The sequence below is a fragment of the Mus pahari genome, chromosome 8 (genome assembly GCF_900095145.1).
Source record: "Mus pahari chromosome 8, PAHARI_EIJ_v1.1, whole genome shotgun sequence".
NCBI classification, from domain to species: domain Eukaryota; kingdom Metazoa; phylum Chordata; class Mammalia; order Rodentia; family Muridae; genus Mus; species Mus pahari.
Window position 1 is genome coordinate 21,755,463 of NC_034597.1, and position 64,795 is coordinate 21,820,257.

Below are 64,795 nucleotides of genomic sequence, written 5' to 3' on the forward strand. Positions count from 1 at the left end.
TGACCGAGGCAACTATTATAAGGACAACATTTAATTGGGGCTGGCTTCCAGGTTCAGAGGTTCAGTCCATTATCATCAAGGCAAGAGCCTGGCTGAATCCAGGCAGGCACGGTGCAGGAGAAGCTGAGAGTTCTCCATCTTGTTCTGAACGCAGCCAGGAGAGGACTGCCTCTTTCAGGCAGCTAGGAGGGTCTCAAAGCCCACCCCCACAGTGCTGCACTTCTTCCCACAAGCCACACCTACTCAAATAAGGCCACACCTCCTAATACAGCCACTCCCTGGGCCAAGACAATTCAAACCACCACACTGTGTTCCTTCATTCCTCCTTTTTTGCTCCACAATCCAGTTTCATTACTCTGACAACTCAAAACCAAAAACCATCTTTCATACTTTGGCAGACTATTCACCATGAATGGTGGGGTGGCTGAGGGAGTGTACGTATTGCCTTTGGAAGGGTCCTCTACATCACCATGATTTTATTTGAATTGGTTTATGGTGCTAAGTGATAGATACCTAGAAAGTCAAAGAGCTGAGATCCCAGATCAGCCCATGGATAGCAAGGCATTTCTTGCAGCTAAAGTTCGGTTTAGTTTGCTGCCTATTCCTTTGCCCTATTCCTTTGCTTTAACTATGTTTTCACGTGTTCTATACTTAAGGCTTCAACCTGGCAAGGTTAGGCAACCTGGGGCCTAATAGGAGGCACTTGGGTCATGGGTACAGAGGATGTAAGTGGATTCTTGTGGAATAGGTGAGCAGTCCTAAGCATCCAGCCCTTTGTCCACTCTTATGTGTGATTGTTTAGCCTTCTATTTTTCTCATCATGAACTGAAATAGCATGAGGCTTTCTGCAGGTGAGGCCAGCCTATCCAGCCTCCAGAAATATAAACCAGGATAGCCCCCTTGTCCATTCAGGTTACTCAATCTCCTACACTCTGTTAAGCCATTTGGGGACTTGGTTTAAAATCAGTAACTTAGCATACTCATGTCCATGATGGTGACAGTTTTAATAAAACTGAATTCAATTTCAAAAGGAATTGAAAGGAACGCGGGTCTGTGTTTCCCCTCCACTTTCAAAATGCTATTTTCTCTTCATCATTGTTTAAGAGATAGGGAACCCCAAAGCAGATGATGATGAAGAGGCCACTATAGCCATAGCCGATGACTCAGAGGGCAGATTGCTTTGTTCCTGAGGTTCTGTGGATGAGGTAGATCTAGTGCATATGAACTTACTATGGTCTAAACGGTTGTTGATCCTCAAAATTCCTAAGTTAAAACTTAATCCTTCCGGGTAATGGTGCTGCATACCTTTAATCCCAGAGGCAGTGGCTGGCTCCTGAAACTCTGAGTTGCAGGTCAGCCTGGTATGCAGAGTGAGTTCCGGGTCAGCCAAAGCTACATAGTAGCATCCTGTCTCAAAGGAAACAATCCCCAAAGCAGCGATGTTTGGGGCATCTGGGAGGTGATAAGGACATGGGTGCAGATCCTCATGAATGGAATTAGAACCCTAATTTTTAAAAAACTGGGATATAATAGAACCCTAATAAAAGAGGCCTGAGAGAGAACTTTTTCATCATGCTAACAGATTGACCCTCCACCAGCCTTAAAAAGAAAGATATAAATGTATCAACTTTACCTCTGAAAACTGTTTTTGCTATATAGTCACCAGTTTGCAAGGACACAAGTCCAAGGAGTGGATCTTTTTATAGTTTTTGGGGTTTTTTGTTGTTGTTGTTGTTGTTTTGTTTTGTTTTTTTGTTTTTTTGGTTTTTTTTTTTTTTTTTTTTTTTTTTTTTTTTTGGTTTTCCAAGACAGAGTTTCTCTGTATAGCCCTGGCTGTCCTGGAACTCACTTTGTAGACCAGGCTGACCTCGAAACTCATTAATCCGCCTGCCTCTGCCTCCCAAGTGCTGGGATTAAAGGTGTGCGCCACTACTGCCCGGAGGATCTTTTTATAGTTAATGATATATTTTTAATAGACCTTTCTCTTCCTATCAGAGAAGATGCAATTCAAACTTTGAAAAGCAGTCAGTACCTTTGGGAAGAAGAAAGACTCCTTGCTCCTCCTGAGAAGGCATGGCAAAGCACAACACTGAAATTACCCACCTGAAGCTGAGCATGGTGGCTCATGGCTGGTCTCTCAGCAAGCAGGGAGCTGAACTTCAAGAGCAACTCAAGTTCAAAGACAGCCTAGACTACATAGTAAGCTCCAGGCCAGCCTAAAGTACAGAGTAGGGCTCTGTCTCAAAACAAGAAAATATTAAGTGACAATTCCATTAGATTAAAAGCCATAAGGCTCCGTTTCTTTGGTATGGCAGATGGCTTTTCCACCAAGAGTCGTACCTCAAATGACTTAAGAATTTTATTTACATAGGACTAAGATGTATCTCAGAGAAAAGAGTGTCTGCCTAGTGCATGAGGCCTTGGGCTCAATCCCCAGTAGTGCCAAAAGGAAAAAAAAAAAATATCAAAAAAGCCACAAACAGTTCAGTGGGTATAAGCAGGCAACCGCAGGGGTCATGGAGAAAGGCAGGCATACTGGTATATGCCAGTAATCTCAGCACTGAAAGGCAGAGGACAGAGAATGTGAGGTGAAGGGGTACTCAGTGGCCAGCCAGTCTACCAGTCAGTAGGTGTGAGGTTCAGTAAGAGAGAGATCCTATCTCAGAGACTAAGGTAAAGAATGACAGAAGACATCCGGAATTGACCTTTGGCCTTCACAGGTATACCTCCACATACATGGCACACACTCATGTATACAACAAATATGTGCAAAGAATTTAAAAATGAGTTTTGCGTATGTCCCACTATTACAAACTATGGATGGGTATATTGTTTTCCACTCAAGTCTCAGTTCTCAGGAAAGATTGAGCTCAAGCAGACAAAGGGAAGGTTTGAAACTATGTGTGTTCTCCCATGCTTCATTGTTGCACACATCAATGGAAAGAGAGGAAACAGAGTCACTGACAAGGAAACAACTTCTCTACCAGAAAGCAGCCATTTAGGTCAGCAACACTTCGGGCACATTTACTTTTACAAATAAGAAATTCCAGTTCCCCAAAACTTAAGGCAATGTTGCATATACCATTAAACAGTTCTCTTTCCTTCTTTTTGATGTTGAACATTATAGAAATAAATGTGCTTTTAAAACATTCTTCAAAAATAAATAAATAAAAGGCTGAGGAATGTTTTAAAAATTAAAGAAACATTAACAAGTGCCTTTTCCAAGCAATGTTGGTAGTTTTCAGCTGCTAGAATATTTTATACAGGAACTATCCTGTATTTTTCCAACAAGTTTACCAGAAAGACATGTATATGGTGTATTCGAACACGCGGGTCACAGAAAACACAATTCTATTTGGTCCTTATTTTAACGTTACCTTTACACCATCTGCTCCTGGATTTTCAGCAAAAATGTTCTTGGTGGTTGTAAATGTTCATCTTCGCTAACAATTTCTAGAGCTTCTGAAGGCAATGTGCTATACAGTAAGCACAAAGTGAGAGGCATGGACGACACAGGAGAGCCGGTGTTTTATTACATTCCTGCCCCAGATCATTGTTTCTAGGAGGTAACACATACATTTTTAATCCTTCTTCTGATCTTGAGCAATGTAAAGAGGACCTCGCCTGACCTAGTTCAGTCTCTTCTCACAGTAGCGGTGATAACCTTATTGTGCAAGAGAAATTGGTTGTTCTATTATATTTTAAGTCAGTGCGTATTGGGTGACAAAGCATTATTTATGCCCTTCTTTTTATATGTGAATGTTGGAATCTCCTTCAAGGTCTAGAGCAGGTACTTTTCCTTAAGTTCAAGGATATAGGCAACATGCAGATGAACAAATGTATTTTTTTTCATATTATGACAGTTCCGCTGTGATATAATGCCGCAGAATTGTACCATCTCACTAACTCAAAATGAGCTTTAATACATCCTGTTTCACATTAATTTATGTCAGTGCAAGTGAGTTAGAAAAAGAATGTTCTAAATCTTCAACCCCCAGGATAAATTAATTCAAGCTAAACAAAATATGATTATTCCAAAAATCATATGACTGGTTTGTCTAAGAAAGATTCCACACATTTTACATCGACTTTGCTCCAAGTAAACCTATGTTGGAAATCCAAATTAAGACAGAAAAAAAAACTGAGTATGTAAAGAACGAGACACTGTAGTTTTATCTCAGAGTAGTAGAGTATGTTGAAGATAAATAATTCATCCTTATCCGAGTTCCTGGGCAAATTCAATCCATAGGCATTCAACAGCTTGCCAATAGGCCATGGATCTGACAATCAGTCTTCAGTTAAAACTCATTAAGTGGATTAAAAACAAAGGTAAGACAAATCATGTTAATTTGGTTAGAAAAACAAATGTTGTTAAATGTGTAACAGTCATGTAAAACTTGGGACCCAAGAGGACTCTGAACAGAGAAGTATAAGTAACGTCTCTTCAGAGCCAAGGGAGGAACCTGCAGTTTCCAAAAGTGACACAGCAAAAAGATCCCTTTAATCACATTCTTCCTATTGTGCTCTCTTAGAAACACATTTTAATTCGCCTGAGGAGAAGGGAGAGCTAAAGGTATTCTGAGAGTGTCTGTGGCGTTGACATGGGAAAGCAAATTTTAAATGACAACCTCCTGCTTTGCTTAGCAGATTGCCTCATGATGCAAATGCAAAATCAATTGCTTAATGGTGTAGACAGAATTTTTTTTCTCTTTAGCCACTTTGTGACTCTGCAAATTTGTGGCTGCAACTAATTATAAATGCAGATCTATGACTGGAGTTCTTTTCAAATGTCGACTTATTGTCAAAGCACAAAGCAATATGTTCTGGTAAGTCATATGCTTAATTTCAGAGTGGACTTTTTATTGGTGGTTGGGTTTTTTGTTTGTTTGTTTGTTTGTTGTGATAGGGTCTCTCTGTGGAACTTGCTCTGTAGACTAGGCTAGCCCTAAACTCAGAGCTCTGCCTACTTCAGCTTCCTGGCTGGGATTATAGGTATGCACCACCACTGCCCAACCAGAGTGGGGTTTGATGCTGAGTTTCTTAACAATTCGAGTAATATAACTTCTTCAAGATGGATACTAACATGAAAAAGAGACCCCACGTGTATAAACCTCAAACCTAACAGGCCTACCCTTCACTCAGAACAGACATCCCCCTCGCCCCAAGCAGGCACCTCCATGTGCTGATTCAGGTTCATAGTCTTGACTTCCTATGTCATGATGTTCTTTAGTGCCTCACCATTGTAGCCTGCCCTCACTAGAGGAAGGAGAAATAAGAAATATGGAAGGCCACGGGCTCCAGCCAAGACTGGAGACATACACATCACTTCCTCTAACAGTCACAGAATTGGGTCACAGAGCCACACCTAAACCAAAGAAGCTGCCTATCACAATGGAAAAAGATGAAAAGATTTGTCCTTGACCTGAAATCAATCTCTGTCATGGGCAAGTCAACCAATTTCCTCATGCCTTGGGACTCTTTTCCTTATAAGCAGTGACAATTCTGTATATAGTGCCTATATTGGGAGCTTATTAACATGCATAAATGTGTACCATCTTGGTGTCAGTTTGTCAACTGACTGTGTCGCTATTATTTAGGACAATGCTGTGATACTGCTGGCAGACTCATTATGTTGGGTTAAGTGATAGTAAAAAGCACAAACGTTCCTCCCCAAGAATATTATCAAAAGCACTATGTGAAGTGTAATTTTGCCTGGAAATCAGTGGATTAAGTAAATGGCATTCTAATGTTGTCCTATCTTCTTTCTGTCTTTCCCATGGTCCCAGCCTTACCGTGTGTGTGTGTGTGTGTGTGTGTGTGTGTGTGTGTGTGTGTGTGTGTGTTCATGTTGTGATGCATGCGCATATTGTCAAAGTCAGTGGTCACCTTGGGATATACCTCTTCAAGTGCCACACGCCTTGTGTTCTCTGATGTTTTGTTTAAGAGATTTCAGTACAGAGTAGTCTCAGCATTTATCGAGAAAGTTAGGCATACTCAAGAAGGGGGGGGGGGCTGGAGAGATGGCTCAGCGGTTAAGAGCACTGACTATTCTTCCCAAGGTCCTGAGTTCAAATCCCAGCAACCACATGGTGGCTCACAACCATCTGTAACAAGATCTGACGCCCTCTTCTGGAGTGTCTGAAGACAGCTACAGTGTACTTACATATAATAAATAAATAAATAAATAAATAAATAAATAAATATTAAAAAGAAAAAAAAAAGAATGTGTGTGGGTCTCTCAAAGGAGAGTCACCCCAACTTTGTTTTTTGTAACAGGGTCTCTTGCCGGCCTGGAACTCAACTAGACAGATTGAGCCAGCTCACCACGGATCTGCCTGCCTCTGCCTCCCTGTAACCGGGGCTGAGCGTGAACTACAAGACTCAGGGTTTTTAACTCAGTTCTGAAACGGAACTCAGGTCCTCATGCTTTGAAGACATACACTTTACTGACTGAGCTGTCTCCCCAGTACCAAAACATGTATTTCTACTCCAAAACCAACAACCTAGACCAGTTCACATATCAGAACTCTAATTCTTAGCTTTAACATTTAGCACCTTAAAAAAAAAAAAAAAAAAGTTTGAATGCAGTAGCATGGTACCTGCAGTGCCAACTACTTTAGAAACTGAAGTGGAAAGAACATAATCAGCCCAAGGAACAATGGGAGACCCAATATCCAAAAGCAAAACACTTTTATAAAATACTTTAAAATACAAAAGCTCGATGCCTTAAAAGAATGTGAAATAATTACTCTTAAGTACCCTGTAAGGACTAAATGATGAACCTTGCGACCACTTAGATAATGATCCCACAGATGGAATTGAGACAGGCACCAGTGAGGAGCAGCACCGGGTGACAAGTTTCACTCACATGCAGGTGATGTAATTCAAGAGCGAGCCACACAGCATGGCAACAAGACACATGATCTACCTGGACGCCAGAGCCAAAAGGCACTAGTCCCAACTCAGCAAATGACTAGTGAGGTGACCTTGGGAAAGCTAGCTTTCAATTCTCTTCTCAAAAAATGAAAACAGAAATAAACAGATACTTTGAGGGGGAAAAAACAGTATCTGTTAAAAAAAAAATCTAAGCAGGGGAACTGGGGTGAGACAAATAAAGGGAAAAGGAAACATGTGGGGAAAGTTGCTGTATTGGAAGGGGGCTGAGCGGCTATGCTGGGCTACATGAGAAATAGCATGTTGGCTTTCAGAAAGCATGCAAGCCAAGAATAAAAACATGTTAATACAAGTAAATCAGGCATCCAGAGAAGCAAATAATTTGCTGGAGCTAAAGTTACTGTCTCGTCTCTTAAGTTTTTGTTATCACAGACAGATAATGAACGTTTCTGGGTGTGGTGATGAGATAGGTAATGAACAATTCTGGGTGTGGTGAAGATCCTCAGCTTTGCTCCCAGCACTGAGAAGCCAGAACCAGGAGGAATAACTGTTAATTAAGGTCAATCTCTACCATTGATGGGATAGCCTTCTGGCGCTCGGCACATAATGAGAGATTTCCTTCATTAGTGGGGCTTCTCCTTCTCTGACCTTGTCTGGGGAATTCTAAGTCCACACGTATGCCTCTACCTGAGGAATGTCACATAGCCTCAATTAGATTACAGGATCAATTTCCTTTCTCCAGTTAAGAACCTGTTCAGCCAGCACCTGAGATTCCTGAAATGCTTCCCCTGGTGAGGCATTCTAGATACACTAAGCCCCCAGCCAATCCTGGATGTTCCTATCTACAGTCCCCAAAACTTTATAAGCCTTGAATCTCGCTACGCTGATCTGGCTACTGAATGCTGCTCCTGGCATGGCCATTCACTGTATGTACTCATAAGGTTTCGGAACCTTCCCACCCCCATCCCCACCCCCACTCTGATCCCTTTGCCCTTGTGGACTGAATCAGCAGACAATCCACAAAGGCAGGGAGACCCACAGGTACCCTAGGCTATATAGCAGATTGCAGGCCAACTTGAACTCCATATAGAGACTTGCTTCAAAGGAGAGGGTAGAGATGCCTGGAAGTGTGGCTCAGTGCTTGCCAAACAAGCATAAAGACCTGAGTTCAATCCCCAGAGCCCACATAAAAAAGACAGGCATGGGAGCACGCCTACAACCCCAGCGTTAAGGATGGGGATAGAGGGGAATTCCGGGGATTCACTGACCATCCAGCCTAGCCAAATTGAGGGGCTCATGGTTGACTGAGAGACCCTGTCTCAAGAAATAAGAGAGTGAGAAACTGAGGAGGACATATGATTCCTACCTCTGGGCCCCACATGCACATGCATGCACATCCACTTGCCACATACATGAACATACATGGGGGAAGGGCACACAGAGAGAAAGACAGTAAGAGAGAAGAGACAGAGATCGAGTCAGGGGGGGCAGGTAACGGGTGGAGGGAGGGAGGAAAGGCGAGCACATGGTCCCATGAGCAGGCACATCAAATGGAGCAGTGTCTCCCAGGCCTTGGCCAGGCTTCTGGAGTTTACAGTGGGAAACTGAGAATGCTATAACCCATTAACAAGGTTACACCGATGTCAGCTTTGGGACTGGAAGACAGCCCTCTGCTTGTTTGATCTGTACTCCAGCATCCTTTGCATAAGACCCTAACATTAACCTTATGTAGACCAGTCTGGCCTCAAACACACAGTAAATTTGCCTGTCTCTGCCCCCAAAAGGCTGGCATTAAAGGTGTGTGCCACTATACACGGCCTTATCTCAGAATTCTGAGTGGCTAGAACTACAGTTGTTGCACGTCACTACACCCAGCTTGACCCCATCATTTTAAATGGCAGTGTCCTAATTTCATTTCCGGTTGCTGTGACAAAACGTCTTGACAATTAAAACTGAACACCAGCAAGCAAGTTTCATATTTTACCACAAAGCAGCTCAACATAGAGGAGGGGTGGGATCGACTGCATTTCTTAGAGTTTTTATTTTTATTTTTAATTATTGCAGCCGCGTATGGAGACACAAGCCTGTAATCTCATCATTCAGGAGGCTGAGGCAAGAGGATCACAAGTTTGAAACCAATCTGATACATATAAAAAGTTCAAGACCAGACGAATCTCAAAATAATAACAATAATACAAACCTACATTCATAAGGACCTAGATTCTAACTCAAGAAATCATATAAAAATGTCAAGTGTGTGAGCTGGAGAAATGGCTTACCGGTTAAGAGCACTGACTGCTCTTCCAAAGGTCCTGGGTTCAATTCCCAGCAACCACATGGTGGTTCACAACCATCTATAGTGGGATCTGATGCCCTCTTCTGGTGTGTCTGAGGACAGCAATTGCCTATTTATATGCATTAAATGAATAAATATTTTTTTTAAAACATCAGGTGTGGTGATAGATTTATAGCCCTAGTTCTGGAGAGGCATATATAGGATGTCCTGGGACTCACCCACCAGCCAGCCCAGCCTAATTGGTGAGTTTCAGGCTAGCTTGGGCTATTCAGTAAGACCTTGCCTTGAAAACAAAGCTGCATGCTCTATTTCTCAAGTCTAGCCTTACTTAATCCAAAATAGTGTATTAAGAGGTGTTACATGCCAGGCGGCGGCGGCGGTGCACGCCTTTAATCCCAGCACTCGGGAGGCAGAGGCAGGTGGATTTCTGAGTTCGAGGCCAGCCTGGTCTACAGAGTGAGTTCCAGGACAGCCAGGGCTACACAGAGAAACCCTGTCTCAAAAAAACAAAACAAAACAAAACAAAAGAAGTGTCACATCAGCTTTTCCTGGAGACTTGAACAAACATCTGTTTGCTCTCTATGGGTACAAACAAGAGACTAAAGAAATGGTGGTTCCCCACCCCCCATGTCTGACTTGCTTGCCGACACACCTGTGAATGAAGGATTATCCACAACAGCTCCTCCCTTGGGCTCCTGCCAGGCCTCGAAGATGGTCTCCTGACCACTGATGAGTCCTCCCTTCCCTCCGAGGAAGTGTGTTAGTGGACCCAGCCCTGTGAGGGTCCCATTAGTCCTCACAGTCACTCTGGTTTTTAGGACAGCAACAGTCCTACAGAGCATGGGATGAGCAGCACCCCACAACAAAAGGAAATATCTTGGATTATTTTATTATTATGTAGAAAAAATCCACATAAGAGAAAAGCTAAAGGCGCTATCTTATCAGGTGTGTCTCTGAATTCAGTACCTAATTTAAAATACTGTATTAAGGGCTGGAGAGATTGCTCAACTGTTAAAAAACACTTGCTGCTGCTCTCTTATAGGGTCCTAGACCTCAGCAGGTCCCTAGACCGTCACACAACCAACTCCATAATGGACATATCATTCAGGCTGTGAAATTCGGCACACAGGCAGCACCATCTGTTGCAGGATATTTGAGCACACTGTGAACCCTACGGTTGTGTTATTTACTGGGAAAACCTGTTTTTAGTTGTGGTGTGGCTCAGCCTTAGCATACACCTTTCATTCAAGAGCTTTCTTCTTCAATATTGTAAACAGGATTAAGTAAAGTCAACCATAGGTCAAGAGTTGGAGCAAGCAAGCAGTTGACAAAAAGTGAACACAGGGTTATTAAGAAAAAAAACATTAAGAGGGTGTCAGGAGGTGGATGGATAGAGAAATGAGCCAGAAGTAGAAGGGGGGGACATTCAGACTGAAGGAGGTTTTTAGAGATATGAGAGAGGGAATTTGTCCTGGGTGTCAGCTGAGGAGGACGGTCAGCTGGGTGCTTTCTCTGCCTCTCGGAGCTAGCTGGCTTTCACCCTAGCAATTTGGCTCCTGAGTCTTCACTGGTAAAATCAAGTGATTGAGATTTTGTTTAAAAAACAAAACAAAAAAAAAAAAAAACAGCTATCTGCCAAAACTAAAACAAAGGCCTAACCCATCAAAGTCCATATAGTTCTGAGAAAGTCTCAAAATGTACTAACCTTGCTTTTTAGCTTCTATAGTCTTATCTGGCTAACTGCTCTTGTTAACTGAAGAATGGCAACCCAGAACATGGTTTTTGTACTTAAAAGCTGACCCTGTGAAAGGTTCAGTGGTATGCTGGGATCCTAAACACGCAGTGTAGTTGCCAGTCAGCTAATCAAGATTGGTTTTTTATTGGCTTAAACCCATGTCTGAGCTGTCTTCTCTGACGGATAACCCCAGCACTCAGGTCCAGAGGCTCACAAATGCCTAGAAGTTAAGGTCCAAAGTGCCCAACACCCTCTTCTGTTCTCTGCAGGCACCCCTGCACACTTATGTCAGCATAAACTTATACCAACATATGTACACACAGATAAATAAAAATTTAAATAACATGAAATTAGCATAATTCATGTTATTGAAGGTAGAGAGAAGTAATGGGCTCCTACCCTCCACCACTGGGTAAAAGGCAGCCCAGAAGTGGAGCAAAAGATCCCAGAGACTCTAATACCAGAATACTCCTGACTAGTGTGGAACTGTGAGCCACTCACCTCTTCCCCTTCAGGCTGAATTAAAGCATCAGTTAAATGCTAGGTTCCCACCTCACCACTGGGCCATGATGCAAATCTCAGCCCTTACTTTACTTTCCCAAGGAACACCTACTCATCCAAAGCACCAGTTCAAACCTCACCACCTCCTTGGAGCCTTCCTATCCGAAGCCAACGTCAGAAGTCGGCTCGAGACACCCTAAGGCCATCATGTTTTTAGCACAGAAATGACTGTGCCCCAGAGGGACAGAGAGCATGGATAATGGACAAAGGCAGGAGAGAGAAGAAGAGGACAAAGGGGTAGGGAAGAGGGGAGTGAGAGGGATTTGGGGAGGAGGGAACAATAAAGAACCGCCTCTGGATGAAGAGGCAGACGTGGCCCACAGGCAGTCCGCAGTTAATAAAGGAAAAAGGGGAAACCCCACAGTAGGATGTGTTTAATTTTAATTGGGCATGTTAATTAGGTGAACCAAAGGGGGCTTTGATTGTTGGACTTCAATACTTTGATAGCTGGACTTTGGTAGCTAGCCTCGGGAGAAAGAAGTGGCTAAATTCGGGACTAGACCTTGGTGGCTAGTGTTAGGGATATAATCTAACAGGTTTTAGCAAGGCAGAGGGGAAGGGGAGAAGGGCAAGGCCTGCCAGAGCCACGCCCGCCATGCTGGAACTGGTTAAAAGATCCTTCACTACCTTTCCTGGCTCAGATGGAAATAAGGATGCCACCCTCTGGAATTCAAGGAGAAACGTCTGTCCTGGGGTTGTTTGCTTGCGTTTAGTTTCTCCTAGAGCCAAAAAAGTTGGAAGCTCCGAGCTGGCGACCACTCTATAAGATCAGTGAGTGTGTACAGAAGCAAAGGGTGAATGACCGATAGGCTGCTCTTCCGGCTTTTGTAGTTGCTTCACGCGAGGTTCTGTTAAGGAGAGAGTTTGCCCTTCCATTAGTATGTAAAACCACAAGCAACACAAATATGTGGGGGTACTTTGAGCAAATGTAAAGTTTATCCTTTCAAAAATGTTCACTTGTACCGAGACATCTTCAATAAAGAGAAACGATGATGGTTTTTAAAGCAACTCAATGAAAACAGCCTGAGCACTTTGCTTTACTTTTTAGTATTTCCTGACCCCTTAAGATGCCCAATGTTTTCCTTTTAAAAGAGATCTATTTATTATTTTAAGTAATAGACGCATTTATAGAACAATAGGAATATTTGTCTGGGACTCAGATGAGAAAAAAAAAGTCTACTGTAGTTCCAGGCAGGCGAGTTTGGCTACTTTGAAACATTTCTTTCAAAAGTTACCAAACTGTTAAGAGTGAAGGTGCACTCTGAGGTCAGAAGTAACGTACAACTCCTTCCTCACTTGGTCTGAGTTTTTGTGTGTGTGTGTGTGTGTGTGTGTGTGTGTGTTTTAAGATTTATTTTATGTATATGAGTACACTGTAGCAGTACAGATGTTTGTGATCCATCATATGGTTTCTGGGAATTGAATTCAGGACCTCTGCTGGCTCCGGCCCCAAGATTTATTTTATTATTCTATGTAAGCACACTGTAGCTCTCTTCAGACACACCAGAAGAGGGCGTCGGATCCCATTACAGATGGTTGTGAGCCACCATGTGGTTGTTGGGATTTGAACTCAGGACCTTCGGAAGAGCAGTCAGTGCTCTTAACCCCTGAGCCATCTCTCCAGCCCGGTCTGAGTTTTCTAAATGGTGCGTGGAGACCTCACGTCCACAGCAGCACGCACTTCGATTCTGCGCCAGAACTCGGCGCAGCCTCCCCGGCAGGCGTCAGGGTCGTTCAGGGAACGAGTTCACGTCCCGCCAGGTGAGAGAGGGCTCCGCACCCTCAGCTCGCCACCGCTCCACCGCGCAGGCGCCCGCGCCGGTCTCTTCCGGCAGACGCGGCCCTAAGAAACTCGGAACCAGGGCTCCCAGCCGCACAGGAGCGGCGGATGAGATTAGCTGAAGTACCACTCGGGAGGCGGAAGCGGAGGGCTGACTGAGCTGGGGGAACTTTGCCTGGATGGCACTTTCCTGTTCCCCAGTCCGCCCCCGCCGGAGGGGCTCGGCTCTGAGATCCAAGATGGAGTTGTTGAGTCGAGCTGAGCAAGAGATGAGTCTGGCGGCCTTGAAACAACACGACCCCTATATCACCAGCATCGCAGACCTCACGGGCCAGGTCGCCCTCTATACTTTCTGCCCCAAAGCCAACCAGTGGGTGAGTGAGGCCCGGCCGGGGACAGCGCCAGCCTGGCCGCGGCCACCTCTTAAAGGGACCGCGCCGACAGCTGAGGATTGGGGGTGGGGGAGAGAAGCCGGAGCCCGGGACCGCAGAGGCGAGGCCGGGACCTCTCCCAAAGCCGGGTCCGGAGCCAAAGAGGTGACCGGGCCACGCGGCATTGGAGGAATGTCGCGGAAGGAGTAGACCAGAGACAGAGCCGGGAAATCGGATGGAGGAGAGGAACGAGGCAGGATCAGTCTTTTGGGGTCGGTTCTGGGGGCTTGAGGTTGCAGTGGTAGAATATGAGACAAGTTAATTTTTCTTTTTTAACAAGTGATGGAAAGCCTGTGTTTGGAGACTTTGAGGACTCTTAGATACCTTCCATGTACTTGATGGCAGACTCGGCCCCTCTTTCCCTGCCGACCTAAATGGGATGGTTTGGGTTTGAAGCTTAAAAATCAGTTTCAGGAGTTAGTCCAGCTTTAGTCGAACTACTATGTATATCTGGAATTTGGGGGAAATGTTTCAAGGCTACTTCAGTAAGAACTGGATTCCTTGGAGACGTTTGCGAGAAAAAAAGAGACCAGTGCTAGGACCTTTGACGGCTCACTGCTGAGTTCTTTTGGGATTGTGTGAAGGGCATGGAGTCGCAGAAGTTACCTTGTCTATTCGCTGATTCTAGTTAACCTCAACTCGAAGCACCTGTGTGCACGGCCCATTTTCTTGTGATCGACTTTTCCTAATTCATTCATTCAGCTATGCAAAGGTTCACACTTTGATTTAGTTTTATAACATTAAAGCACTACACCTGTGCTGAAAACCTGAATAAACTCTGTTGCAGCAAAAGAAAGAATACTAATGTTATATTTTCTTGTTTTATTTCTTGTAGTACAGGAACTCAAACCCAAGACCCCTGATGGCAGGCAGACAGGCACTGTTCCTCTACCATTGAGCTATATACCCAACCCAAGTTACAATTTCTTAGTCACATTTTCAGGTGTTTATTTTAAAACCCTGCCAAATTTGCCTAAGGCAGAGAATGGTTTCTATCCATGATTCTTGACAAAGTTCTGAAAATAATAAATTGTGTTTGGTAACCACAAAATGCGTAACTCGTGAAAATATTCCTAAATCCTCCAGAAATGAAACAAAGGATCTTATAAGAAAATTTCCCGAGGGTAGAGATTTAGCTCAGTGGTACACAGCTGTGCATCATGAGCCCCAGGCTCTGAGTTCAACCCTGGTATCAGGGTTGAAGAAAGTTTCCATTCTTTTTCTATAAACTTCCATAGACTGCTTAAGTTTGTTTTGTTTTGTTTTAATTTTGGTTTGTTTTTTGTTGTTTTAAGTTGCAATACACAATACCTTGATTGGAATATTAAGATACCTAGTTGAAAGGTTTTCATGTTTGCAAAGATAAAGCTGGGGCTGGAGAAATGGCTCAGTAGTAGCTAAAAGCATGGCTGCTCTTCCTGAGGACCTGGCTCAGCTTTCCAGCACCCCCATGCTGGTTTATATCCATCTGTAACTCCAGTCCCAAGGGATCCAATGCCCTCTGCTGCCCTCTATAAGCTCCACGCACATACATGTTACAAAGACATATGTGTGCTGCCAAAACATTCCTGCACCTTTTTTAATTGGAAAAAACTGTGTGTGTGTGTGTGTGTGTGTGTGTGTGTGTGTGTGTGTTTTCCTTTAAATGTTCCTTACTGGTGAAAATAAATGTAGACTACAGATGTAGACATATTGATGGATTGGATATTGGATACACTTACATACACACAGGGTTGAGTGGATACACAATTTGTTTACATTTTTAAAAAGTGGCTTGCTTTACCTGTTCAAAAGTGATTAATTTGGAGGCTAAGAGACTGCTCAGCGGATGAAGTGCTTGCCGCCTCAGTGGATGAAATGCTTGCCGCCCAAGCATGAGAGCCTAAGGCATTCACATAGAAAGCTGGGCGTAGTGCCTGCACTTAAGTCCAACACTGGGGTATGGAGCCACTTAGGATGCAGCACTGGAGCCCGCTGACCAGCAAGTGTAGCTTAATTGCCCATCTTCTGGCCAGTGAGACCCCTGACTGCCACTGACCTCTACACTGTTATACGCAAACGCAGGTATGCATTCCCAAGAGCACATACACAGCTGATTTCACAGTAAATAAGACAAGTTGGCCTGAAAGTGTGGCTGCTTCACTGAGACCATTTGGCATTGGATTATTTGTGGAAAACTAACAGAGTTATTCTCTGTTACAGGAGAAGACTGATATAGAAGGGACGTTATTTGTATACCGAAGGTAAGTTTCTTAGGGGTGTTTCTATTTCACTTCAGTGGTGATGATCATTGTCGTGTAAAGTGATCAGTTTCTATTGTGGATCTGTGTTTGGAACCTTCCTGTTTGTCTTCCTTCAGTTTTCCTTCATCCAAGCAGTGCAATCCTACAATAGCTGCTTTTCCTCTCCGATTCTGGGAAAATTGGCTCAGGATTTTTAAATTAATGCATCCCAAAGAGATGCCTGCCCAACTATCCTATGTTAAAAAGAATGCATACATATGAATGTCTTTGAAAACAGTATAGGGGCTGGAGAGATGGCTCAGTGGTTAAGAGCGCTGACTGCTCTTCTGAAGGTCAATCCCAGCAACCACATGGTGGTTCACAACCATCCGTAATGAGATCTGATGCCCTCTTCTGGGATGTCTGAAGACAGCTTCAGTGTACTTACATATAATAAATAAATAAATCTTTAAAAAAAAAAAAAAAAGAAAACAGTATAATACAGTAGCTATGAAGTAGTTGAGACAGCACTCCTGCTGGTCTGTAGTGTCTGAGAAGAATTTGCATTCTGTGCCTGGTTCTGCCCCTTCCTGCTTCTTTCCCAAAGTTCTAGGCTATTCCTAATTCATATATATTTTACTTTAAGCTTTTTTGAAAATTAATTCTTCAAACTGTTGGTTTGTAAGGGTTTACAACGTTACCTTGTTTGGCAACACAGAGGCCTAAAGGGCAACCCACGGATGAGACAGGTCGCGAAACCCTTGTATTCCTAGATACCCAGAGCTCTTGTTCTTAGAGGCGAGTCTCTTCCCTGTGTTCTAGAACTTAGAGCGGCAGCAAGGTTACTGATATCTGGTTCTTTTTGTATAGAGTTCCTTTTTGGACAGCCTTCCTCCATGGGTGCTAATTTATAAGAATGAGTGCTCTTCTAAATGTTAGTGTAGAGCTTTGTGATCTGTCTAAATACACTTTCCCCCTTATGTGGAAGTATTTTGATGTTTGTATGACAAGCTTCTCTTTCCTTGATACTGTTTTCTCTACTTTATTTTCCTTCTCTAAAATAAAAATGGTCTAACTCCAACCTCTTCATTAGTGTTATAAGTCTCTAAGAACCCCTTACTATTGGAACAGTACTGTCTGCACATTTGGGGATATTTGCTGGTCTAATTTTAAAAGACTAAAACAGATGCATTAATAGAGGAAGTGTGAAATGCGGTATAGTAACTTCATTTAATACAATTCATACAACTTAGAGCATTGGCTCTAAGAAAAGGAGGCTTAAGAGCCTCTATTTGGGAACTGAACATTTCCTGTACCTTGGATAAAAGTACACTAGAATGTCATAATACTACTTTGCGGGAATCAAAAAAGAAAACTGGATTTGGAGTTTTTAATTGGTGTGACTTTGGACATGGGCCTTAATTCTGCAAGCTTGTTTCTTAGTCTGTAGAACGGGATTTCATTTTCTCCCCATGATATTACAGAAACAAATGAGAACTATAGAGTTTTAGTGATTGTGTGTTGGATCCCCTTGGTAAGGAAACTAAAAGCATCCTTACTATAGAGGCCAGTCCATCCAACTCAAAGACCTATGAGGACTATTTAATGTAAGAAGAGTTACTGCTGTAATGAGTGGCAGGCAGAGACAAACTTGTACCATAGTTTTAAAAACCTGGTACTGGTAGCACATGACTTTAATCCCACACTTGGGAGACAGAGGCAGGTAGATCTCCAAGTTCAAGGCCAGCCTGGTCTACAGAGAGTGTTCCAGGACAGCCCAGGACCACACAGAAATCCTGTCTCAAAAAAAAAAGAATGTTATTTCTTTCAGCATCAATTTATTACATGTTTATATCAGTCTTGGTTTACATGTATAAAAAAACCCAAAAGTCAGAAATCCTCAATTCTGTGGAGTTTCCATTCTAGTAGTGGGAGGAAGTTAGAGAATAGGTGGGTATTGGGGTGAGGAGGTGACATTTGAGCAAATACTTCCTGGAGAGGAGATGCTTCTGCCCGTTTGGAGGCCACAGTTCAGACAGAGGTCTCGAGGTAGAAACAAACCTGCAGATAGTGGCAGGGACCCCAGTGTGGCAGAAGTGTGACTCACAGGAGGTGAAGTGGGGTGGGAACCTTGGTGACTTGCCTTTTATGCTGAGGAAATAAATCTTTATGAAGACTTAGGTACAGAGAAGGAAATGTCTGACTTAATTGTTGTGTTTTGGGTTTTTTTGTTGTTTTTTTAGGAGTTAAGGCTTAAACCCAGGACTTTGCTCATGCTAGGCAAACATTCTGCCACTGAGCTATATCCCCAGCCTTGTATTTTTGCTTATGATTTGAGCTGCTAATCGTGTTGTGTGATGCAATTAGGAATTTCTTTTTAGTGAGAATAAAGGATAACATTTCTGCAGGTTGAAAGGTAACATGTGTTCTCTTTGTTTAAATCTAAGGTCAGCTTCGCCTTACCATGGTTTTACCATTGTCAACCGACTGAACATGCACAATCTGGTTGAGCCAGTGAATAAAGATTTGGAATTTCAGCTCCATGAACCGTTTCTTCTGTATAGAAATGCAAGTTGTGAGTATACGTATTTGCATTTAACAGAGTGACTTTAATTTCAGAAAATTGGGTTTCATTATACTAAATATAGCCTACATTATAAATGTGTGTCTTGGTAAAAGATCAAATTCTTTTTAAATGTATATATTTATACGTATGACTGTTTGTATGTATGTGTGCACATATACCCCAGCCCATGTGTGGAGATGAGATGACAACTTTCAGGCGTTGTGTCTGTCCACCATGTGGGTTCCGGGTATGGAACTCAGGTAGTCAGGCTTGAGGGTATGTATGTCCCTTCACCAACTGTGCCATCTCACCAGCCCCAAAAAGCAAACATTTTAAGTTAGCTCTAAAATTGAATAGTCCTTTGCACATAACTAACTTAGGTTATTTTAGTTAACTGTTCCATCTAGCCCAGTTGCTAACATCATATTTGTTTATGTTATAAGATGTTTTGTCACTTGTTTTTGCTGTAGAGCTAAGCTGTCTGCTGATGTCCCTGAGCAACAGAACTTAGTCTGACAGACACAGAATGAGAGCAGACACTCAGCTTTCCACAGAGAAAGTCCTTCGCTGTGGATGGTGACCCTTTGAACCCACTAGTTTAATAGTGTCCAGTAGGTACCAATACTGTGCCAACTGTTGTGCTTTCATGACAGAGAGTAACCCATGCAGGATACACAGGTAGTTTGGGGACAAAACTCAAGGTGTGTGGCATATATTTAGTTGGGGAGTTCTAGGCCAAGGTCTTGTCAGGCGTTTTTACAGGTTGTAATAGCTATTGAATTTAGTCAACAAAGCTCAGAGTAGCCCTTTCCAGAAGAGTGTAGATGTTCCTCACCTCAACAGTGGCATTACTTGCTGATAGAGCTATCATAAGTTGAAAGTTTGTTAATATACTTAAGCTACTGAGCACCAGAACTTAGCAACACAGTATACTGTAGAGTATCAGTTGTTCCCCCGCTGTGATCATATGGGATTGGAAACTGTGGCTGGTTGTTACTATACAGTACTGAGGGAAGTATCCCACTGTTATTTCTATCCCTATCCCAAGGGAAATGTACAGTCCAGACTTTTTTTTACTTGTACATACCACTTTCATAACATTTATAAGCAAAAAAAAATCCTAAGTCAGATTATCGTAAGTATGGGACCATCTGAACAAGAAGTATAGTTGAAGATCGAGGCTGTAGCTCAGTGGTAGAATACTTAGTGTTCGTGTGCTTTGGGTTGGATCTCCAGCAACACGAGCGTGGTGTATGTTGTGTTCCGGTAGTTCAGTATGATGTTAGAAGTTTGACTGAGGACAGAGACAGTTTGCTTATTGTTGATCCAGGAGAGATATCAAAACAGAGTGGTGATCTAGAAAGCTGGATGCCGTGCCTGTCCTGGAACTCTGTAAACCAGGTTGACCTTGAACTCACAGAGATCTGCTTGACTGCCTTCCCAGTGCTGAGACTAAAGGCATGTGCCACCACCTCCCAGCATTTCTTGCTCATTTTTTTTTTTCTTGCTCATTTTTAAGTATGTAAAGTAAGATCCATCTCTTGACTTTTCAGTAAACTGTGTCTCAGAATTTTAACTGACAATTACCTCTTGTATTTTAAATCCTACAGGCATTATTAGAGACACTTTTGAGCCAGGAATGGCAGTATATATTAATAATTCCAGTACTTTGGAGGCTGGGCAGCCTGTGCTATATAAGCTCCTATCTCAAAAATTTAAAAAATTAAAAATAAAAAGTGTGGTATTTAATATCTGTAAGTTCAGGACTTACGTGAACTAGTAAGAAAGAGTAGAATGTTACAGATGGCTGTTTCATGTTAAATTTCCATTATGGGGAAATTCTTCAAAAGAACACTTACAAAATTTTTAATATAAAATCAGACCGATATTGCTTTTTACTGCTGTGACAATTCTGTATTGCTCCTAGTCATTGGGAAAAATCATGAGACTGATGTGCCTGATTACCATGTGGCATAAGCCTGAGTCCTTTAAATTAGAGTCTTGTAAAACTGACTGACACTGGCTCATGCTGGAGCTAGAGTGCCCTGGAGGCAGAGGCAGGTGGACCTCCATGTTCATGGCCAGCCTGATCCACAGACCCATCCCAGGCTACAGAGTGAAACCCTAACTTTAAAAAACAAAAAAGCAAGCAGAACCTAACTTTCCAGGGTTTGAGTTATTTGACAGTGACTTGCTAGTATATGTGCAGAACAAATAAAGGCAGATTTATAAGCAACAAACTATCATCTGGTTTTATTATATAAAAACTTAGTGGCTATCTAGACTGTAACTGGAACCAACATAAAATTGTCAGTGTTCTGTAAGTTTAACCCATTACAGTATCGTAGATTATTTGTAACACTAATTGACATACTCTTGTGGAGAAAACTGAACTAATGCTTTTACAAAGGATAGACACAAAGATTTCCTTACTTAAACAGAGAACTCAACTTATCCAGGTCTTCCCATTGGGGACAGCATTTAAAGGAGGAGCTTTATCAGAGATGGTAGGACAGCATAAGGTGGCATGGAGTCTTAGGGTTCTGAGTGTACACCGTCTAATGAGTCCTGAGCATAGAACATGGCTTTGTCAGACCTGGGAGCTGTTGAGTTGTTTGGGGATTTGTCCGTTAAGTATAACGTTAGGATCTGATTATGCGTATGGGTAATTATACCTGATCCTGGAGCTGTTCTTTCATCATTCTCCTACGGGAGATGCCACAAGGTCTGTGGCCCATTTAACTCAAATTATACTTTCATATCCAGCTTTCTTTCCTTCATGTCAGGCTTCAGCATTAATGTGGGAGGCAAAACCAAACATGAACTGTAACTTTTTCCACTTGTAAACTATTTGAGGTACTTGATTTATTTATTTTTAGCTTTTCTCTCTGCGGAATACTTGCTCACCTACCCCGCTCCCAAGGAGAGGTAAAATCTTAGAGAAGATGCTTTCCTTGGATTTGGTGCTTCTCAGGAATCTTTGAGAGATACTCTATTCTCGTCCTGTCTAAGAGCCTTTTGGAAGCTACGAAAAACTTTAGTTGGACTTTAATAACTGCAGCGTCTGCAACCCCTCAATTCTTACTAAACAGTGGCAGTGTACCTGTTTGAAAACATCTCTCTGGTTACAAACTTAAAAGGTAAATAAGAACTCAGATGTTCAGAAACTTGTTGAGGAGCTATGAAAGAAATAGATGTAGTCTAGCACTGTTGCTCTCCAAAGCCAGGGTTCCAACCAACCACTGCTGCAGCAGGAAAGTCGCTGAGTGCACTCTAGAGCAGAGTTGTCTGCTAAAACTCTGCAGGGATGGAGGGCGTCTGTACCAGCACTGTCTGGCATTGACCGCTGAGCCAGGTGTGCCTCGTGTGTGTAAGGAATGTGCTTGTTAATCCGCTTAGCCCATCTGGCTTTACAGACCACTCTGCAGTAGTGTTTGGCAGATTGAGCAGTGGGAATCGAAGCATGAATCTGTACCCCAGCAACCTTTTAATTGTGTCCTGTGTAATAGGACATGCTTTTATGCCTCCTGTTTAGTCATTCAAATGCTGCAGAATACTTCCCTAAGAATGACTTTACTATGGTAGTACATCTTAGAATGGAGTTTGGTTTGCAGACAGTTCTAATCTTCACCATCTTACTGACTGTTAACCTTGTATGAACCACTTAACCCTGATCTGTTTGTCTGGAAAGGATATAGAGAACATAAGGTATTTTGCCAATCACTTAGAAATGTTACCTATATTGAAATGTATCTCCAGCTTAGACTCAAGCCAATGATCTTATTAGTGAGACAACTAAGGTGCTAGGAGTCCCAGACTCCTTATGACCTGACTTGGAGGGTCTCCTCTACCACTTCTCACAGGAACCTCAAGCAAGCTGCGTCACAGGAATCTTTTTCTCCACTCCTTCCCCCTATTTTTTACAGTGCTGGCTCTCAACCCCAGTACTGTGCACAAATAAAGGGAAGAATAAGAGAGGCATACAGGAAGGGAGGGAGAAGAAAAGGAAACAAGAATGAAGGAAAGAGATAAAGGTAGCTAGATTGATAAGCTGTGAACTTTTAAATGAGATTAGCAATGATTCATTGTGGGGCTAACGAAATAACTCCGTGGTAAAGCAGTTACCTGCCATGCACAAAGCCCTGGGTTAGATTCTCAGCACAACAAAAAAAATAAACATGTAGGATAGCCACTGCAGTTACCCTGTCAAACTAGAAAGGGAAAAAGCAACTAGAAACTCCAAAATAAATGGCAGAATAAATCACTGATTAGAACAGATACATATGGAATTTGTATATGTTGCTGGAAATGGAGGATAGAATGAGATGTTACCATTCAAATTTTAACCAGGAAAAGTTAAGGTAACTATTAAGAATACATGAATGCCGGGCGTGGTGGTGCATGCCTTTAATCCCAGCACTCGGGAGGCAGAGGCAGGTGGATTTCTGAGTTCGAGGCCAGCCTGGTCTACAAAGTGAGTTCCAGGACAGCCAGGGCTATACAGAGAAATCCTGTCTCGGAAAAAAAAAAAAAAAAAGGCATGACTGACAAAGAAAATATTAGTAGATATGTAAATATGAACAATTTTGAACCAGCTTGTACCTAGTACATGTGAAATTTATAAAATGAATGTTAAAATCCATAATCATTGCAAATTTCTATAAGGCTATGGGATAGTATACTTAGGCTCTCTAGGACAAGAGGTTAGGAAAGAAAAGAGAAATCTGAGTAGGGATGAAGGAGAATGACAGAGTAGAACCTGATGGCAGAGAGTGGAAACTGCATTGCAACAGAGCAGGCCCACAACGCAAAGGCCTCATCTGTAGGCAATGGGGTGGATCACCAGCAATAAAACAAAGTAACAGTGGGCACCCTGGGAGTACACAGCATTTTTTTAACAAACGCATTTTTTTAACAAGCAGTTTTTAGAAACAAATAGTGAGCTTTTGGCCTATGAGTTTAAAACTTAGAGAGGGAGTTTACTCGAAATGTCCCATTTAACAGCCGTGTCCTCAGGCCTGAGCAGTTATGAATGGACTCAAACAGTACAACAGATTGTCTGGTGGTTTAAAAATCTGCCCAGCATGGCTAAAGAAATTCCCAGAGACATGTTCTGTTTGATAAATGAGTCTATGACAGTTCTGTGTGTGGAGACCAGACTCTAAAAGGCAGATTTGAATCAACTACGATTCTGGTCTATCATCACAGGAAACGCGTCTCCTCAGGCTGGGCTTCTGTGGTGAGGGACCATGCTTCATTACCTACTTCAGCAAGATGCCTCACTAATACTTGTCCTAGGTCACTTTTTTCCCAGTGTCAGGACCTTTAGTTGCTGTGTCTGTGGACAACTTAGAGTGACAGAGGTAACCTGGAACCCGTTTTTGATGCATATGCTTACCTATTACCTAATGATGCGGTGCCACCCAGAGTGTACTGCAAGATTGCCTTCTGAGCAACAGCGACCACAAAAGAAACAAAAGATGTGTTTCTTACCCACTTACAAGTAGACTGTAGTTGTAATAACCCAGTTAACTGCAGATATTAAGTTGATGTCATCTGTCTAGCACCTTGCAAGATACCGTGCCATATAAATTTAAAAACTATTATTTACTTTCAAAGAGTTCTATTGTTTGGTTGGTTGGTTTTTGTCCTTCAGTTCTCTCTGTTTTCTTGGTGAACTTTAAGTTTACAGAAATGTATTTGAGTTTTCAGTGACTTAAGTCTGTCTTCCACCGAAGGGTTAAGTTCCCCAATGCAGCTGCAATGAGAGCTCATGCCTGTAATTCCCAGCTCTCTAGAGGCTGAGATGAAAGGATTGTCCAAGGTTGAAGCCAGCCTGAAACCTACATAGCATGTGTCAGGCAAGCCAGGGTTGTGTAGCAAGACCACCTCCCCGGCCCTACACACACACACACACACACACACACACACACACACACACACACACCACATTCTTAATAAAGTAATGATACTTCATTCAGCCTGGAGCTATACATATGTAATTCTTAAACAGCTATAGAAGACTGGCAAACACTGATGATTTAAGGTCTGTAACTTAAAAAAGAGTTATCAATGGTAAATATGAAAGATTATTAGCCTTAATAGTATTGAAAATCTGATCTGTCAGATGGGATGATATTTTCCATGTTTTTCCTATGACAATATTTGCCTATTAATTAGAAAAAAATATGTGTTATAGATTTTCTCATCTCATTCCTAACCTTATTCTGGACTGGGGAAGTGGAGCAGTAGTTTTAGCCAAAAGAGTAGTGAGTATTTTCGTGCTTTTGTTAGACTTACAGTTTTTACTGGGAGGAGTTATCTAAATGAAGACAGCCTTTCCATTTCCCCCACTCGCCACCTTCTTCGTTTTAAGACGTTTTCTATAATCCCAGTTGAACAAAGTCATTTTCTGGTTTCCCAAGAACACCTGGATGTGTCCAGATTTCCTTCCTATCTGACACTTTTAAGCAGTAGCAGATCTGTGGTTTCTATAAAGCACTATGAAAATAATCATATTAGATAAAACCCAATCTGGAATTTATCCTACATACAGCTACAGTGTCATCTGTTACTCTTTACCCTTCCTAACAACAGTCAGTTCCTTGTAAATACAGCCATAGCCGCTAGGAAAAATGCAACTGTTTGACTCACCTGCAAAGGCCTGGGAGAAGTCCTCCGTTCTTTCCACCGCACGTACAACTCTGCCTTTGTATCGGGCATCAGCCTCTTGGGAGAGAACGTTTTTAATTAAAATTAGATCACTAGAAAATGTCGGAAGGTTCATTTCCACAGTGTTGAAAATACAGCCACCAAGCGGAAAGTTTTAGTGAAAAAATGTTGCAGTGTTGTAGTTCTGTCTTTCTCCTTGTCCTTTCTCAGTTCAAGGGCAAGTCAGAACAGTAGAGATGGTAGGTAGGTGGCTGTTGGCATTTGGAACAGATCTTCAGACTTAAAACACAGTGCAAGAAGTTTCCTTGCAAGATGAGTTTATAATTTATCAAGTCAAAAAATGTGAGTTCTACCTCCAGACTGAAAAAGGAATTTATAAACAATTAAAAAAGAGAGTCCAGCAGTTTGTTATGCTCGCCCGGCTCAGCACAGTGCTGCTCACAGCCTGAGAAAAGGGAGGTGGTCTCGCCCACCCGCCTGATGCAGGACTCTGTAATCAGAAAAAAGAAAGGACCTGTGGCAGCTGCATTAGCCTGGCCTCCAGGACCAAGATAAGGAAGGAGCCTCCTCACTCCTGCCACAGTTAGAGACTGGAGAGGTGAAACACCATGAGAGTACACAGGAGCAGACGGGAGCTGGCTGAGGCTGATCAGACAGTGGGAAAGTGTTGCTGTCTCATGTGCTGGCAGAACCACTCCAGACACCCTCTTACTAAGCTTTTGAATCCTTGAGATTTCAAAATATTCAGAAGGGATTATTTTTATTAAGATTCATACTGGCTTTTCCTCCCCTAAGGTATTTTTGTTGGGTAGAAGCAGCTTCTGTCTTTGTGTTCCAGTGTTATTTTCATTGTAAGTTAGATAATTACAGTTTAATAAATATTGCTAATTTTTTCTTTTGTGAAGTCATTAAAAAAAAGTATAGTCACATATCTAGATGATAGAAATATATCAACATGTATATAGATTTATGGTTGTATTTATATAAATGAAATTCATTACTGCTATAAAAGTTGAAGCACAAGGTAACCACTTGCCCAAGAACTAAGACCCTGTGGGATGAGAAGCATAAACCTCAAGACTGAGCTCTGCATGTTCAGTGCTGGGGGTCCAAGCAGCTCTCAGCTACAGAACAAGTCACTATTTCTATCCATGACCAGTTTTGTCTTTTGAGTTAAAGGAAAACAAAGGATAAGCATATGCTACCAACATATAAAAATTATATATTTGGTTCTTAAACATGCAGACCTCTGGGTTATCATCAGCATTATTATCATTATTATTATCCATTATTGTTGTTGTAAAGACTCATATATCCTAGACTGGTTTTGTGATTACTGATCTCAGCCAAATTCTGGGTAGGACATCACTCTTCGCACAATACTCATGAGGTCTCTTCTATCCTATAGGTATTTGTGCCTACAACTCCAATTTGGATGACCTAGTAATAAACTAGTAAGAAAATGTATGGGAAGCAGAAGTCAAGGGAGAAAGAGGCTTGTGTCTAAAACCATAGTTAGACCTATGTCCCAATCCTAACTGTGGATTCCTGGAAGTCCTAAACAGCAGTTTGGATCTAGAGTTGCCAAATGCCATTTCCTACTCTCTGTCTTCCCATCCAGTATGCTAAAATGGTAGACTGGTGGAACTTAAAGTAGATAGCTAGCAGGTGGTGGACATGCCCAGCATTGGGTCACACCCACAGTCATGCCTAGCTTACAGAGTGGCATTTGTAAGTCCCATGACTCAAGTCTTCTACTCGGTGTTCAGTAAGTAGATAACCCCACTTAGACTTTAGGATTGGGGCTCTTTCTCTGCCATGTTAGTGTGCATTGCTGTTCTGAGGTGACTGTCCTTTGGACCAAAACGGGTAAGCTGCTGGACCACTGTTGCCAGCCTTACTTGCAGATACAAAGCATCCTCTCGTCTGAGTGCTTGCAGCCTGCCAAGTATCTCTTGTTAGAATCAAAAGCCAGTCTGGCTTTGGCTCTGTACAGGGGCTGCCTGGTTTATTCCTCTCTGAAAGGAAATGATCTGTCAGCATGAAGACATTCATTTTCTTACTAGCTGGAGCAGACTACAGTTTATATAGCTGCAGTGTTCTCTTTCTGACTATTAAAGTGTATTTGACTATATTGAAAACCCATTTTCTTGTTTTTGCACCCTATTATAGGAAATTTTCATATCTTCAAGTCTCATTTATGTATATGTCTGTGTGTGTGCCTTTGTGAGTTTGTGTGTGTACATGTTCCTTTAGAAGTCAGAAGCTGTTGGAGCCCCTGGAGCTGGAGTTGCAGGCAGGTGTGAAGATCTTAGGAACGGAGTGCAGGTCCTCTGCAAGGCAGTGTCTTTATCCCAGAGTCAGTCTCTCCAGCCTTGCTTTATAACTGTACAACTATTTCCACTTTGGGGGTTGGTTGGTTCTTGTTTTCACAGTACTAGGAAGTGAACTCAGAAAATCAATCCCATCAAAAATATCCGTCTCTGTCTCTCTCTTCTTTTCCCTCTCTTCCCCTCTTTCCACTTCCCCATGCTAGGCAAGTGCTGTATCACTGAGCTCCATCTCCAGCCCAGAAATTCATAGTTCTTTTCCTTTTCTTAATTCCTCCATGTTGTTTTCCGTGTGTACTGGGGAGAGGGGGCAGGGGAGGATCGTGTAGGAAATATGGCAGTCAGCAATCGAAAGCATCCCATGTGAATCAGGGATTGATCAGCATTGGGTCATTAGGCTTGGGGACAAGTGCCCTTACCTCCTGGGCCATCTCTCTATCCCTCAGAAGTTTATAACTCTTAACACTGCCACCAGAAGTCCTCCTTTTCTTCTTGTCTCTGTATGAAGAAAAGTACCAGCCTCCTTAGATCCTTTGAGAAAATAGGTCAGGTATAAGTGATCGACAAGACAACAGGGACACAGGAGGGAGTCACAGAGGCTCTAGAACTCTGCAGGATCTGGACAGCCTCCATATTACTTGAATTCTCCTGATGTTGTATGTACAGCTTAAATAAAGCTGGATAAAATTAATTCCAAATTTATAGTAAGTAGCTTGGTCCTCATACAGGGCTTTGTTGAAAAATAGAACATTTTCCCATCAGCTCTTGTGTTTTTCTCAATTTTAGATAATATGAATGCTTTTAACAGGTTCGTTCTCTCTCTCTCTCTCTCTCTCTCTCTCTCTCTCTCTCTCTCTCTCTCTCTCTCTCTCTCTCTCTCTGTGTGTGTGTGTGTGTGTGTGTGTGTGTGTTTCCGTTTCCAAAGGAAAGAGCCCCCCAGTTGAAAAGTAGGAAATCATCACTTGATTGAGGATATTTTGCACTTGTTATTTTTCATGGAAGTACAATGTTATTTTATACTTCCTACCTTTTCAATAACTGCCATTATGCCTGACTGACTTAGGACTAGCAGTCAAAACTATGGTGGGTATCCACCAACTAGTTCCCTTTGATCTTGAGAAAGACCATTTGAGAAACAGGTACAAATCATTATTTGCTGTGGGAGAATAATGCCGTATTGCCAAAAGCCTGAATCTTTTGTGAGACAGTTAATCAGAGGAGATAATTTCAGAGGTCTCAGCACGACTTGTTGGCACCATGTTAAGGCCTTTGAGTGTACGTTCTCTTAAGAATACTTAACTTGGGTTTAGAGACAGGGTCCTCTGTGTCTCGGCTATCTGGCATACTTATCTGTTTTTCCTCACTAGTGGCAGTGACAGGCTTAGTGTCAGCTCCTGAGCTGTCTTGCCAGTTGCACACACTGCGCTTCTGATATGTTGGCAGACAGCACTGATTCTTGGATGCGTCTCTGAACCTCTCCAGGTCTGCTTCTGGCAGAATGAAGTCACGTGACTCTTATCCTTTGCCCATTAAGCTATCATTCTGGCCTCCTTATCTAGGTTTCTTCTGCAAACATGCCTTTGAAAGTGTTTGGTTCTTTCTTGGCAGTTTATTTTGATAATGGACAAGTATAGAAGCAAATGTCTTATTTCTAAATTACATGGGATTTTTTGAAAGAGGAAAGGTGACTTAGTGAAAATTTGCCTTAAACTGGCATCTCTGATGAAATTATTTTGGATTTCAATTTGAAATTCTTTCTAGTAGTTTAGTGTGGAATCCCTGGCTCTTTAACCCAGAAAGAGCTTTGTGTTACTCTCCATACCCGATGCATTCCATATTATAAGTACTTTGTCAGCACTGCCGCTCACATGATCGTGTCCAGGTGCAGATTGTCGTGTGTGGAAAGTGGAATCTTCTGTATCAGAGCTTTAGTGTTTTAGGTGTTCTGAGCCAAGCTTGGAAAGGGGGATATTTAAAGAAAGGCGATTGCCTATAATTGCCATATATGGACACTCTTGAAAGTCTTGGTGTAATCTACACTATGTTGGAGTGAGATTTAACTTCTAGACCCAGTAGTAGATATGGGAATCATTTTCTAACAAGGCACTTCTGTGTTCCTTCCATTGAGATGTCAGATTTGTTCATTTATGTTACGTAAAACATTTCAAGGTTCCTTGTTGATTGGAAACCCATGCAGTATTTTGAAATTCTGTGAATAGAATTTTAAAAACTGAGTCCCAGGCATGGGAAGCAACCTTCCATGTTCGGTACCATAAGAGTCTGTAGCTACCCAGGGTCTGAGTTAAAGGCAGTCTTAGTGTCATTGAGGTTTCCCATCCCAAAACATAGAAGACATTCTTGTTCCTGTTCTTCATTCATTAAAATGAAGCCATTTGCTTACTCTGTTTATTCTTATCTTAATTCACAGCAGTAACAGTAAAAAAATTCAGCTTAAAATCTTTAAAGAATTAAACAGCAGATTGTTAAACGATTTGACATGAAGTCTTGCAGAAGTGGTCTTAATTCAGTATGCATTAATTCAGTAATTTGCCATCAAAATAACTTTTATTAATTGATTGGCCTTATGAATTGATATATTCTTTTTTAAAGATTGATTTATTTTATTTATATGAGTACACTGTTGCTTTCTTCAGACACACCAGAAGAGGGCATCGGATCCCATTGCAGGTGGTTGTGAACCACTATGTGGTTGCTGGGAATTGAACTCAGATCCTCTGGAAGAGCAGCCAGTGCTCTTAACGGCTGAGCCATCTCTCCAGCCCCTAGATTGATACATTTCAATAATATTTTTACAAGTGTTATTTAATATTTGTTTAAAGGGGGATTTAAAAAAATCTTTATTAGAAATAAGATTTCTTTTTGTGGCCTAGGTTGGTTTCAGACTTGATCTTCCTGCCTTGGTCTCATGAATTAATTATTAGGCACAGGCCTTGATCACACCTAGCTTTTGATAAAAGGTTTCTAAGAAAAGAAAGTTTGGGACTGGAGAGATGGCTCGGCAGTTAAGAGCACTGAAGGCAGCCGGGCGTGGTGGCACACGCCTTTAATCCCAGCACTTGGGAGGCAGAGGCAGGCAGATTTCTGAGTTCGAGGCCAGCCTGGTCTACAGAGTGAGTTCCAGGACAGCCAGGGCTACACAGAGAAACCCTGTCTCGAAAAAAAAAAAAAAAAAAAGAGCACTGAAGGCTCTTCAAGAGATTGTGAGTTCAATTCCCAGCAACCACATGATGGCTCGCAACTGTCTGTAACAGATTCTGGTGTGTCTGAAGACAGCTACAATGTACTCATATACATTAAATAAAATCTTTAAAAGAAAAATTAAAAGAAAGTTTTAGGCTACCTTAGGGTAAGACCCTGTCTGGGAAAAAAAAAAAAAATTAACCACCACAACCACCCATTTCTAGTAATATACCATTTTTCTCTCATCATTACATGCGTGAGCAAAAGGAAATTTTTCATTGTCAAAAAAATAAAGTTTAGTAAAGCCAGGTATGATGACTCATGTACTCCTCAGGAAGTAGAGGCAGGAGGAACAGAAGTTTGACACAAAAACAAATGTAGTAAATAAAAATACAAAATACTATTTTTTGTGCTTATATTTATATTTTCTGAGTTCGTTGGCATGTGTGCGTGCCTTTTGCTCTCTGTGTAACTGAAAATGGCCTTGAATTCGTAAGCTTCCTGCCTCCACCAACCAGTGCTGGGACCACAGGCGTTCACTGTCATACTTGGTTTTATGTAGTGTTGGGGACCAAACCTAGGATTTTTCCGAATACTGGACTAGGCAGGCCAAGCACTCCCCAAGCTGAGCTACAACCCTGCAGCTTCTTGTTTCTTTGAAGCATGGTCTTGCTGGTGTAGTTCAGTCTGGCCCCAAATTTGTGATCCCCCTCACTTTAGCCTCTCAAGCGCCAGGATTAATTATGCACACTGCCATTCCCAGCTTCATGCTATCCTTTTCCTTTGCAGTTTTAATGTAGCTTTTTTTTTCTTTGTATTTCTCTGTCTTTAGGAGTAATTGAAATTCACTACTTTGTCTGGGCAGTGGTAATGAACACCTTTAGTCACAGCACTCAGGAGGCAAAGGCCAGTGGATCTCTGAGTTCAAGATGAGCTTGGTCTACAGAGTGAGTTTCAGAATAGTCAGGGCCACACAGAGAAACCCTATCACTACTTTTATTGCATTAAAAAGCTTTATGGTGCTAGCAAGATGACTCAGCATGAAAAGTTGCTCACTGCCAAGCCTAGTGGCCCGAGCTGGGTCCCCAGAGCCCACATGTAGAAGTAGAGAACCAACTCCCTGCTAAGTTGTCCTTTGACCTCTATATGCATGCTTTGACATGGACATAAATAAGTATAAATATACACATGTATATAATTTAGTTTTAAGTTAACTTTTAATGCAATGAGATCTAGGTACAAGGTGTGGGTGGCAAGGCAGATGCTCTAAGAATGTTCTGGTCCTAAAATTATTTTTTCCTCTGGTTTATTAATAAGCCATGTAGTTGTCCTCTTAGACTCCTGTTTGCCAACCACAAGAATGCATAACAATCTGAACAGTCCAGCAAATGATTCGTCTCGTATCGATAAGCACAACTGTAAAACCTGGAAATGTTACAAAGCGATGGAGAACTCTGAAGGCTAGACAGAGGAAGGTGGTGGGATGTGTGACAAACAGGCCAACCCAGCAGGAGGCTGTCTTTCACAGTCTTAACATGATGAAAGCCTGCCTAGCAACAGAAGGTAGCCCAGGTGGACTTGGCTTCCCATATATCACATGGGATTTGTGCCAACAGTGCTAAGGCAAGCCAACCAAACCTGGCAAGGATTGGAAGCTCTGCTGATAAGAAGTGACCACCAGGGAGGTGCTCTCCCTCCCTCCAGGAAGAAGTCAGGATGGGAATGGCAAGAGGGGTTTATGTCTTCAGTCTGGCCTAGGTGATAGTTTTTTGTTGTTTTTGGTTTTGTTTTTTAATTTAATGATAGTTTTTATTTTAAGAAACCTCGGGAGCCACGGTAAATGCCTGCCTTTCTATGTGGCTCTGACTGAGAACCTACTAAATTCCTACTCCAAGACATTAGAGACAGATAAGTGTGCTGGCACATGCCTATGATCCCAGCACTTGGGAAACAGAGGTAGGAGGATTAGAAGTTCAAGGCCACCCTGGGCTTTAAGAGACCTTATCTAAGGTTGAAGAAGAGGAGGAGGGGGGAGAGGATAGAAAATCAACTCATAGAATACAAAAGGGAGAAATTTGTAAAGATGAGAATACAAATCAAATTGGAAAAAGCTTGTTTTATGAAAAAAAATACAATTAAAATGTTTAACAATACTAAGGAGTGCAGACACAAGTTTAGAGTTGGGCTAGAGCCAAATGCGTGTAAGTTCTCAGAGGGGATCCTGAGTTCCTGGTAGCATAGGCTACAAAGTGAGGGCCAATCTCAAAAAACAAAAGCAGATTTGTCTCTATTAGGGGGAAAAGATGAGATATTACAAATCCCGCAACTGTTACGATACTTGAGATTTTTATGAACTTTACATTCATAAACTTTTGATGACTTTGAAGAAGTGGAATAACTCCTTAAAGTTCACAAACAACACACTAAACCAAGACAGACAGCATGAATACTGCTGACCCACATGAAAGAAATGTTATTTGTAACTTACAGGTTCCTGAAAAAAAAACCAGGCACAATTTATCTTACTAGGGAATTCAAAAGAATTACTACTAATGTTAGTCTCTTCAGAGAGTAGGAAACAAAGGAATACTTCTTAAATGTTTCCTAAAGACCACTATTACCCTTTCTTAGTCGGGGTTTCTGTTCCTGCACAAACATCATGACCAAGAAGCAAGCTGGGGAGGAAAGGATTTATTCAGATTACACTTCTGCATTGCTGATCATCACCAAAGGAAGTCAGCACAGGAACTCACACAGGGCAGGAACTTGGAGGCCAGAGCCAGTGCAGAGGCCATGGATGAGTGCTGCTTACTGGCTTGCTCAGCTTACATTCTTACAGAATGCAGTACTACCAGCCCAGGGATGGCCCCACCCACAATGAGCCCTCCCACCCTTGATCACTAATTAAGAAAATGCCTTACAGCTGGATCTCATGGAGGAATTTTCCTCAAGGGAGGCTCCTTTACTCTGTGATAACTCCAGCTTGTGTCAAGTTGACACACAGAACCAATACACCCTAATATCAAAACAAAGACAAAACAAGAAAACTAAAAATAAGAAAAGTCTGGTTTTTTATGAACATAGACTCAATAGCTCTCTATTAAATTCAAATATACCAAGTGCCTTAATACATTAAAAAAAGTATTAAGTGCCCAGGAGGCATATGCCAGATATGGAAAGTTGACTCTGTTGAAAGTCAGTGAATGGAGACTTCCAAGTCAGTAAGCTAAAGAAGTAAACAGCATATGGATTTTGTTACTGTTTTGGTTTTGAGGCTGGGCCTGGCACAAGATAGGCAAGTGTTCCAGAGTTCAGCAGTGTACCCAACCCTCATGATTACAAGATCGTTCCTCAAATCCATTGTCCATTCTTGATAAAACTGCAGACTAGCAATAGAAGTGAAGCAGTACCGTGCTGAAGCATGCCTACAGAAACATCCAGCTAATAACTAGTGCTTGTCATAGAGGACTGAATGTGTTTCCTCTGAGATGACAGACGGTCGCTGGCACTGGGACTACTGTGATGAGTCGAGAGAAAAATACTACATATAGGACTCAATCTGTCCCTAATCAAGTAATGTCATTGTACATATACAACTCTTAGAGCTGACAGAGGATTTTGGTAAAGTCTTATGATATAAGAGCAAGACAAAAAAAATCAGTTGTAGGGCAGGGGATTGTGTGCAGTTAGAATGCAAGGCTTTTCATGTAGTCCTCGTACCACAGAAAACACATCAAATTTATTGCAATTTTATGTACTAACAACATGGTGGAAACAAAACAATGCCATAATCTGAGTTTAGTGACACACACTTGCAGAGGAAGGAGGATCAAGAGTTTGAGGTCAGCCTAAGCTACATCGGAAGAGTATCTCAAAAACACCGGAACAACAGCAAAACCCTACTCGGTAAATAGATAGATAAAACTTCCCCATTTAGGAATTAGGCTTTAACATACATTTTTACATGAAAAGTTCTAGAAAATGAAACCGTCTTTGTGTTAGTTTGAAAGACAGTGACCACCATAGACTCACAGGAAGGGGTACTTTGGGGGTCTGGCCTTACTTGAGTAGATAAGGCTTTGCTGGAGGAGATGTCTCACTGGAGGAGGGCTTTGAAGTCTCAGATGCTCAAGCCAAGGCCAGTGGCTTACGGTATCTTTCTGCTGCCCACCAATCAAATGTAGAACTTTCAGCTCCTCCTCCAACACCTGCATGCTGCCATGCTTCTGGCCATGATGAAAATGGACTGAACCTCTGAACTATCCCTAGCTTACAAGCCAGCCCCAGTTAAAATTTTTTATAAGAGTTCCCTTGGTAATGGTGTCTCTTCACAGCAAAAGAACACTGACTATGACTGTCTTAAAGTACACGGCAACTCTACTCATTATTAAGGCTTATAACTATTCTAATGAAGACATTGCAGGAATAGACAAATAAACAACATGAAAACATCCAGAAACAGATAGAAACAAAAAAGCCCCACTGCTATTTACAGAGAGAGTCGGGCTTCCTGGCTAGACGGAGGCTGTTCTGTCTAAGAAGAAGGGAAAACAGAACAGAACAGGCGCATTAGGTGGTGTGATGGTTAGTGCTTTGTCAGCCTGACAGGATCTGGTGTTACCCAGGAGACAAGCCTCTGAACAGGCCCATGAAGAAGAGTTCATCTAAATTGGGTTCATTGCTGTGGAAAGACTTGCTCTAACTTCCAGACCAAGTAGCGCCACAGTAGCACACAGTATTCTGGCTTCCTGGCTGTAGGCGGAGCGAGCCCAGCTCCTCCAGCTCCTCCAGCTCCTGGCCCAGTGACTTACCTCCAGCTGACAGACTGTATCCCTTGTCGTGCATCACAGCACTCTGCTTTGTTAATTTTCACTTTCGTCTTCAGTATTGCTGCACACCATATCCAAAAAACGGCTGTAATGGCTAATTTATATATTGTCATCTTTTATAGTAAAAGTGGTTTATCTTGCAACAATAATTTTTAAGTCTTCAATTATGTGAAATGCCATAATAGGGTATGAAAAGGTGACAAAAGAAGTGTGATGGGTGACGGCAATCAGTTGACAGCATGCGCAGTTACTTCGAAACTCTCTAAAAGCTTTGTCATTAGAGTTTAATTTTATTCTATTTAAGATTCAAGAAACTCATAAATTCTGCTTTTTGCCTAGCCAGTGAACTTGGTTTTCAGTAATCAAGACATTGGTTTTATTTTCTTGCTAGTTTGGAATTACCATTCATAGTGATTGAATCAGCAGTCTTTCTTGATAATATGCATGTAATAATGTATTTGATATTTAGTGACAGATTATGATGTTTAAAACTCTGTGTGTGCGTGTGTCTGGGGAGGGAGTCTGTGTGTGTCTATGGGTTTTTTTGGGTTTTTTGTTATTGGTGATGGTTTTTTTGTTTTGTTTTGTTTGGGGGGGTTCACTGGCGGTGACCCCAGCACCACTGAGTTCTATATATCACCAACAGATTTTTTTTAATTTTATTTTGTGACAGCCTTGTTTAGTTGCCTAGGCTGGCCCTAAACTAGGAATCCTCCTCCCTCAGCCTCCAGAGTAGCTGGGATTATAGGCGTATATTACTAAGCCTCACTTGGTTTTTGTTATTAACATCTTGAGTCTTGCCTGTCCTGATTCTAAGAACTTTGGGGAAAGGCTGTGTGTTTTGTTTTATTCCTTTTTTCTTTCTTTCTTTCTTTCTTTAGAGGGATTACTAATAATTTGAGGGTCTGATGGTGAATTACATTGTGCATGTACTCATACTTGAAAACCTTATGCTTATCTCTTTTTTCCTTTGTTTTTCAAGTGTCAATATACAGTATCTGGTTTTATGACAAGAATGACTGTCATCGCATAGCAAAACTCATGGCTGAGTAAGTATTTATATTATTCCATAGATTAATGAGCGATGAGACATTACTTTAATCCCAGCTTCTCTTCAGTACTAATATCTCCTAGTTAATGCATTTTTATTACCAAAAGTTAGATAAAGGCAAATTTTATTTTTCTAAAATTACCTGTAATCAGTCCTATTGGTTCCAATGTATTTATAATCTTTGTGTGTATACATTAGAATGATGTGAGTGATTGTTACTTACAAATGTAAGAATATTTGTTTAATGATTTAATGTCAACAGCATCTTTTTAAATTATTAGATTTTCCTTTGTAGCACCTATCCACTGTATCCAGTCCTACAGAGAGTTCAGTTTAACAAGTCCAGCTGCCAGATTGCCTGGCAGAGAATATGAGATGCATCAGGACGTAGCCTGACTGCCATATACAGTGATATACTAATCTCTACTGGGATGGGTGGTGCTGCTTGGTAGTTTGATGCAGATTACACATCCTTTAGATGAACCTGGTTTGAGCACAGCCTGAAGATAGTTAAGACTCACAATCTTGAACTCTGGAAAATAATTTCCATTGAATTCGTGATCTAAAGAATGGCTTTTTACTCTGTGCTAGCCTGTAGAAGTTAGCTCTTGAGTGACCATAATGCAAGATTGCCCATCTGAATTCTGGGAGCCCAAGACACCGTAGTGCTAGGTGCAAAATGTGCTGTGAGCAGTCTGTTCTGGTGTATGTTGGCTTCCTCTTTAGTTTTTGCTCTAATCTGCAATGAACTCTTTACTCTCCTGCCAAGTCAAAATTCTGTTACTCTCTTCAAGGTTTGTACCTATGTGTTTGGAGGAAAATAGTCTTAATTCCTTTAAGTTTTAGTTAATCATGCTGAAAGTATAATAGTTTACTCAGTAGCCTCAATTCTAGGTATGCTTACACATACAAAGGCCAAGTTATAGCCCAGGTCGGCTGGCGTGTCCTGACTGTTCATCTCCTTGCTGTTCTGTCATCTACTCTGGCTGTGTGAGCCTGCATGGCAGACGAGGTGTGTTTGCTGCGCCTCCAGGGCTTTGCTGCCTGGAAGCTGACAGTCAGTCTTACAGGAGAGAGGGTTGGCTTTGTAAAGTTACACTGCTTCTCAACAATGATGTTATTTAGTTTAGGAAGGTAAAGATTTGTCCTGCTCATGGTTGTAGGTGTGGTGTAGCTAGAGGTAGTGCAGGAGAATGGGCTGACATCTACAAAATACATCTTGCTGTATTTTGGAGTGGCAAACGAACATCACACAAGAGGACAAACTTGCTGTCTCTGAGAGTCTGTCAGTGCCATCCTGGGCCACCTGCCTTATGACCTCAAGCAAGGCATTCATTTGATACTTGCTTTTATTGTTCTGTTTCGATTTGAAAGTGGCAGGTGCTCAGAAGACAAGTATTTAAACTTAGGAATGTATCAATAGATTAGATACATTCTGCCAGGTTAGAGCTTGTAGGCCTGAGTGGAGAATCTGTCTGTGTGAACCCTGACAACTACTGAGGGAAAATTGTGTTTTCTGGGGGTTTTGATGGCACTCCAGATACTAACCTGCAGTGGTTATTGGCTGAAGAATGAAGGTTCATCTGAACAGGCTGTACTAATCCCCAAAGTAGATATAGAAGTAGAAATGGGAAGCAAAGGAAATTACTGAAAGTGATGACAGATGTCTGTAATCCCGGTGCTAAGGTGAAAGGATTGTGAGTTCAAGTTCAGCCTGGATGACATAGCACATGTCAACTATATAAGAAGGGAGGGTCCTTTCGGAATAAGCCCTGTGCTCCTGAATTGTTGGGTTAGCTGCCTGTCATCATTGCATATCATTTCTCAGTTAACGAAATTACCAAGTGAGCCTTGTATCCATAACATCTCATGGCAGGAAGGACCTGTTGTTCATTGTAGTTTGTAACTGAAATCTGAATGCATTTTTAAAAATTAGCTGCATTATTAAAATCTACACAGGAAATAAAATACCCATGTGGTCTCCATCCAGCTTTTAGTTCCTAACATTTCCTAGAATTGCTCAATTACTTCAAACCTTTTCTATGGTAAGGAACAAGGATGTTATTTAAAAATGTATGCCTGTAAAAAGAGCTAAAGATCCCCACCCAGCCAGGGACTTTCTTAACTTGAGACTTTGCCTTGTAGGATTTAAAGTGTAGAATTAAATAACGCCAATAAAAATAGAGTGCATACCCCTAAACACCCTGAGTTTGGTCACATATTTAGTTCAGAGCCTTCTGTCTGATTAGAGATTCATCCATATTCATTTGCAGGCTGGTCACAATCTGCTGTTCAGTCTTCCACGTCTTAGTGATGTTTGTGTACCACTTAGTTCTACTGGGGTTGAGTTGCTTGTAGGAGAAAAGGAGACATTTGAATGCATTTCTTAACATTCCTACTTCTACTACCTCCAGAAAAAGATTCTGTTTTTTCTTTCTAAAGGTAAGGGACTTTGCTGTTGTGAATGGGATGGTGATACGATTAAGTTGTGTGTGTCTGGAATGAAGTAACTGAGGCAGGCTCTTTATCTGTTGCAAGGACAGTGTCATGTGACACTCTTACTTTATCCTTGGAAAGTGGACAAAAGAGCACTTGGGACCAGTTGTGTAGAGTGACCTTTCTGAAGCCTGTTCTCCTCTTACAGTGTGGTAGAAGAGGAGACACGGCGGTCCCAGCAGGCTGCTCGAGATAAACAGAGTCCCAGCCAAGCCAATGGCTGCAGCGACCAGAGGCCCATAGATATCCTGGAGATGCTGAGCAGAGCCAAGGATGAGTATGAGAGGGTAAGTCTCTGGTGCTGACCAGGGAACAATGAACGAGGGGGCAGGCCTACTGGTGTCTTAGACTGGAATGTCGCTCCAGTGCAGGCTGCAGCCACTAGTTTAGAAAAGAGCAGTCTGTGATTTCATATGCCTACCTCAGAGGACTTGGTTAGGAAGGAAATGTGACCATGCTTGTGTTGTTCCTATAGCATTGTAGAATTACTGTGGGAGAAAGTGGTCTTGGCGGGTGGAGTTGGCCTCAATGCGTGTCTCAGGGAAACCCTCAGCTCCCCTTCATCCCTGCCTGCATGGTCAAGTGCCACATGGCCTGGAGAATTTATATAGGTTCTGAAAAATAGTCTGGTAGTTTGTATCCCATACTAGTAAATGGTACATTTGTGTTCTATAATTGAGCTTTTCTTTTTCCTGTTTTGGGGGAGAGTGGTTTGGGGAATATTTTGTTTCTTGATTGTTTTGGGGGTTTTGAGATCCACTGTTTTTGAGTCTTACTGTGTGGTCCTGACTGGCTTGGACTTTTTTTGTAAACCAGGCTGGTCTTGAACTCAGAGAACTCCATCTGCCTCTGCCTTGGAGTGCTAGGATTAAAGGTATGTGCCACCATGCCTGGGCATCTCTTGAGTTTGCATTGGATTTTATGTTGACTGATAAGATTTCCTCCTAAATTATAATGAAAATGGCAGTTGTGGAACATGAGCTAATTTATTCAGCTCATACTTACAAATTGTTCACTCTGCCAAACAGGACATTTGTTTTCTTTTCTGTTGCTGTGGTAATGGAGTGTGTGATTTGCTTGCTGTTTGTTTGTAGTCGGGGTCTTAGAGGCCTCAGTGGCCTTGAAGCCCTGATTTTCCTGCCTGTGCCTCCTGAGAACTAGGATGGCAGACACTCAGAGCCAGCCTTGCAAGCAAGGAACACTTGTTGACAGTGTCTCAATCCTGGCTGCTGGGGAAGTGTCCTGGCATTTCTCATACCATCAAGCCCTGCACTCCCTGGAGGAAGCCTCAGTTCCCTGCTGTTTGTGCCCAGTTCCAGCTCCTCACCTCCCACTGCTAACTTAGTGCTTTCCTTAGTGATAGGTCATCTCCACTCTGCAAATCTTCATGAAGCAGGGTGCAGAAAGGGACCATCGAAAATCGTGATCCTGAGCTGGCCATGACTGTAGATCATACCAATGATCTCAACATAGGACACCAGGGCAGGAGTGCTGGGAATTTGAGGGCAGCCTGGGCTACAGAGTGGGACCACCTCAGAAAAATAAAAATCTTTCAGTGGGTAAAAATCACTTGCCACGTAAGTCTCTGGACCCCACAGTGAAAGGACAGGACAGATTTCCAGAAGTTGTCCTTAGACTTCCACATACTCTTCCATGGCATGTATGAAGCCACATGTTATATATACACATACACAACCACAACAAATAGAAATAGAATAATAAAAATTTGAAAAATAAATCCTGTTTCCACTGAGATAATGGTTGATACCTGTAACCTCAGCACTTAGGAGACAGGCAGAATGACTTCCTAAGCCTGCCTCTCCCTCCCTCCCCCGCAAGAAAGAGTATTCAGGTTGGCTAAAAGAATTTAATAAATGCTGTGAGGTATCTGCTTCCCCTCTTCTTCCCTCTCCCCCTTTCTCTACCCTCCTCTCCTCCAGCAGTCTTGGGCCTCTGTGGTATGGAGACACCGTGGTCTCACATAGCATGAGCTTCACTACTGAAGCATTTCATATACTGCCTTTAATGTCTCCAGAATCTAGAATTCAGGGAACAGAGTTTGGCACAAGTGTTCTGGAGCTAAGTTTTCCCTTTAAAAAGCATTCTCACCTTCTCGTGGGGAAATATAGTTTAGGGCCCATGAGAGGTTTCACATTGCACTAAATTCCTCAGTAGCTCGTAGATAAAAAGGAACAGTTTCTTTATCTATAGAAATTAAATAGTGGTGGCTGGTGAGAGAATTCAGCAGTTCAGAATACTTAAGGAGGATCCAAGGTTACTTTCAGTGCCCCTGTGGTGACTTACCCTGTTAGTAAGTTCCAGTTCCAGGAACTATAACTCCCTCTTCTAGCCTCTGGGCACCAAGAGTGCAGACTACATACATACATACATACAGTCAGTCAGTCAGTCAGTCAGAATATTCAGACACATATAAACTAATCTTGGGGCAGGGGAGATTGAGGGCTGGAAAGATGACGCAGCAGTTAAGAGCACTTGTTGCTCTTGCAGAGGACCCAGGTTCAATTCCCAGCTCCCACCTAGTAGTTCACAACCATCCTTAATATCAGTTCCAGGGTATCTGATGACCTCTTCTGACCTCCATGGTCACAAGGTATGCATACAGCGTACATACATACATGCAGACAAAATGGTCATGTAAAATAAATCTGAGCCATGCGTGGTGGCTCACGCCTTTAATCCCAGCACTCAGGAGGCAGAGGCAGGCAGATTTCTGACTTCAAGGCCAGCCTGGTCTACAGAGTGAGTTTCAGGACAGCCAGAGCTTCACAGAGAAACCCTGTCTCAAAAAACAAAAACAAAAAAAAAAACAAAATCTGAAAGCATATATTTCTAAAGAAACTAAATGCTGGAAAAACAGTCATCTATAATCATAATTTTTAAAATAAAAAATAAAAATCAAGGAGTTTATTTTGTTGTTGTTTGGTTTGGTTTAAAGGCTAATTTACTTTCCATAATCCCTTCTCAAAAATACCTTGTGCTATTTCTCATTGCCTCTCTGTGTTCACTTGGGTACTGATGGTCACTAACTTGAGTGATGATTTGATCAAAATACCCATGAGACAGGAACTAAATACTGCTCAGTGGAACCAGTTCTGCAAGGAATGGCCTTGGCTTCTCTGTCTGAGAAGCAAAAAATACAAAAGGAAAGAAAACTTTTTTTCTTTTAACACTTTCCATGTGTATCTACCCCTGTACCAACCCTTAGACACTAGATCTTTAGTGTCAAGTAGGCAGTCTATAAAAATCTCATAAGGTTTTTCAATCACTGTAAAAGCAGTTAGTACAGACAGCATCTTCTATTGTAAAGAACATTCTAGGGGCTGGCAAGATGACTCAGCAGGTAAGAGTAATGACTGCTCTTCCAAAGGTCCTGAGTTCAAATCCCAGCAACCACATGGTGTCTCACAACCATCCGTAATGAGATCTGCTGCCCTCTTCTAGAATGTCTGAAGACAGCCACAGCGTACTTATGTATAATAATAAATAAATCTTTAAAAAAAAATCTAGAATATATAAGGTGTTATCCAAGGTTAGATTCAAATGAAATGTTTGAAGATTTGTTAAATCTTTAACATTTTGCTTATAGGGCTTTCTTTTTGTCTTTAAAAACTATAAGCAGGGCTTCTTTATAAATAAAAGTTTGCTTTCTGCCTTGTCTGCCTGGTTTACCAAATGGAGCTGATATTAGAAGTAACTCTGGGCCCACATGGTCGTGTTTGGAAGGAGTCTCCCCAGCAGCATGTAGATAGTCCCTCTGTTTCTTTTTGGCAGACTTGGGAAACTGCCAGCCAAGGGAAGGGAGGGTAAGCAGGCCTCAGATTTAATATCAATTCTAAATCCTCCCTGTTCGGTTTATATAAGATAGTCATCCTCCCCCTCTCTATCCTTCCCTCCCTCTATACCTCGTCCCCTCCCCTCCTCTCCCCTTCCCTCCCCTCCTGTCTCCTCTCTTCTTTTTTGTAGTCTCACTGTAATCCATGCTGGCCTCAAACAAATGATCCTCCTGGCTCAGCCTCCTGACTACTGAAATTACAGGCATACACTACCACACCCAGAACAGGTCCAGCATTTTTGCATAGTATTTATAAAAGACTGTTTGAAACTTACAGCTTTGTCAGTATTTTCTCTCTACAATCCCTGTAGTTTGTTTTTACCAACTTTTATATTTCACGTAATGAAAGATAGCCGAAACTACAGACCTTTACAGCTAGCCCAGTTCGCATTGTTTTTAGCCACAAGACGAACTCCTGGATTATGAACAGTATTTTTAATTGTTCTTCAAAATGTAGGAATATCATTATTTTTCCTTGTCAAGCAGTGTATAGTGCTATAGAAATTTTTATGTTCAATGATTAATAAACAAAAAGAAGAGAATGAAGTAATCCTGCCTGCTAGAAGTAGTTGTTGATAACACTTCGTTCCAAATGTGTATGGAGCTGGGCATGGTGGCGCACGCCTTTAATCTCAGCACTTGGGAGGCAGAGGCAGGCGGATTTCTTAGTTCCAGGACAGCCAGGGCTATACAGAGAAACCCTGTCTTGAAAAACCAAAAAAAAAAAAAAAAAAAAAAAAACCAAATGCGTATGGACATTCGTGTGTGTTAATTTTATTAGCTGCCCATTTATAATGTGTTCTTTACTACAGGTCTGCGTTTACATCAGCAATAACTGTTCATCTCACAGGAAGTGCTTGGGAGATTTCAGTTGATAAAACAGAAACAGGGTTTCGCTGTGGTGGTCCTAGGTGACCTGGGACTCACTTTGTGAACCAGGATGGCCTTGAACTTGCATGCCCAGTTACATAAATAATACCCTAGATTTCTCTTAATTCTTTCTCTTAATATCTTAGCACTACAGTCCTGAAGCTAAATCACTATATATCATACTAATCTCCTAAGATTAATTACTTCAAATGGAATTAGTAGATGAAAGATTTTTACTTAGGCTATCCTCAAGACACGTTATAGAGCCAAGGATGACCTTGAACTTTGAGTTCCCAAGTGCTAAAATTTTAGGCATGTACCACCATGCCCAGCTTATATAATGCTAGGAATTAAGCCTCCTTAAAGATTTTGCCAAATATTATAAAAATTACCCTCCAAATTTGTATGTGATTATACATAACTCCTAATCTTACAGCTGACTGCCATCATTAACATGCAGAAGATAAACCTTCAAAAAGGCCCTGTACAAGTGCCAGCACTGCCCCAAATGCTTCAGAACTGTTAGCAAGGTGTCCATAGTCACAATGCTCATCTCACAAGTTCTATTTAAGGATTGCAGAGTCCAGTAACTCAAGAGTCACTTGGGCCATAGTGGAACTGAGACCTGTCACTGCCTTCCCCCAGGTGGAAGGGTTGTTGGAATACAGCCCCAGCCCGTGGTCACCAGGTGACATGCTGAGTCCAGGTCCTCTAGCCTCATCTAAAGAATGACATATTGGGACTTCTCCTCGCTTAGGGAAACTCCCAGTTTTTGATATTTCTGAGCATTGTATCTTCTGCTTTAAGAGCTTCTTAGGAACAGTGTTGCATTTCTCTCATTTTCAGTGCCAGTCATTTCCTGTAGTGGGGTCCATAGTGATTAATGATGACCCTGTTCAAAGAGCTTTAGTTACATAATGAGTTCACCAACCTGAAGGGATCCTGTCCTTCAAAACAAAACAAAATTTGATGTCCTAAAATAATATAAGAATTATCATTTAAATGGAAAAACATAGTACTCTGTCCACTCGTTTAATATTCGAGTCCCTATTCCTATGTTGAGCATGTTTCTGGACAGTACAATATTAAGAAAATTACTTTTGAGGGAGGTTGTGGGATGAGGAGGCTTGTGGAGGGGTAACCAGGCAGTGGGATATCATTTGAGGTGTAAACGAATGGAACGATAAATTAAAAAAAAAAATGTTTTAAAGAAAATTTTTAAAAAAGAAAATTACTTTTATTTTTCTTGTGGAAATTGTTCTTTCTCTGCGTTGAAGATTGGAGAAGTTTCTTATTTTGTTCTTGTTCGTTTTTGTTGTTTCGATAAACTTACAAAATCTGCAGCAAATATTTCACGTGTAACTTAGGTTCCCAGAGTGCCATAATTGCATGTCTATCCAGTGGTCATGTAAGGATTCATGTGTATGTTACAGTGATTGTTTATTTTGCAGTATTGGGAATGCTTGACAAGCTCTGCCAGATACCCAATCAAGGTTTCTTTTTTTTTTTTTAATAAAACTATTTTTATTTGCAGTATCACTTTTAGCAAGTTCGAATTTAAATGGCTTTGAAATGATTGGATGTCCGTATGTATAAACACACAAAATGAACCTTAAGCAAACTGTGGCATCTTATGAAAATTTAGCTCAAACTTGCTCATAAATCTAAATGTAAACATTTACTGAAAAGATGGTTCAGCAATAAAGTGCTTGTTGTATAAGCATAAGTCTGAGCTTGACTCACAGAACCCATGTTTTTTGGGTTCAGGGCAGTGCTGGGGAGGTGGAGACTCTGGGACTTGGTGAACCACCAGTATAGCAGAATCCATGAGCCCCAGGTTCAGTATGACAGCCTGCCTCAAAGAGTGATTGAGGGTATTCTACGTCAGTCACTGGCTTCCCCAACTTCTGCATGCACACACAAACACCTACAACTGAGTCAGATGTGGTTGTCACACCTGTAATCATAGGACTTGGGAGACTGAGGCAAGATCGGAAATTCAAAGTCAGCCTGGAATACATAGCAAGAGTGTCTCATAAAAAAACCTTTTAGAAGAAAAATACATTTATCACTGTATCCTGATTTATCTTTGCTAGGTTTCTCCTCTTTTGTCTCTACAAAAGTTATTGAAGCTATGTTCATAATCAAACACTGAACTTAGGGGCTGAGGAGATGACTCAGTTTGTAAAAGAGCTTGCTGTGCAAGCATGAGGACCAGAGGTTGATACCTGTCACCCATTTAAGAGCATTGCTGTGTCAGCCTGGACCGCCAGCTCGAAGGAATGGAGAGTGGGGCACAGAAGGACTAAGGATTCGCTGGCTAGCCTGTTTAGCTAAAACAGTGAGCCTGGGTTCATTGTGAGACCCTGTCTCAAGGGAGTTACCTAGCTTCCCTCCACACAAGTGCTCACCCTTACATACACATATAATTACTGCACATGGACAAATAGGTTTTTAAGAATGAAAATGCGCTGTGTGCTAGCGAGACGGCTCAGTGGGTAAGAGCCTGCTGCTTTTCCAGAGGGCAGTATTCGGTTCCCAGTACCCACGATGACAACATCTCTAGCTCCAGGAGATCCAATACACCATTCTGACCTCCTCTGCAGCCAGGCACACACATGATACACATACATACATACAGGCAAAACACTCATACACATAAAAATCTTTAAAAATGGAAACAATACAAATGTTCTATGCTCCACAATTAACAAGGAATGGGCTGTTGATACTATAGCTTGCATGAATCTTCGAATGGTTATATTCCATTCCACTTTAGCATTTTTGAGAGACAAAACTAACAACTGGTTTCTTGGAATGCTCAGAGGTCATGACCTTAGTGAGCTCACCGGAGTATGTGTGCAGTGTGGCAGTGCTCTGCACCCGGCTGTTGAGGTGGGCACAGTACAGGTAGACCTGCCTCTCCCAACAGTTAAAGACATCCTGTGTAACGTAAGTCATGGGAAAATCTGGTAGAATAATGGTATCTTCCCTTGAAATGAGTGACTAAAGGGATAATGGTTGGAGCTACCATACATAGAAATAGATTCTCTACTTTATAGAAATGTTATTATAGAAGTTAAAATGAAATTGATAGAAACAGTTTTAGGAGAATTTTTATGTATTTTTTTAATTAAAGTATTTTCGATAGCTTCAAATGTGAACCAGTCTTTAGATAGCAGTCCTTTTTCAGATGATAGACTTTTTCTTTTAATTCTTTTCCAAGAATCAGATGGGCGGCTCAAATATCTCCAGTCCTGGGCTACAGCCAAGCACTCAGCTCTCTAACCTGGGAAGCCCCGAGACCCTAGAAGAGACGCCCTCGGGGTCACAGGATAAGGTTCGTACAGTTAAAGCCTTAGCTTTGTCAAAAGAGCAGAACAGCACCATCTCATAAGGATTTGAACCACTGCAAGCTTGTCTGTCAGACCGTATGTGTGACATCGTAATGACATATACCCAGCTCATTTCCCAGGCCATGAAACTCTGATGTGGACTCTGCAGCAGCCTCCTCTCTGGTCCCCTAGTTTTTGTTCTCGATACAGCCTTCCCTGTGCTCAGCCAGGCCAGCAGAATGACCCTGGGAAACATAATGTTCACCCCCTGCTTTGACAGCCCTCCTGTGGTGTCCTGTCTCATTCACAGGAATGTCCACAGGACATACCCTGCTTCTGGCCCGCCCCTCCCCTGAGCCATCAACTCCTAACATCTGCCTGGCTCACTTAGCCCGACCAGGGCTGTGACCCGGTGGTTTCCCTTGGCTCTCTTTTTCCTTGTGACTGTGTCCGTTTTCTTCTGCTCTCTCATGGCTTCTTAGTTAGGGCCTGCCTTCCATCCTCTGCTTGCCTTACTTTCTTACTGACTTTCATTAGCTCATGTGGTTTGGTTTGGTTTTATCCACAGTTCCATGCTAAAGGGGCCTGCAGTTCCGTTTGCCTGAGGCTTTTTTGTTTTTTTGTTTTTGTTTTTTGAGACAGGCCTCACTATGTAGTCCTTGCTGTCCTGAAACCAACTTGTATAGGCCAGACTGGTCCTACTCCTCCATGCTGGGATGAAAAGGATGCACCACCACACCCTCCCAAGACAAGCAGTTTTCTCTGTGTGTTCAAGGCTGTGTCTTGGGTTTTTTGGTGTTTTGTTTTGTTTGAGACAGGGTTTCTCTGCATAGTCCTGGCTGCCCCAGAACTCACTTTGTATCAATGCTGTGTCTTTAGCACATAGACATATAAATATTTATTGAATTATCATTCTCTTTATAACTGGTGGTCTGATAAAACAACAGATACATTAAACTTCTGTTGACTATATGTAGAGTGGTAAGTAGTTCAGAAGGAGCCAGTGTGGTAGTGCACACCTATAATCCCAGCATCTTGGAGACTGGGACAGGACAGTCATCTACTGTCCCTTTTGAGACCAATCTGCTGTATTATATAACTTTTTCCAGGCTGCCTTGGATAACAAAAGCAGACAGATTCTATCCCATAATAATAATATACATATAAACATAATACAGAAATATTCTGTGTACAGGATGTTGACAAGAGCCACACACCATCATGCTCATAGTTCTCAGTTGTAGTTGTACTGTGTGTGTGTGGGTGTGTGTGTGTGTGTGTGCGCGCACCCCATCTGTAGTTCTGTCCTGTGGATGGTACATGCCTATAATCCCAGCCCTTGGGAGGTAAAGAGAGAAAGATCAGAAGTTCAAGGTTGACCCTAGGTTATACAGAGAGTTTGAGGCCAGCCTGGGTTATTCTATGAGACACTGTCTCATAACAAATGAAAAACAAGGGTGGAGAGGTAAGGGAGACTTACTGGTATACATGAGAAAGACTCAAAAGACTACATACTGTGATTCTGTTTGTTTAACTTTCACATTCTTGATTTGAGCTGGGCATGGTGGTGCACAACTTTAAGAACTCAGAGGCAGATCTCTGCGAGCTGGGGTCACCTGGTCTACACATCGAGTTCCAGGACAGCCAGCACTTGAGAGACCTTGTCTCTAAAAGCCAAAATACAGCTGGGCGTGGTGGCGCACACCTTTAATCCCAGCACTTGGGAGGCAGAGGCAGGTGGATTTCTTAGTTTGAGGCCAGCCTGGTCTACAGAGTGAGTTCCAGGACTGCCAGGGATACACAGAGAAACCTGTCTCGAAAAACTTAAAAAAAAAAAAAAAAAAAGCCAAAAAGGAAAAAGAGAGAAATGAAAAAGATGGTGGTAGGCGAAGAGGGCGTGCCAGGGAAGTCACTGTGCTTATAGAGGGCAGCACAAAGGCAGCAAGTCTGTAGGGGTTGGGAACATTTTAGATTGTAGGTTTTTAGATTAGGAACGCTCAACCTGTGTAGTTTAGTCTAACCATTTGAAACATTTCCCTATTAAAGTATATCTGGGTTTTATGCAGTTTTTTGACTGTTATGAATTAAGTATCTGTGAGTATCTAAGTTTGTCTTTATTAGCACGGAATATACATGTTAGCAAGCTTGTTATATTACAATCGTGTATAATGTATACCAGTAAGTCTCCCTTACCTCTCCCTTGTTTTTCATTTGTTATGAGACAGTGTCTCATAGAATAACCCAGGCTGGCCTCAAACTCTCTGTATAACCGAGGGTCAACCTTGAACTTCTGATCATCTTCTCCCCACCTCCCAAGGGCTGGGATTACAGACATGTACCAACATGCCCAGCTCGACAAGTTTGTTTGCTTTAGCGGAATGTGGGAAATGTGCACGTGTGCATGCAGGTACTCACACGTGTGCCTGTAGCAGGCAGGACTCCTCAAGTGCCGTTCCTTACACTCTGTCTACCATTTTCTTTTATGTCATTTCATTTTTAAGCGGAGTTTCTCACTAGCCTGCAGCATGCATGGCTGGCTAGTCTGGCCAGTAAGTCCCTGTTATCAGTCTATCCTTACCAACCCAGTGCTGGAATTACAAGTATGCAAATGAGTAGGGAAGCCACTTGTTTGAAGACTATGTAGGCTATGTTTCAAGACTGTCTCAAAAACACAAAATAAAATTGCATCTTTTTTCAGCTAAAGCCAAGGAATTATAAAGCATTGGGATTTGGATATTGTGAGAAGGCTGTGTAATTGTCTAAAACAATTGCAAATCCCTAATCTGCCATTACACAGAGAGAGTTACTCTATTTAGTGATGCTGCCATCTAGTGCTGAGTAGCAGATCATGCTGCCAGGCCTCAGTATTAAAGTCCATTTCCTAGGGGCCACGGAGATGGTGCATCAGTACTGTGCTTGTGGAGCAAGCATAAGGGTGGGGTTTGGATCCCTAGCAGCACATAAGGAGCTGGGCTTGCTGGCATTGGTGTTGTAATCCAGCACTGGGAAGGCAGATCGCCAGTCAGTGAGGCTGAGTAGATGCGTTCTGATTTATTGAGAGACCCTGTCTCTTCACGGTGAAGAGTGATTGAGGAATACATCTAGTATTGACACCTGGCCTCCACGTACATGCACATGCACATACATACACACATGTGTACATCCACATGAATTTGGGGTTTTGTTTGTTTTGTTTTTAAAGATTTATTTATTTATTATATGTAAGTATACTGTAGCTGTCTTCAGACACTCCAGACGAGGGCGTCAGATCTTGTTACAGATGGTTATGAGCCACCATGTGGTTGCTGGGATTTGACCTCCGGACCTTCGGAAGAGCAGTTGGGTGTCTTACCCACTGAGCCATCTCACCAGCCCCCACATGAATTTGTATGTATACCACAAATACAACTCATGCAAAAATATAGTTCACTTTCATAATTCACCTATTAAGTTTTCTTGGTGCTCTTTCCCCTGTGTGTTTTCTTCTGGTTTTTATTTAATTTAATTGTTCCTACTCTCTAACATAGAAGTATGGCTTCTTACCTGGAATTTCTGCAGAATAGCCATAACACTTTGGTTTTCAAAATACATCTATCTAAATAAATGTTGACATGTATGTGTAATAGGATGTTCCTTACGACTCACATCAATTGCACTGATGCTTGTACTGTTTTCTAGTACTTTCCTTTGGTTGTCTTTGTCTAAGTTGGACTGGATTGGATGAGGTCTCGAGGATAGTCTCATCTAGTAAGAAGCTCAGTAGGGAGCTGAAGGTGACTCTGGACTTCTTACCCTGGGTCCCATCTCCTAAGTCTAGTATGACAGCCTGCTCTACTCACAGCTTAGTGGGGCTTGAGATTTCATTTTGTTTTGTTTTTATTTTCGGGGGGGGGGAAGAGGGAGGTAGGGATATTGGTTGGTTGGTTGTCTAGTTTGGAAACACACTTTGTTGCCTGGGATTACCTTAAATTCAGACTAATCCTCCTGCCTCAGCCTCCCCATCCTGGGATTATAGGGATGAACTACCACATGCATGTTTTAGTTCATTTTTTGTCACAGAATCTTTAACCGTCTTGTTTCAGCTTAATGAATAGGTTGTTTGTTTTTTTAACTATTGGGCATTCAGCAATCAGGAAGTTGATCCAGATTTGTTGAACCAGTCTACATAGTTCCAGGACAGCCCAAGCAGTGTGGAAAGGCCCTGTCTCAAAATACCAAAAACAAACAAACACACATACACCGGGTTCAAAATCTCACTCTAAATATAAGGCCATAGCAAAAAGGGATTAAAAAAAAATACTCTTTATGCATGTGCATATGCTAGGTAAGAGTTCTACCACTAAACCACTCCCCCAACTTCTAAATTCAGTGTAAATGTTTTCCTTTTTCCTCAGGATTCTGTAATTTGAGGGTGTGCAGGAGACATGACTGAGTGGTGAGTGGTTAGAGTTGTCTTGGGTGTTTAGGCTCCAGCCGGGCGTGGTCGCGCATGCCTTTAATCCCAGCACTTGGGAGGCAGAGACAGGCGGATCTCTGAGTTTGAGGACAGCCTCGTCTACAGAGTGAGTTCCAGGACAGCCAAGGCTACACAGAGAAACCCTGTCTCAAAAAACAAACAAAAAGAACAATAAAAGTGAACCACTTAGAGTTTGGTCCTCTCTCGAGCTGGCATCATTTGCCAGTTGTGTTACTAACGTGGACACTTAGTGCGGATCACTTTGTTGTGTATAGCCCCAACCTTAGCCACATTCACCAGGGGAAACAGTAAATGCTGAAACTGTTCTCCGTACAGAATTTTGTCACCATACAGACTTTGGTAGAAGGTGGTCTGAGCCTTGCTGCACCTCAGGTTGCTCCAGGCTGTCTTCATCGCTGTTCTTGCTTCTCTGTTCTTCTTCTTCTGATGGAAAAGAAGTCTGGTTACATTGGTCTGTGCTCCTGTCTTTGATTGGTCACTTGCTTTTGTTTTTCAGTCTGCTCCATCTGGTCATAAACATCTAACAGTAGAAGAGTTATTTGGAACCTCCTTGCCAAAGGAGCAACCAACAGCTATGGGTCTAGAGTCGGAGGACACCGACAAGCTGCTGGGAGATGCACCACAGAAAGAGCCCAGCTCATTTCTCCCATTTCCCTTTGAGCAGTCAGGGGGAGCCCCTCAATCTGAAAACCTGGGTGTCCATTCTGCTCATCACACTGTTCAGCCTGAAGTCAGCGCCCCGGTGCTGATCACTCCCGCCTCCATTGCACAGTCGGGTGACAGACATCCCCCAAGCTACACACTCCCACTGAGCCCTGTCCTTAGCCCCACTCTGCCAGCTGAAGGTCCTACCACACAAGTTCCCCACTTACCTCGGAATAGCACCATGATTCAAGCAGTGAAGACCACACCCAGGCAGAAATCTCCACTCCTGAACCAGCCAGTCCCTGAGCTAAGCCACAGCAGTCTGATTGCTAGCCAGAGCCCCTTTAGAGCCCCGGTGAGCCTGGCAAACCCAGCTGGCACAGCCCTCCCGAGCGTTGATCTGCTCCAGAAACTCAGGTTGACCCCACAGCATGACCAAATACAAGCACAGCCGCTTGGTAAAGGAGCCATGGCACCCAGCTTCTCTTCGGCAGCTGGCCAACTGGCCACCCCGGAGAGCTTCATAGAGCCTTCTTCTAAGACAGCAGCAGCAAGAACAGCAGTCTCAGCCTCCCTGAGCAACATGGTGCTTGCTCCAACCCTCCAGGTAAGACAGGAGCAGGAGGACATAGAGAAACAAGACTGCAGAGGTCTCAGCTTTAAGTGACATGAGGCTGTGTGTGTGTGTGTGTGTGTGTGTGTGTTGTGCAGCAGCCATGCCCAACTAAAGATGTTGTGTGTCTGTCTTGTTGTCTGTCTGTCTGTCTCCATGGTCTATAACTGAATTTGCTCTGTGGGGTGAGGGGGGCCCTGTCTGTCTCTCTGTGGTCTGTAGCTGATGTTGGTGTGTGGACTTGTACGCACGTGTGCATGCGTGCATGGATTTCCAGGTTCTGGAGTAACTCAGTTTGCTGTGTAAACAGACCTGGAGGGTTTGCGTTAGAAGATGACTACATTGTAAGTTAAGGAGTGTGAGTTATGTTTCAGACCTTAGGAAGGCATTGAAAGGTTCTGAACGAAGAGTGACCTGTTGGTAATGTCAGAAACTGGAATCTGGCCACCCGTTCCAGGGCAAGCTGTCAATTACTTTGCCTGAGCAGTAGGGGCCTGGGTTGAGTACTGTGGACAAGTAGATTTTTATTTTTTTTTTTTTTTTAAGATTTATTTATTATATGTAAGTACACTGTANCTGTCTTCAGACACTCCAGAAGAGGGAGTCAGATCTCCTTACAGATGGTTGTGAGCCACCATGTGGTTGCTGGGATTTGAACTCAGGACCTTCAGAAGAGCAGTCGGGTGCTCTTACCCACTGAGCCATCTCACCAGCCCCAAGTATATTTTTAAAGTATCCAGTCAGGGAGGCTTCATGGTCCATTGGTAGAGAGGGTAAAGGAGAGGTTTGCCCTTCAATAGCAAGTTTACCAACGAGAAAATGAGCGGAGTGTAATGATCACAGCTGGAAGGGAGTGGGGTGTGCTGCTCTGTGACTGCTGCCTGCCTGTCAGCATTTGGGTCTGACACACAGAAAGGAAGGCACGTCGTCCCCCATGGGCAGGGCCTATGCTGTGTGTAGGTGTCAGGGCCAGGAGTGTTCTTGCCCCTCTTCCTTTGTGCTGATAGACTGACTGCAGGAAAAAACAAAGGGAAGAGAGTTTGTTTGGGTTTCTGGTTGTGAGGGAAAGGGTTTGCCCCACCTCTCAGTTAATCTGGAAGCTAAGGTAATGGTCTGCACCGCTTTCTCCATGTTCAGCACTAGAAGACAGTGACACTCTTGCATGCTGCTTGGCAGAAACCACTCATTTACATTACATATGTGTAAATACTCATTTATATTACATATGTGTAAATACTCATTTACAGGGCAATAACTAATTTTAGATCTTCTTCTTGCCTGATATAGTGGCACATGCCTTTAGTCTCAGTAGGCAATCTGTGATTTCAAGTCTAGCCTGGTCTACATAGCAAGCTCCAGGCCAGCCAGGGCTATCCCATATCAAAACAAAAAGACCCTGGTCTGCATGGAGTTGTCTTGTGTTTACTGGGCAACATTAATTTTTTCCCAAAGACCAGGAGCGTGCACACCTATAAAACCATAGTGAAGAAAGTGAAGAAGGATCTCAAGTTAGAGGCCAGACTGAACAACCCAGGTCTCAAAACCAAACAAAAGGACCTCCTCTGTGTCTTACAGTATACTTAGGGTGAAGGCTCTTAGTGTCACCAACCAGGTTCAGAGAACCTTTGAAGGGCCATTTGCCTGTCTTAGGCGAGGTCCTGAGTTCAGCTTTCAGCGCTGCAGGAGCAAATTGTTCATCATTTATGTTGTACACACTCGGCCTGTGTGTGTTAGCTGCTTGAGAGGGCTGAGTCGGGAAGAGTGCAAATTCAAGGAAGCCTTAGCCTCTACACAGAGACAAATTCCAGGACTGAGGGTGGTGCTCACAGTAGAGCTGACCCTGAATGAGTCACCTGGTAGGTTCTGTCCACACACGCTCTCGGGGACCTTCACAGGAGCTGCATTACCAACAAGTTCCTCCCGGCTCTGAACCATTCCTTGATATTGCTCTGTCACATGTCACTAACTGAAGCTTGCTCTATCTCTTTATCTGTTTTCCCCATTAAATATTTCAGTCTATGCAACAAAACCAGGATCCTGAAGTATTTTCCCAGCCTAAGGTGTTACCCAGTGCCATCCCGGTAAGGATGTCCCCACCCCAAATTGTGTGTGCCTGTGTGGCGGCCAGAGCTAGCCTTGAGTGTTCCTATTAGTTCTCCACTTTATATATTGAGTCAGGGTCTCCGCTTGAGCCTAGCCAACTTACAGTCTCTCCCTCCTGTACCTGACCACCACACCCATCCAGATGTGCTAACATAGTGCAGATGCCCATCCAGATGTGCTAACATAGTGCACATGGAGCAAGCACTCGCCCCACTATTTTCCCACTCCCAGAGATCACATTGAACACTTTTGGGTTCTGCTTGTATAAGGTGGATTCTTACCACCTCAGTGAAAAGCTATAGCATTCCAGCTCTGCCCTGTCTCAGATGCCCCTTCTGGGACAGAGCTGCTCTGCTTCTCGGCAGAATTCCTTGCTGTGGCTTAAGACCTTATGTTAGCTCTGTAAAGATGTCTTCTTGACTGTATAGAGGGTGTCAGACTGTATACATGGGTGGGCCGTGTGGATCATGTGTAAGTGGGTGGGTGCTGGGGCCTGTATTAACCTGGTCTCTATAAGTAAGAGGTACTCCTTGACCTAGAAAGTGAAGAGTCCCAGGAGACAGGCACTGTCCTGCCACAGTCGCTCACTTCTGATGGCAGAGCCCCTTGGCCTGCTTACTTCACTCCTCCTTCCTCAAGCGCCTGCCCTATTACCCACCACTCCCCTTCACCCACCAACCTTGAAAGACACAGTTCTCCATAGCACTTGCTCACCTGCTTATGAGCCTGTTCCTCTCCTGGATTTTCAGAGGTTAGCCTTCTGTCTGCTTTAGGTTAGCCTGCCCTGTTGTGTGGCCATCAGTAGAAGTAACTAGCCCAGCTTTATACCAAAAAGCAAGCTAAGAAGGCTGGAGGGCTGGAGGGCTGGCTCTGTAGCTGCTGAGCAGCCCTGATGCTCTTGCTCGAGGATCCAACACCCTCTTCTGGCTTCTATGGGTACCACACACACATATGCACACCCACACATGCACACGCACACGCACTACATGGGCATACATGCAACCAAAGCACCCATACACATAAAATAAAATCTTAAGGGAAGGGAACAGGGCAAGCTAAGTGTCTCAGATAACGGAAGTGACTATTATTCTGTGTTATTCTGTGTTCCCCCGCAGATTGCAGGCTCTCCATTGGTTCCTGCAACCACCACAGCAGTATCGTCAGTTCTGCTGTCCCCCAGTGTGTTCCAGCAAACAGTTCCCAGAGCCACAGACCTAGAGAGGAAAGCCAGCTCCCCTTCTCCCCTCACTGTTGGAACACCAGAAAATCAGAGAAAGCCTTCCATTGTTCTCAGCAAGTCTCAGCTCCAGGACACACTGATACACCTAATAAAGGTATGGAGGGCGTCAGCTTTGTTTTTAATTTTCTATCTTAACAAGGCTTAGTATATATTGGTGCAAATTGAGAAACCTCCCTGGCAGCAGCCTTTTTCCCCAGGTATATCCTCCTGGTGGAATAAATGGATATAAACCTGGACTGTCATTGTAACTGTCTCTGGGGACAGGTTACTTGGAGAATTAGTTACACCAATCAGTTCTGTGTTTTCCTAAGGTGTTATCATGGGGGTGAGTTCTGAGGAAGTAACAGGCAGTGTGTTTCCTTGCCGTCTCTTCCAGAATGACTCCAGCTTCCTCAGTACACTTCATGAAGTTTACTTGCAGGTTCTGACCAAGAACAAAGACAACCACAACCTATGACTGCAGTGAAGGCAATGTGAAGGGAGAGGGTCCACCTCAAGACAAGCAGGCTTCCTCATGGAACAGCTAAGCAGAGCATGGAGCTTGAGGAGCCTGAGAGAGCCTTGTCCGTAAGGATGTTTCCTAGAGACGTTCTCAGTGATGACGGAGGTTTCACTGTGCAGCATCACCAGCAAACCTTTGTTTGACAAAACAACAAGAGACCATTGTGTTGAGTGACGTGGGTGTTTTCATCAGCTACAAGCCAGTGTGTGGAATGAGGAGCCTGACTGTCGGCTTGCTTTCCAGGCCTCGGGAGGAGCCACCAGCCTTGCAGCAGAGCTCTGTGGAGCCCACGCCATCCCTCCTCTACCCCTAGAAGCTCTGAACTTAATGTCAGCTCAGAGTAGCTTCAGGGTTTAAGGATCAGAATTTAAGTTGACTCTTTGGAAGGTATTTGTTCAAGTGAAGTATATTTTCTATGAGCACCCCGCTTGGGCCTTAAGACTTCTGGGCTGTCTTTGTGTTCCGGTAAGTGTTCCTGGTCCTGCCCTGTGCGAACTCCAGTGAAGTGAACCCTGCGGATAGGCCGGCTGGCTCTGGTGGAGGAGGCTTCACACCCTTGAAGCAGAGGCCGGGCCCCACAGATCCTGATCCTACCAGAAGGCTCCGTTTTAGTGAACTCTAGGCAGTTAAGTGTCAAGTTTGTGTGTGAAGCGCAGCCTTATTTTCCTTTTCTGTCTAAACACAGTTCAAGTTATTGTTGATTGTTTTCCTTAACACTTTGGCAAAAGGACCAGTGGACCAATCTGACAAAGCCATTCTGGTTCCATTCCTCCAATGTGCTGAGCAGTTTAAAGCTATGCAGAAAGGGAGCTGTGCTCACACTGCCTGCCTGCCTGCCTTCCTTAGTTGTAGACTCTGGAGTCAGAAAGCAAGTGTGAGACCTAGCACCTCACAGTATATCCTAGGCTGCGAGCTCTCCCGGCCGCAGTCAGAACTGTAAAGATGCTTTGTGATGCTGCTATTGATCTGCCATGGTTTCTATTTATGCTTTTATGGCATGTAATGGTGTTTGGTAACATTTTAATGTAGAATTTGATTATTTCAGCAATAGTAATTTTGAGATATTCTTTGAATGAAAAGTGTCTTCGTTTCTATGATACAGGTCATTTTCTAGTATTTAACCAATTAATGCACTGCTTACTTTTCTGAGCACTATTTAATGATGGGTAAGAACCCAGTTGGCTCAACCAGCTAGCGTAAGGATTCGCTGTGAATAATGCTGACAGATGCAGCGGTCCTGCCGGGACAGTTGCTTAAGCTTTAATGGGAACTCAATCAAAGGCTCATCGATTCATTCTTTCTAGCTGAAGTTTTAGAAAATTACTTATTAATTACTTCTTTTACTTTGGTCTTAGTTTTTTAGCCTAAAGAACACTTTGATTGGCTTGTGCTGATCCCACCATGCTTCCTGGACAATGTTTCTGCTTCTAAGTTGAGTGTCTTCTCTTGTCTACCTAGTTATGTGTGAAGTGTGCAGAATTCAGGGAAGCTTAGACTTTTTCATACCAAGTTAGGGATAGTTTCATGATAGTGTGTAAATATAGCAACCAAAAATTAATTGTTCACATGTCATCTAAGCAAGGTAAAGTCGTAGCGAGGTGATGAATGTTGCTGACAGTAGGAGGTGGTGGTCAGGGAGCCACAGGGCCGTTCTCATAAAGCAAACGTGCCTGTAGGCTTGATCACCCCCAAGTGTGGGCTCCGTGGACATCAGTAAACAGATGATTCAAAGCATCCTCTTCCATAGGTATGAATTTCACTGATGCTTTTGAGTGTGTGTAGTGTTGTGTGAGGGTGAAGAGTGGGTACCCTAAAGAGTATCTGCAGTCAGACTTGACACTTTCACCCTTTAATCCTAGGAATGACTATGGTAAGCAGAAGGAGAACCTCCAAGAAGGAAGGCTTCCTCAGTGTAGATATAAACTTCTGGGTGCTGAAGGGATGGAGACTGGAAGCAGGTAAACCTGTTTCAGCTCCGAGATTTATATGCTCCAAGCATTTACTTAAAATTCAGAAGCCAGAAGTTCCAGATCATGACTTCTAGGAAGCTAGGCCAGAATGAGTCCCCAGAAAGCCGGGCCAAGCCTGACTATAGGTGTGGTTGGATGAGTCTGGCCTGAGAGTCAGCGCTGTTGCCTTATTCCTCATTCAGGCATATTGTCCAGACCCGCTGCTAGCTAGCCTAGCTTGCTTGTGTTTACAGTGTCTTCTGGAACCTTAGTGTGACCGAAAGAGACATTGGAGATGCTTCTTGCTAAGTTGGCAGAATCCAGAAGACCTCATCAGGCCATTCGGTCCATCTGTGTACACACCCCACCCCCTCACCCTGGTGGTCAAAGGGTCTGGGAAGAGCAGCCCAGAGTTTGGGGCCAGAGCAGCGTGTCTGGGGTGTCACCAGTGAGTGACACTGCTCTTTTTGCTGTAGTTAACGTTATGTCTTTGAATGGGTGAACACCCCAGCTTATCCCCCTAGTCCCTCTCAGACTGCCTTGTTCCCCGTTGTTACCTCTCCGGGCCCTGCTTGATCTACTTGACTTTGAGTGCTAAATCTCAAGTGGCCATCAATATCAGGAAAGGCGTCCCCTGCAGGCTCCATCCGGCCTGTCCACAGATAGCCCTGGACAGTGATGTTCATTCCAAACCCAAGTCAAGGCCTTAGCCCAGGCTTGGCTTAGATACCTAGGACCAGAGTTTGCATGTGCAAACATGGGTTGTATCTGTGGCCTGGATCTTCTTGTGGGAATTAATTATAAATGCCATTGAATCCACTAGTGAATAATCTTTGTAAACCATGCAGCTTTATTGCTCTCTTCCCCCAAAGAATGTCGTTTGAAATCTTCTCACTTCAGTAGTAGAGGCCGTAACTGCCATTGTAACACTGATAATGCAACATGAAACTCAAGGTGCCTACCTGCTCATACAGCGAGTCGGCCATCACACTGCAACTCGGAGAGAAGAGAAGGAAGGCACGGGCACAGGAGGACCCTGTGAGTCAGGCACTGAGGGGTCACGCCCGAGTTCTGTGTCCTCGTGGCACACCTACTGAGGACCATGTGTTTCTTCCTGCCTGCCTTTGTTGTTGTTCAGTTGTGTCCAGAGTGTGTACCTCTGGCACCAGCATTGCCTGGCCTGTTCAAGAGTCCAGAATGCTCGCTCGGGTCTGAGCAGAGCGCCTTACAGTGGGCTCTGAAGGCTGCTCACGGGGAGAATTTCCATGAGGACCAGGGCCTCCAGGAGCCTGTGAGGTTTAGGTTTGGGGTTGTTTTGTTGTTTTTTGTTTTTTTATTTCAAGTTTCAGCAGGAGAGATGTGCAATGTTTCACTCGGATTCCGATTTGACATCCATCACTCTTTCAAACGCTGCAATGCAATACAGATCACTTTGAAATGGGAAAAAATGCAAAGTTGTGTTTCCCTTTTATCTGTGAATCTTTAAGACACGTGTTGTTGGTGTACGTGCGGAGTGGTCTTCTCTACTGCTTCGGCTGTGTGGCTCCCATGACTTCATTGCACCGGGCTCTCAGCCCTTCCAGGGAGGGGAGAAGCCCTGCGCCACCTCGAGCGAAGCTTTTGTTCCGTGAGCGCAGTACCACCTCATTAACCTTTTTAGTGGTGTGGATTTTATACCATCTGTGTATGTTTGCAAATATTAAGTTATTACATGTTTCAAAATGAGCATTTTTCATCCTAAATTTTATATGTTTGCAAATATATTTTTTTAATAAAATTTCAAAACCAAGTTTTAGCACCTACTAAAAATTCTAATTGTGTTTTTTATTTAATCTATAGAAATGGGAACTCTCAAGTAAGTTGTACCTCGCCAGAGCCCTGGACTGCTCAGGTGGAGTTAGGGCAGGGAACAAAACCAGCCAACATCAAGACAACCTAAATACCTGTTTCTAGCTTACGTTTCTCCAGAAAACAGCTGTTTTCTGAATCCAGAGAGACAAGTACATGTGTGTATATGGGGCTGGGCTCCGTGGTTAAATGCTTGGTGCACGAGCGTAAGGACCTAAGTGCAGACCCTCAGCCCCCGCCTTTTGTTCTGTTATGTTTGTCACCAGGTGTGAAGGCATGCCTCTGTACGCCTGTGCTGGGAAGCCACTGGGTAGCCGGTTTAGACTACACAGCTCCAGGTCCAGAGAGAGAACCTGGCCCAAACAAATAAAGTGAAAAAGTAATTTAGGAAGACTTCCAGTGTCAACCACTGGCTTCCACACATGGCCTAAAGGCATAAATACGCAGGCAGATACCACACGGGCAAAGGTGTGTGTGTGTACAGGAAGAGGTTTAGTGTGTCAGATGACAACATTACAGCAATTGCGGGTTAAGATCGAAATTGGCTTTCTTTATAACTGGAATCCTGCAATATTTAATGTTTCCTTTATAAGTTCATCCCAGGGCTTTGTGAATTCTAAACATGCCCTAGCACTGAGCCACTCTGCAGGCATGGCGGCACACACACATGATGGCTCCTAGCACTGGGCAGGCAGAGCGTGAGATTTATGGATGAGACCTGTCTCAGGAGAGCAGAGGCAGAAGGAGCTCCAGAGTCCACATGGACCAGCTGGAGCTGCATAGTAAAAGCCTGCTTTGTTCTGTTGTTTTTCTAAAAATCCTTTCTTCATCCTTTCCCTAACAAGTTAGAGTCTAGGTTCTTGATTCATTTGTCTCACTGCTAGTCATTAAAAGCTAGAATTTGGGGCTGGTGAGATGGCTCAGTGGGTAAGAGCACCCAACTGCTCTTCCAGAGGTGCAGAGTTCAAATCCCAGCAACCACATGGTGGCTCAACCATCCTGAACGAGATCTGACTCCCTCTTCTGGGGTGTCTGAGGACAGCTACAGTGTACTTACATATAATAAATAGATAAATCTTTTAAAAAATAAAACAAATAAAAGCTAGAATTCAGCTGCAGATCCAGCTAGCTTTGGTAGAACACTTACATACACACACACACACACACACATATATATAATGTATATACTATATAGCAATGTATATTATACAGTATATTAGTGTATATTGTACATATAATGTATTACATAAATATATTATTAATATAATTATATAGAACATGTGGTATATATATACCTGTAAGTGCGGTACTTGGGAAATAGATGCAAAAGGACCAGAAGTTCAAGGCCATCCCAAGCTCATAGCTCACTGGTAGGATAGGCTATAAGCTCATAGCTCACTGGTAGGATAGGCTGTAAGCTAGAGTAGCCTGCTCAGTTGCTGCTTTTCATCTGTCAGGATACAGATACGGGGAGTAGGGATCCTGGGGAAGGGCCCCATTGGTAAGGTGACTGCCCCACAAACAGGAGGACCTGAATTCAGAGCCCCAGCACACAGTAAACGCCTATGGCAGCTGCATCCCTGTATGGGGACGGTGGGGGCCAGAGACCCTGGTCTCAAACAGTAAGGTGGAGGGCCAGCCATGGTTCAGTAAGCACAGGCACCTGCTCTCAAGCTTAATGACCGGAGGTTTAATCTGGTCATTTCCACATGATGGAAAGAAAACGCTCCTCCCAGCTGTCCTCTGACCTCCACACGTTATACCTACATACAAAAATAAATGCAAGTAATCAAAAGAATTAGCTAGCAGTAGTGGCACACACCTTTAATCCCAGCACTTGGGAGGCAGAGGCAGGCAGATTTCTGAGTTCGAGGACAGCCTGGTCTACACAGAGAAACCTTGTCTTGGAAAAAAAAAAATTGAAATGGACAGCAATTGAGAAAAGCATTTGATGTCAGTCTCTAGCTCCCACATACATAGACATTAACAGCTAAGTGGGAGTGTAGGTCACTGGTTTCATTGGAATATTGTGAAAAACTAAACTCAGTAGAATCTGAGTAAGAGCTGGAGTTTTTGTTTGTTTGGTTTTGGTTTTGGTTTTTCAGAAATGAACAAGACAAGGTCAGGGGCTTCTGGAGTCTTTCCTGGAATGTTTTCTCTCACTGTGTGCAGGTCTTGGTTCATGGAGTAGGTGCTGCTGGAAGCCTGACTTGAGTAAGGGGCATGTGGATCTGGGCTGTCTTGGGGCTGTAGGGAGCCACTGGGCTAGAGCTCAAGGCAGGGCAGTCACAGAGGGCAACAGAAGAACACTGTAGATAAAGGCAGGGAGCACGGAAGAAAGAAGCAGTCACCGGGGCTGGCGAGGTGACTCTGAGGTCATAGCATCCATGCAAGTGTGAAGACCAGAACCCACCAGGCCGATGTGGCTGCCCCTCCTGTAACTGAGTATTTGGAAGGCAAAGGCGGGGTCATAGCAGGGAGCTCTGAATTCAAAGGAGAGAAGAGCTGTTGGGGAAGACTCCAGTCCTGAGCCTCCGCACATGTGAACACACACATGTTCATGCACCCCACACCATACACAGAAGCAGGAAGCAGGGAAAACCATGGGATCTGACATTCCCATGTTTCAGACAATGCAACTCAGTTCACGGGGCATGCAGAGTCCTTAAGCTGTTTCTAAACCTCTGTGAGCTTGCTGAATGGAGAAGTGCCACGCTCAGACTTTAAAACACAATTCCACAAAAGAAAAACATTTAATGCTTACTGCATGCACCTTCCGGGTATACATTTCTCCTTCATCTCCCCCAACCCTGAGGGATGATTGTTCCAGCCGTAGCCTGAGGAAAGGGCCCAGGAAGGGGTGGGGATGGGCCCATAATCAATTGACCAATCTGAAAAGGGCTCCAGAGAGCTGTGTATGTGCTGCCAAGAAACAGCTTTCTACAGGATCTGCCTGCCTCTGTCTCCCAGGTGCTACAATAAGGACAAGCACCGCCACGCCTGACCCTTCATCCCGGCTATAGAAAGATAATCAATTTCCTTTGGTATTCTGACTTGGACTTCATGGAGAACATGACCTATGGCTCTACACACAATTGTTGTTTTTTATTTAGGAATGAAGTTATTTAATAACACGCTTTATTTTAGCTCTCCCATTGCCTGAGCAGTTATGTAACATTTTCCTAGAGGCCATCTGGGTCTTCACCGGGTAGCACCTCCCCTCCCTGAAGGGCTCACTGCTCAGCATCTACCTGTCCAGGGCACAACACACTTCAGTCAACCCTCCGTGGTAACTGTCTTCTGGGCCAAGCAAGCACCATCTTGGGGGTTCACTCTCTCTCCCACCTGGCCCGGGGGAACAGTATCCGGATGTTCTCTGACACCTGCCATGGCTGCACTTGGCCTGCCTGGGGGAGAGGAGATGGAGCCTGTGATCAGGTCTGGGGAAACGAGGGCAGGGCCCCACGCACACAGCTACAGGGAAGCCCTCACCCCTCCTGAGTACGGCTTCTGTGTACATTGGGAGAAGAGTTGCCCCAGCCCTGTAAGTAACTCCTCACCTAACGCATCTGACCTCCCATTGTCATTAGGAGGAGGAGTAGACATTGCTTTAAGTCTCTTTCAGTGAAGGAATTTTAGCAATGAGCCCCACCCCACCACAGCCCCAAACCAGGTTCTTAGCCTCTAATCAACCAAACTAACCTGGGCTCCGCCCAGAAGCACAGTGAAAAGCTGTTTGGCTCCATCCCAAGGAGATGAGATTATTAATTAATTCTCCTGGAGGACTTTAGAGTCCTTAATAATGGGGCATTGTGCTGCGATGGCTGGAAACTCAGCACCTTTGATGGCCAGGGCTTTCCCAGACTCTGCCTTGGAGAATGCAAAGGATCAGTGGGCAGGTAGGAGAAGCCAAGGTCACATGCCCAGAGACTGCTGTCAGTCCCTTCCCCTGAAAGACTGGAATGACAGCCATTCTGTGCTTGGTAACACTTGACACCCATGCATGCAGCATACAGGCAGCCCTGTGGTCAGTCTCAGCACTGCAGAAACCAGGCACATGTGGCACACTTGTGGTCCCAGAACAGAGAAGGTGCAAACCAGAAGTTAATAACCAGTGGTCAAGGTTCAAGGTTATATACAGAGTTCAAGACTAGCCTGGGCTACACAAATCTCTACACCAAAGAAAAGGAAAAAATAGCCGGACGTGGTGGCGCACGCCTTTAATCCCAGCACTCGGGAGGCAGAGGCAGGCGGATTTCTGAGTTCGAGGCCAGCCTGGTCTACAGAGTGAGTTCC

The 64,795-nt window shown here is 43.2% G+C and overlaps 1 protein-coding gene across 3 annotated transcripts; it reads left to right on the top strand.

Moving 5' to 3' along the window:
- Positions 1 to 13,397: 13,397 nt before the first annotated feature.
- Positions 13,398 to 60,452, top strand: Dcp1a (decapping mRNA 1A). 3 transcript variants are annotated; one of them, XM_021204131.1, is made up of 10 exons: positions 13,398 to 13,640; positions 15,900 to 15,940; positions 18,367 to 18,494; positions 36,500 to 36,566; positions 39,213 to 39,351; positions 47,014 to 47,127; positions 52,096 to 52,851; positions 54,873 to 54,938; positions 56,076 to 56,294; positions 56,577 to 60,452. In XM_021204131.1, the coding sequence occupies exons 1-10, from the start codon at positions 13,446 to 13,448 to the stop codon at positions 56,655 to 56,657; spliced, it is 1,806 nt and encodes a 601-aa protein (XP_021059790.1). In that variant the 5' UTR covers positions 13,398 to 13,445; the 3' UTR covers positions 56,658 to 60,452. The 3 variants fall into 3 exon arrangements, with proteins under 3 accessions (XP_021059790.1, XP_029397213.1, XP_021059791.1); XM_029541353.1 differs by lacking the exon at positions 54,873 to 54,938 and having other exon boundaries at positions 13,458 to 13,640; XM_021204132.2 differs by lacking the exon at positions 47,014 to 47,127 and having other exon boundaries at positions 13,458 to 13,640.
- Positions 60,453 to 64,795: the final 4,343 nt, after the last annotated feature.

What these genes read in the sequence shown, in the direction of transcription:
- Dcp1a (XM_021204131.1), top strand. Translation starts at nt 13,446, where the DNA reads ATGGCACTTTCCTGTTCCCCAGTCCGCCCCCGCCGGAGGGGCTCGGCT. An exon ending in CCAAGGATGAGTATGAGAGG is followed by an intron (nt 39,352 to 47,013) that starts GTAAGTCTCTGG and finishes TTCTTTTCCAAG; the next exon opens with AATCAGATGGGCGGCTCAAA. An exon ending in TGTTACCCAGTGCCATCCCG is followed by an intron (nt 54,939 to 56,075) that starts GTAAGGATGTCC and finishes GTTCCCCCGCAG; the next exon opens with ATTGCAGGCTCTCCATTGGT.